Here is a 72,089-nt window from a genome sequence, read left to right on the forward strand (position 1 = left end):
AAAAAAAATGGGTGGGGTCTCGATTTGGCTTCAGGGCCACAGTTTCTGACCTAAACCACCAGAGATGTACTAGGTCCACCCTTCAGTCCACTTAACACTCAGAAAACTGTGGGGCCAAGAAGGTCTAAAGACAAACAAATCATATATATATATATATATATATGCTTCAGGCTTTTCCAATGACAGTTTCTCTTAAGAAGAGATAAACCCTGTTGAGATATTCCTTAAGATATGAAATTATTTTCTCCCTAAATTTACTTCTCATTCATATTGTGGCATGCCATAAACTATAAACTTATCATTGGCTCTTATATATGTATACACATCTTTGAATTCCTAAGAATTCTATTTATATATAGAATATAGAATATATATAATATTTAATTTTCATGTTAATAATGCAATTGAAATAATGTGTTGAGCTCAGTTTTCTACCCCTTAGTCTTGGAGTTGCCCTTCAGTCATGAGGATGGTGGATAGACTGTCAAGTTATTGTGAAAACACATGCACACTTGCACACATACATCAACCTTTGACTAAGAAGGTAGTATTAGTGCTTTCTGATTAAAGAAAAGGTTAATCAATGACAAAACAAAAATTTTCTTCATGATAATGTCTGAACACATGCATATAATATTTTAGCAGCTATGTGACCTTGGGAAAGTCACCCACACCCTGAAATACTTGTTTCTGAATGACAAAGCTGTTAATGTAATCAAAAGTGTATTCTTGTAGTAAGTTTTGGAGTTAACATAAATTCTGCTAGTTATTCATTATGACTACGTGACTTCAGGCAAATTAGTTAATTATTCTGTTAGTTTCTTTAGCTACAGGACTGGGATTTAACAGCTAAGGTACTTTTATTAGTTCCCTTCTTGTTTTGTCCACTTCAGAACCCCGGGATGTTTTAACCTCTACACCTTATAAATCAGTGACTATGGGAGAAGTACCCAAAGTCTGAAGAAAAGTGATATGTATTTTAGGATTTAGGATAGAGATGTGGCGTGATTACAAAGTTAAAAATATCAGGTGTTATTTTTAACCCCTAGGATATATAGCGTATATTTTATATAAATAGGAGAGAGAGAGAGGGAGAGAGAGAGAGAGAAAGAGAGAGAGAGAGAGAGAGAGAACTTGAAGAAAAAACATATAAGATTCTTCTAAAGTAAAGATATACCATGATATTGTTTATCTTTGATAAAGTAAAATAGCAAGTGATGATTTACATATAACAACATAAACACTAAAATATTAACATAAAAGATTAAAACAACAACAGCGATATTTCAAACGTACTGCCATACTAGCAACACATAATTTGGGGTGAGTATATATACATATATTTATATGAGATGATTTTCTACAAGATAAAAAATAAAGACTATATTTTTGTACCAGTTGTCTTTAGATGCAACAGCACAAAAATCACTCCCAAAATTATTATTATTAACATGTTATGGCACAATAGCTAACCAAAGTAAGTGAACTAAAGGACATAAAAATACTGATAATAATTCTGCATGAGTTTTAGTAATTCAGTAATATTTACATTATATTTTTCTTATAAACCCAATATTACCCTCTCCCCACATATAATTTAAATGTCCCTTGTACTATTCTATCCTTTGAAATTCAAATTAAATTAGCTCTAATCCCTTTTACAAGGTATGGCTGATCCATTCCATTTCAACTTCTTTTCTTAGGATTCATGGGGTAAAAGAGGATTCAAAATGGAGGAGAGATTTTCTTTATTCCCTGGTGGCTCTACATTAAATCTTCTGTTTCCATGGTCATTGTGTGGCCATTTTGCTTGCTTTTCCCATTTAAATCACACCATGTCACTTCAAAGATGGAGCAGAGAGACTTGTCTTAAATGCAAGAAATGCTCCATTAACTTTGTATGAGAATTTTGTGAAGTTTTGTTTTGACTAGAAGATTATGTGTCTCTAGATGAATCACTTTATTCTCTCTTCGGATACGTTAATTCCCTATGTCCTGGTCTGCACACTGACTTCTCCCTGGAAACTCAATCTCCCTAGGTTTACTATTGAAGACAAAATCAACACCTCTCATTCATGTATTGTGCTAAATAATGGATATACAGTCAATCCACCTTTATTAATCCAGAGAAGAAGAAGAAGAAGAAGAAGAAGAAGAAGGAGAAGGAGAAGGAGAAGGAGAAGGAGAAGGAGAAGGAGAAGGAGAAGGAGAAGGAGAAGGAGAAGGAGAAGGAGAAGGAGAAGGAGAAGGAGAAGGAGAAGGAGAAGGAGAAGGAGAAGGAGAAGGAGAAGGAGAAGGAGAAGGAGAAGGAGAAGGAGAAGGAGAAGGAGAAGGAGGAGAAAGAGGAGAAGGAGCAGAAAGAGGAGGAGGAGGAGGAGGAAGAGGAGGAGGAGAAAAGCAAAGGTTTCAACATTTCAGACCTAAGAATGTGAAAGAGCCTGTGGTGACTGCCTCCCTCCCTGGTGTGAATGATGACACACACACCCTCCCGTCCCCAAAAGTCATATGTGTCTCCTGCCAGCTGATATTTGTAGTTCAGCTATGGAGTGATGCTCTGTAGGAATGTTACATGTGTGAAAAAGTAATACTGCTATCTAACCAAGCCTAAATTCTGATGCCACACTCACTCCTTTGGTCATTATTTGAAAATGAGGCAGAATCTCTCCTTGAAATATCATCTAGGGGAAACAAAAAATAGGGAGAAACCTTTAAGAAAATTATATTCACAGTAGTTGTCTCTACAGAGAGCAAGCAAAGAACCTGAGCAGTGTTCAAAGCAGGATGCAATTTTCAATCCTAATTCTAAATGGTTGTCACCAGTGCAGCCAATCATATATAACTTGTCAATAAGTGGCTATCAAGGCCATAGGGAATATTCTGCAATATATACAGAAGAAATCAACACTAAAGAACTCAAAAAACAACAGCAATAAAGCCCTTTGCTTTTGTGACTTCTCTTTATTAACACTAGTGTGTGTGTGTGTGTGTGTGTGTATTTTTTGCAAGAAAATCTTAGTGTTTTTAATTCTCATTAAAAGTTCTCTAGATTGATCACGAAACTGGAGGTCGAAATCATACATGTTATTCAAACCTTCAAAGAAGGAAACATCATAATATTCTTGAATCTTGCTTTGTATCTTAACTTCACCTATTAGTTCCAGCATTAGTGACAATAAAAATGGTTAGTCACTCTTCTACATATAAAAAGTGCTTCACATTATTGATTTAACTGTGCCTTGATGCTCTCTTCTCTAAATAACAGTTGAAGAAAAATATTGATTAAACCTAGAGATGCTTTATTGCAGTCTTCTTCATAACTATCAGTGGCACAAGGTCAATGTACATTTAATCGATTTTGGATTCATTCATGGTTAGAAAATTGGTAAATTATTTCATTCAACCTGAGAGGTATACTCATCACAAAGAAATTTAGTTGAATTGAACTTTGGCCATGAATTTGAAGGGGCATCATGTGGCATAATTAAGTAAATACATAAATCTTATTTTATAAGGTGAATATTACCCCATAGGGATACACCAGGTTCTTGGTTTACATCCAGACTCCAGAATCTTGGCAGAGTCCTCCAGGGCAAATCCTAACTCTTGTGAAAAATGCAATTACATCTTTAATATATACCTACTATGGACCAGCCTAAGTTTCTTGTGGAATATTCTCTTAGTAATAGTTATAGAGTGATCTGAATTCTATATCTCCCCCTTTTACTCAATGTGATGTTGACACCATCTTAATGCCTATCCACGCAATGTGAAAATTGACTCACTGGACTGAAGTCTAGCAGAAAATTTGCTGCCTGGGACTATGGTGCAAGATAAAAGTTTAAGCCGGTCATTTCTATAGATTGCAGTCTTTTCTAAATATTACTCTGCTATTAATGCAATGACTTTTCACCTGTATCATTAGAGTGTAGCCTCAAAAGAAGTAAAGATAAGAGAGATAATAACCAGGTTTAGACGATTTAAGAATAGTGTTTTAGTTGCTTGGTTTAGAAAATAGGATTGTTCTGCTCCTTCTGCTACTGCTAAATTAAACCTAAATAGCTGTAACCCCGTACCTCATTGTTCTCATATAGAAAGTAATATTAATATACTTTTCAGTAAAAGGGTAAATGAAACATTATATGATTTTAAAATGTCTCATAAAAGCTTAATGAAGGATATGGAGAAACATGATAGTAATTTTTCATAAAGTTTTTGCTGATGATGCAAGGGCAATAATGAAAAGGTCTGTGAAGCAGTATCTGCTACACAGCTGCTTTAAGATTCTTTCCAGTGTTAATACATGTAAAGTGCCTAATGATGCTTACATAAAAACAAGAACACAATATGAAATGATACTGCAATCAGCTTTTCTAATTTAGCTTTTCTCCTCTTTCTTATTGGTTATTTGTCAGAATATAACACATGACAGTATATCTCTCCTTCTAAGTGGAATCATTCTGTCCAAGACAGGTTATAGACTGCCTTTGTTGTTTTAGTAACTATCACTATGTCTTTGAGGTCATTCCCTGGTATTGTTAATAATGGTTCATGATTGGTATTGGCTTTGAAGTTGCAACCACATAGAAAGTGATGGACTTTATACTAAATTATGAAATGGTACCATTTTCCAATTGCATTTTTATTTGCAGCCATTGATCTTCAGTGTAAGTTGTGCAATGTTATTTTGTTCCACAATATAAAATACTATTTTCTTGCAGAATATTTCAAAATAGCCCAGGAGAGTTTGATGATGACGCAATGACGATGAGGATGATAATGATAATGATTGATGATTCACAGACTAAAACACACAGCAAATTCCGAGCATTGAAACATTTTTTTCACATAAAAATGTTCTGGAATTTGCTTTTTGACATGTAATACACAGGAGATAATTCAACATAACACTGAAATATGTATGTATTTATAATTATGACAGATTATAATATATGTATATATCATATATAAATAGTATATATATTACATTATATATATATATATATATATATATATATATATATTGCATATTATATACATATTTTTTTTTTTTTCATACTAAAGATCAGGACTCATTTATGAGAGAAACAAATAATAAAATAACCACTGTGCATGTTTATCTCTGAATTCCTTCCTTGAGTTAGTTTTCACCCTAGATCTAATCCCAGTAAATAATTCCAATTTGCTTGCAGTGTTAGGTGATGAGAATGCTTTCAATCAAACCCACCCCTGCATATCTAGGTATCTGGCCACTCCTTTTTTTCTCATTACTTCTTACCCTACTCATCTTTGGCAAACCACTGCCATATGTCTTCTGTGCTCTGTACTTATTTCAATCCTAGCTGAGGATATATGCTTCCATTCAAAGTTGACTCACACCTAGGATAAGACTCCCATACTCCACTCTTCATGCCTATATCTCCACCAGTTTTCTATAGTAGTTACTCTATCCACACCAGCTCTGCACTTTCTTGCCTTGATCAGTGACAGTGATCTGCTGTATTTTTTTGAGACAGTTGGGTCATTTAGTGTGTATGCTCTCCTCCAAGGTACTTACTTTAAAATGTCGTAATAGTTTATCAGTAGATAAATAATATTTACTATAACCATTGTGTTTTCAATATGTAGTATCACTGTACATATATTGTTGCTGACTTTAATGAATTTCTTCATATTCAATGAGATATTTTTTATTCAGCACCTAATATCTGATGTCAATATTGAAAAGATGAAAGAATATCAACCTAATTGTTGTCTAGGAGGTTGCAATCTGGTCAGAGGTATAAGATTTTTAAAAAATAATAATACATGGAGATTAGGAAACAATACAAATTACAAATGAGACACCCTGAATTATGGGATGTGTCAAGGTATTGCTATCACAAAAATATAATCAGTGTAATCTTAGAGCACTAAGCAGATGCATCTTGCATCATCTTTCAGTTTTAAATTTTCTCTGAAAATGTTCTATTTAGTAAGAGGACTTACTACTATATTAGGCACTTCAGAACATAATAGCCAAACTTAATTGGTTTATATTTCCTAATTATTACAAGACATTGATCTGTGTCTATTTGCATTCTATGTTCACATTCTAACAGGGTTGAATTTTATAAAAAGAAGAGGATGAAGACTTTTTTTTCTTTCTATCAATTGTATATATTTCAGAAGTATTTGCTTGACAAATGCTGATTTTTATGAAATGAAGACATGCCAGTCTTCTGAATTACTGGGCCAGTGCTGAAAGGCAAAACAATCTGTACTGTGTACATATGTTTTTATGACTTCTTGCAACCATGAAAATTAATACTTAACAAATTTCATCCAATGTAAAAATAACCCTCATAAATGTTATTTAACTATTTACATTCATAAATTACAAAAACTTATCTTTACACTAAGTCTAAATTTATATAATAGGTTATCAGATGCATAACTGAAGTATTAATTTTGTTCAAACATTCTAATTAACAATGTAATACATACACTGCAATTTTGAGAAATAAAGGTGGAAATAATTCATTTATTTAATAATTTAAGTTGCTAAAATTAAATACATGCTGTGTGCTAGGTACCTTGATTTATGCTCTGCTCACCTTGACAAGCAGGAGTGAAGCAGTAACTTCATTTCATAGCTTCTGTTCTAGTGAGAATTAACTAGTAGTTATATAATTGTTTGGTTTAGCATTCACCAAAAATCACAATCTTGAAAAAAAATTGTATATGTGTGTGTGTGTGTGTGTGTGTGTGTGTGTGTGTATATATGTGTATATATATAGAGAGACAAATTCATCAAATACGAATACAAATTTTACATAAAATATACTTATACAAATATTTCATGGCACATACAATTGCTGTTTATCTGAAATTCAAGTTTACTCCAATGTTCTGTATTTAACCTGTCAACCTTAATAGATACTTCTTGTAATGGGCTGAATTGTGGCCCTCAAAATTCATGTATTGAAGTCCTAACACCCCATACTTCAGAATATGATCTTTTCTTTAGGAAAGAGAATCATTACAGAAATAATTAATTAAGATGATGCCATACTGGAGTAGGGTGGGGCCCTACTCCACTTTGACTGATGTCCTTATAAAAAAGACTGTGTGCAACCACCAGAAACTAGGTGAGGCCTGCAGCAGATTCTCCCTCACAGCTCTCTGAAGGAATCCAATTTGCTGACATCTTGATCTTGGAGGTCTGGCCTCCAGAACTGTAAGGCAATACATTTCTTTTTCTTTTTTTTTTTTTTTATTAATTTTATTAAATTTATTGGGGTGACAATTGTTAGTAAAATTACATAGATTTCAGGTGTACAATTCTGTATTACATCATCTATAAATCCCATTGTGTGTTCATCACCCAGAGTCAGTTCTCCTTCCATCACCATATATTCGATCCCCCTTACCCTCATCTCCCACCCCCCATCCCCCACCCCCCTTTTTAAGCTCTCCAACTTCTGGTAATTTGATACAGAACCCCTAGAAGATATGTGCAACTCTCCTTAGAGAAAGAAACTAAAATAATTCTTAAATCAGCAAACAAATATGAAAGAAACATTACCAAATATTTACATGGTATTTTATGTTATTTGATAACGATTTTTTTATTTATTGGCTAGTGGCCATAGAGAGACCAGAAGTATGATTTTTCCCATTTACTGATGGTAAAACAAAGCCTCCTAAATGGATGTATACATTTTTTTAATGCCAACAATTATGTGGCAAGGCTCCTCCTATTCTAACTCCATATTTAATAAACTTGTCAATCTATTGTGCTTCTTGCTTTATTATTATTATTATTATTATTATTATTAGTTTCAGGTGTACAAAACAATGCAATAGACATTTCACCCCTCACAAAGTGATAACCTCCTCCCCCAATCTACTCCCCCGCTGACATCGTATATAGCTGCTACAATTCCATTGACTCTATTCCCTATGCTGTACGCCACATCCTGTGACCATGTGTGTATGTGTGTGTGTGTATGTGTGTGTATATATATGTATATATATGTATATATGTATATATATATTTATATATATATATGAAATTATAGTTGACATTCAATATTATTCAGCTTCAGCTTCAGGTGTACAGTGCAGTGGTCAGGCATCTACACCGTCCATGAAGTGTTCTCCCTAATAATACAGGTGTCCATCGGATACCCTATAAAATCTTTACAATATTGTGCTGTTTTTGATGGAAACTTGTCTTCGTGTATTATCTGTAGTTTATTTCTTTCAAGGGAATGGTTTTCTTATTGAGAGACAATTCAATCTATCACTTTCGGGGAATGTTCTTCTCTCCCTCTTTCCTTCCCTTCCTCCCCCCCTTCCATCCTTTCTTTCTTTCCAGCTGTTCCACATACCAACAAGAGCCTGCATTTACACCTGCTGATATTTTCTATCCTACAGTACAGGACTTTGTCTATAATTTCAGGGTTTTCCTTTTTGCTATTTGAGCTTTTCCTATTAGTTCTTTAAAGTTGGGTCTTTTCAGTGCCCTCTAAGTAGGTCATTTGTATCTATTTTAAAAGGTCATTGTTCTCAGCTTGCGCCTCTGTGTCTGCTTCTGTGCACAGGCAGAGCTGCCCCCACCTCTTCAAGGATCCTTACACCTGAGCTGCCTCCCTGCTTACTCTCAGCACTTTTGATAATGGCTGTGCTTATTAAATTTTTTGCACATTCAACTGAATACTGGAAATTTATGACTATCATGTTTGCTGCTTTATCATCCTTATTTTTCATGCTTCATTTTTTTTTAATACTAGCTTTCGTTTCCTGTGAACTTTATTCCTACCTGCCTTAGGTAGGGTATTTACAGCCATATGTTCAATGGCGCTCTCTTGGGTATCCCTTTTCCATTTGCAATGCCACTTGGAATATACAGTTTAGTTTTAAGATAGTTATGACTATTACAATGAATAGGTATTTAAAATTTACTTTTGTTGACTTCCACTTCATAAGTTATTTATTAATATTTTTGGATTACTTATTTGGTTAGAACACTATGTGGAAGAATCTGATAGATTCAATTGCAGATAATGAACACATTGGGAAAACATATTGAATTTGCGTCTCACATAGGACATGTCATGTCATTGGCCAGGGTCGTCCATGAAGTAATTGACAGATTGAGGATGAATTCACAGAAGAACAGGAGCTGACTAGTCTTCCTAGTAGCCTAAAGCTGTATATACATTGATAATTTCATACAGCTGAATCAACTCATCAACTCCTTACAGTAACTAGGATAATCTTAGCTATATCTAGTATTATATTAAACGAGGATTGCCACCACTAAGGAATTGTGTTATGTGGGCACTGGTCTTATTATTAAATTACAATCCTGGCTCTGTGGAGGACTTGCCACAGTTGCCAGTCCAGATGCTGGTCTCTTGCTCTAGTATAACCATGACTAGTGTTTTCCTAGACACCCAAGTGCCTTATTTCTCCCCTAGCTCAAATGGGAGCCATGTTCTTATAGTCAGGTTTGGCTGTAATCCAGTACTCCCTTCCTAGCTCCTGATAACAACCTTCTTCTCCCACCCTCTGTACTCAGACACTGCTCTCTGTCCCTATAACTGCTGGTTAGGGTCTTGATTCAATTTACACATCTCTGAAAACAGAGGTTATGAGTTCTGTCTCACCCACTAACCATGTGTATGACTTCTACTCAGGAACAACTGCCCTTCCCACTGGATTAACCTGTGTATATGGCAGCCAGGCCAGTTTAATTAGAAATCTCCAAGGCATCTCAGGCATTATGATTTAAACATCTGGACAACTGCCTTATAGCAAAATTTACAGATGAAATAGTCCTCTATCTTAATAAAAATAACAATAATAATAATAATAATAATAATAATAATAACAAACAAAGAAACAAAACAAAGGAAAAATGCAACCATTACTATGAAGATTTCAAGTTTCAAAAATATACAAAAATAAATAAATAAATAACAGGAGTGGTATAATATAATCTCTTTGTACCTGCTACCTACCTCCAACACTTGTCTACTGTGATGGTTAATTGTTTTGTGCCAACTTGACTGAGCTAAATGATACCCAGATAGCTTGTATAACAGTACTTCTGGCTGTGTCTATGAGGGTGTTTCTGGGAGACATTAGATATTGAATCAGTAGACTGAGTAAAGAAGATATGCCCTTTCCAATGTGGGTGGGCATCATCCAATCTTTTAAATTCCTGAATAGAACAAAAAGGCACAGGATAGAACAATTTCCTCTTTGTTTGAGGAAGGCAATCCATCTTCTCCTTTCCTCAGATATGGGTGCTTTGGGTTCTTGGACCTTCGGATTCAGACTAGGAATTACACCATCAATTTCCCTGGTATTCAGACTTTTGGATTCAGACTAAATTATACCACTGGCTTTTCTGGTTGTCAGCTTTGCAGAGGGCAGATGGTGGGATTTCTTGGCGTCTGTAATCACATGAGCCAATTCTTATAATAAATGTCCTCTTATCAATGTATCTATCTCTATCTCTCTATATATATATATGCTATTGGTTCTGTTTCTTTGGAGAACTCTGACTGATATATCTACTTATAACTAACTTTCTTTCATCTACTGCCCCAGCCATTCCGTTCTCTTGACCTCTGTAGTTGCCTTTTTTAAAGCAAATATTCCATATATACATCATTTCATACTTATGTACCTATTTAGTTGTTTCTAAACTGCAACAGCTATATTTTCAAACATAGCTATAATATCAGGATCTCTCTGAAAACATTAACAATAATTATTTTATATCATCAGTAGTCCAGCCACTGATTCAAATTCTGTGAACACCCTCTCATACTCCCACTACTTGATTGTTTGAATCAGTCAAACATACTGCATTTTATAAAAAAAAAAAAAAAAAGTTTGTAAAATTGAAATAATCATAAGAAAACTAAGTTTGTAATTAGTAATGAGAATTACAAATAAGCAGTCTGAAAAAACAAACAAAAAAAGAAGCTGATAATGCTGTTTTTAGCAATATCATGCCTTTCTTGGGGCTGTGCAAATACAATTCAGCAGGAAATCTGTCCTTACCTGGAAAGACAGCGATCTTATGTACAATTATATATAATTATTGGATTATCTAAATGCCTGCTTTTAATATAAGCAAAGTGGTTTGCCTGAAATTCTTTCAGGAATGTAAGAGATCATTCATTCAGTAGGAAAAAGAAAGCTGTGGATGATATTAGCTATTTTGTGACATCATGTAGACACACAATATAAACAAATACACACACAGATGGATAAAGCAGCACTTTTCAAGACATTGCTAATATGATCCTACAATTAGAATACCATGATAAAACAAAATTCCATAACCTTAGGGGGGAAAAAAGGCAAAATAAATCACAATTGTAAGGTTTCCTGGATTCATTGTACCTGAATAAATGTATTTTAGTGTTCACCATGTCTTTTCTAAGTTTTATTACTCTTTGCATTCTGACTACTAACCAAAAACAGGATTCCTTCAGATTCCTGGGCAACTTGCCACTACTTTGGGCCAAGGGGCCAATAAAAATCATTAGCAATACATAAATTTTATCCAGTGGGCTTTCCTGAACATGTGCAAGTGTTCATAAGGTCTGCACACTGAAATCCACATGTTTCGTCTCATCATGTGCTCCTCATTTACCAGAAATCCGTTATACTCAAATCCGTTATGTGATCTTATTGTAATTTATAGCAAATGAGAATCAATATACCATTCAAATATACTAATAAAAATGGTGACTAAATAGACACTTTTGTGAATAAAAGACTTTAGATAAGACTTAACATAGTTCTGGGTTTTTCAAAAGTCCTCTGTATGGAATACATATTCTGAATGGTATTTATCCATTTGCAGTTCAACCGAAATGAAGATATTAATAAGAAGAGAATATTAGAATGAAGCAAGCATCTTCTTGCTTATCACGATATGTATTAGCTACTTAATGAAACTGAAAATCTCCACCTTTTTTCTGTGTTTTACATTTAAAATTTTCCTTTGATGGGGTTTATTAAAGTGTTATTTGTCCTTATTTACATCTTATATTTTTTTAATAAAAATGTGTTTTATGAAAAAATATATTTTACTTAATGTCAGGTTAAAAACATCATATAAACACACACACACACACACACACACACACACACAAACACATTTGAAAGATTGTGCGAAGTATATTTACTCTGGCATTTAATTAAAAAGTGCCAGCATCATAGCAACTACCACTCAATATGTAATCATGGTATTTCCAGTAACTACAACTCCCTACTTCAACACTACTCCCAGTGCTTGCCTCAGGTACATTAAACATAAACAATGAAAATAAGAATTAGGATTTCAAGAACAGAGAGCACCAACTGGTTGAAGATAAAGTATTAAAGAAAAACAAACACACACAATAAAACTGCTTTAGGACGCTGTTTTATAAGTTGTCATCTACCACATTAATCTGATTTCCAGTGATATACTTCTTTCTGATAAGCAAACTTTATGTCCTTGATCTGAGAAATCACAGTTAAATTGAAATCCAAAATTAAAAAAAAAAAAAAAAAAAAATCAAAGGATACCTCTTCCCTAATTTAAACCAGAAGGTGGCCTCCTTTAGACTGAAGTAACCTAGTGGGAAATATATTTTGGTCATAAACATCTACTTAAAGACATTTTACAACAAACTAACACCTCCTTGTACACTAATAGATTAAACACAAATTAAGGCCAAAGGATTGTTTATTTTAAATTCCGTAGGATATCAAAGGCTTGTTTTTAAAAGAAGTTCAGAGAATCCAAAACTTTAGGAATGTATTCTATACCCTGACAGAATTTTATTAAACTTGTACTAAACAGATGTGCATCTATTTTCAAAAGCTTCAGGTAAGGCAATCTGACATGTCTAAGGAGCCCATTCTCATAGTCACATAATCCTGTGATACTTCAATTATCTTCCATTTATATGCACATATTTTCATTTCACCAGAGGATGCAATTAAAAAAATTAAATAAATTTGAAACTACGTAAGACAAGAATATGGAAAGAGAATATGTCTTATTTGAAAAGAGATGGGATAACAGATTAATAGCAGTTTCAAAATAAATTTGTTATACTTTTCTGCCCAGAATTCAATATCTTAAATATTGCTTTTTGTAACGGATCAGCTTATTTGTATCACAAAACATCTGTGAGTAAATTAGTTTTTATTTAAATTTAGATATATATTTTTCCCTTTAAGGGACAAAAATCTTTTTTTTTTTTTCCCCTAAAGGGTATTTCAGCAATTTCTAATGTTCATTTCCAAATAGTAAAAAAAATCAAGCACCAATAATAAGGACAATAATACTGTGATGTTGTTCATTCATTTTCTTACATTTTTCTGTCTAATTTTAAAAATCTTACACAATTAACATGAATGGAGGTAGTAATACACATACATCTGAAACCCTAAAGAGTGTTAGCACACAGATTACCTGCACAGCTTGTCTTTAAATGTCATAGATTTTCTTCATGAGTTTATATTGTTTCTCTACCATCCTCATAAAAAGTTGTTACATGTGGCAGATACTAGGTGCTTTTGCCTAGGTGCCCTTTTCAAAGCTGGTGTTACCAACCTTCATTTCCTTAGAGCATGGATTACTGAGTTCTCACATCTGAATCCTTCACTGGTAACTGCCCTTGGCTGCAGGGAACTGCTGAGACCAGGTCAAGCCCTCTCTCCAGGATTGATTCACACCCTATGATTGGCTGATAGGGGTTGCCAATGTTACGCGCCTATGTCTGATTTCCAGTAACTTGAACCAGGCATGCCAACTCCAGAGCTTATTGCAGAATCAGGTGGAGCCACAATTGTTCTTATACAGGGTCAGCCTCTCCCTCCTTCCACACCAGCTCTTCTTTCTCCCTTACAAGGGTAGCTCTTAAAACCATCCCCCAATGAAAGGTAGGGACGCTATGCTGTTTCTTAGGGTCTTATTCTAGGGAATCTGATCTAAGACACAATAAATATTGCAATGAAAATACATTGTTTAAAAAAACCTTTCAAGAAATTTTTGCACACAATCTGGTAATTTGTGTTCTAAAGTTGCATGAATATCACCTAAAAATGTAGCTATTTACTTGACATACTAGAAAATCAACAACTAAATTTGGAACTTAATTTGTACAAGGTACTCTAGATGCTGGGAATATACCATGGTCTTTAGTCATCATTTATTTACCAAATACATTGAGGCCATAGGCTACAATCCAGGTGCTCAAATTCTGAGGAGATAGAACACACACATATAAAACAGCTTTTCTGAAATAGTGTATTTCTATTATTTTCATCTTGTTTCTGCTTTTCTCTACTTTTTACTCATATAAGCCACCTCAGCGTTTTTTAAAAGAAATAGGTAGGTCATAAGAGAATGATTAAGATGGTGCCAAGAGACTTTTTTTACTTTGCATTTTCTCTTTTGGTCCTTCCTTCCTCTCCTTCCCTCTTTCCTTCCTTCCTTCATTTCTTTCTAGAATTATGGGCTTTGGGGAATTCTCATGTTTCTATATATCCAATCAGTTATTTTGTATACATCAACTGTAATTCTTTTCCAGATGATTAGTATGTGTATCTCAGTATACCTTCTCATGGTACACACTAACAGACTAATTTTAGAGTACTTCTCATTATTACTACTTTTGCTTAGATTCAAACTTACTTGAATTTCTCTAAAAGACATGTGAGATTTCCTCCCCAAATCATAACATTCCCCATGCCCACACTATGTCAGAAATCCAATCACTGTATAGATATATTCACTTATTTTTCACTACAAAGAGTCCCAAACCCTAGGACTAATGAGATTTCTCTCATTTCTACCTGAATTCTTGTGTTTGAAACTGAATTACTCTTCTGAGCTGCTTAAATATGTCTTTCCATAGACTCAGAAGCAGTGTCTTTGACCTTCTCTATCTGGTATTCCACATTGCCAGAATGGAAGGGCAAACCCCCAGAAGGCTAGAGGACAGGAAGATGTCAGCCATCCTGAAGTCCCATCTGCTCTCTTAACATGTAAGGAAACTGTGGCCCAGAACACCTAAAGCAAAACAAAACACACCTGTTCACCCAAACTGTCATTGTATTTCTCTTCCTTCTCCACCTGGCCTCCTACTCCTTTTTCTTGCTTATGTTTTGAATGGAACACATTTTATGATAACGTCTCCAATATACTACATTATCCTTTCCTTATATTTATGTGGTTAACTCTTCAAGTATTCTTTTGAACTTTTTTTTTTTTTAACCTTTGTGGCCGTGAGTTTCTTTTTCCCCCTGTGTTTCTTTAAGATTTATCTTCTCCTGTATTCTGCCTGTTGGGAAAGTAGCTCTTCTTAGGGTCCTGCTATTCTCATTATATTTGGTTTTCCCATCCATTCATTCACTTTAATTCTTCCCCATCCTTTCCTCCTTCATCTGAGGACTATAAACAAAAGTGTCCTCTGACACGTTTTTGTCTCTTTTTCTCAGCAAGGTTCTTCTCTGCCTTGCTCGTTTTTTACTGTACCTTATAGTCTTCCCTTGTGATGTTTGTTATTCTTGTCTTTTCATCCTGAAATCAGTCTTTGCTTTATTTCTTCCCTTTTCTTCCTGAAGTCCCCCTTACTTCTCCCTTCTTCTCCTATCCACGCCGTAATCTTACACTAATTTAGGAGAATGTTACCATATCCATTTTTTTTTTTTTTTCCTTTAAACTTTCATAGCAAGTCCTTGAAATTGGTCCAGTTGTTGAACAGTTTACAGAGATAGGGTGTTGCTTTGCACGCATTTTATTGGAAAATGTGCCATGTCCTTTTCTTCCACACCAAGCTCACAATTTCCTGACTGTACATTGCTCCCAGATGAGTTCTAGTGCCTTATACAAAGTGTGCCTTTAATTGTCTTTTTTATAATGACAATCTTTCTTGTTTCTATTGGAAAACACCTGACAAGTGGCTAATCCATTCCTATCCTTGCTACATTTCTGTTTCACACTTACATTTCCTAGTCCAAATCCCAAACCTGTCTGCAGCATATGCTGGAAATATTGAAACAATGCAATATCATCTCACTTCCCATACACTCACCATTTTATCCTACTAATTGGAAGCAACATCATATATTTCTAGCAGTGCTGTTACCTTTTCCAGCCAACTCTAAGTTAATACAGTAACAATAAATTAATACTAACTATAAACTATATTACTAACAATAAAAATGCCAACAGTATAACAAAAAATACACTATGTATTTCTTGTTTTTACTCATACCTACTTTTTCTACTCTAATCTGATTCTTGAGCTTCATCAAAACTCTAATTAGTTTTATAATAACAATATTCATTCTAATTTATAGGTCATTCTATCATGTCATTATTTTTGAAAATTTTATTTCAAAACTAATATTTGCTCAACTGTAGCCAATTTAAACTCTCAATTGTTTCATTTAAATTACTGTATCATCTTCTACACCAGATTTTTCATAGATATATAGACTGATATTCATTAAAAAAACCCAAAAAATTGGGAATATAAGAAACATTACCATATATTTTTCTGGTCATATGTACTCATTGAAATCCTACATAAACGTTGTCTTTTCTACTATTATACATAAATATTAACTAGACATAGTACATATCAATATATAAATTTATATATTCTTGAGAATTAGGATAGTATATTATATATTCTATTACTGAGAAATTTAGAAAATGTATTATTAAATACATATTAAAACAGCTCTTCATTATGTAAAAAATGCTACTTTTTATAGATGGTAGAAAGAGTTCTGCAATAGAAATTAGAAAATGTTTAATGCAATATTTTCTGTGCCAAGTTTACTCTGTAAATATATGTAGATCAATTAATAGTAACACCATTATTTCCAGACTATAGAGAGGATTTCAGACTAATTAGAGATGGCACAATACATTTGAAAATACTGCAGAAGTACATTATTTTTGTATATACAACACTGTGCATTATTTTGAATCTGTTCAATGTCTATCTCAATTTTACCATACAACAAGAAAATAAAGTATTTTCCAAGTACAATAAAATAAATTATTATTGTTCCTGAAATCTCTGGAAAATATTACTAACTCTCTAAGAGTATTAAATTCCAAATTGTCATTCTTCTAAGTTGTAAATGAAACTATTTCATTTGCTAAAGTGCTAAGCACTATGAATTTTTAAAATTGTCTATGAACCAGTAATATCATGTAAGTTGTAACATTCTTTTTGGAATTGTGTAGGTTAATTCTTACACTTAAAGGCAAAGAATCAAATACACAAATGGAACACAGAACGGACTATACTATACATTTGATCACTAAGTTATTGTTTGAATATGGAAACATTTGAATCCACTATATTATAAACTCTCTGAAGGGTGTGTTCAGGTTTCTTCATATATCCCCAGAGCATCTAGCACTAAATTTGGTATACAAAGTAAACTGTTAAATGATTGATCTTAAAATATTTAATTTGGGAGAGGGGAAGATTAACTAAGCTATATCTAGAACAAGTAAGTTTCCATTTATCTGTGAAGATAAGTAAAATATTTTTACTTCTCAATTAATTTTTCATGTGTTGTACGAGTTAAATTATAAAAGGACATCAAAGAAAAGTTTAAATAAATTGTGCCCTTAAGAGTAATGGAATTCCTTTTGCTTTGTTTTTGATAAAGTAGAAACTAGATTAAAAGAGTAGTTTTCAAAAAGCACAATTATATATTTTCTTGTGCTGGTATCCCTATTAGAGTTGCCACTGTTACATGTAGGGAAGTCTCAGCTCTTTTTTAAAGATGTTTCATAAATTCAGTAACATATGTGTACTGACTAAGCATTTCCTGTGCTCCAGGATCCACTGTATGTCTGACTGTCTGTTTCCTTTCTGTTTCCTTTCTTTACATCCGACAGGTACTATTCCAAAAACAGAAGGTGGGATTTATTGCCAAAGCATGTTATATGATTACTATATGCTTCATATCTTACTTCTTCTACTTCTTCCCAGTTTCTCAGTAGGTGTGAGAGATAGTCATACAGTTGAAGAAATACTGGAATTTCAGAGAAAGCTAATAGAACAGTAACTACATAAAATTTTCCTCCTGCTTTCATTATTTAAATGCCCTTGTTTTTCATTTCTTTGACTCTTCCGTATTGAATAGCCTTTTTCCCACCTTGATCGTCTCCCTGTGGCTCATCTCAATCTGTTTTCCTCTCTCTTCTGGCTGCCAGCCAGCTACTGAAACAGCAACTGGGCTATTTATAACTGATGGGTCTCAAAGGTGAGCGCTTCATATAAGTAAGTACTCTTTTACCTTGTTGTCACGAAGGCCACCATCCCAAAAGACTACAGGGCTATATTAGTATACTTGACTTCTTAAGGACTAAGTGTCAGTATACGGTCAGATCCTGAACCACAGTAAATCATTATGCAGTCTCAAAGCATTTTGAGCTTTGCCAAATTTCTTAATGTGGGATATGGCACATTCATTGTATATACAATAGAAAGTGATGCCCGTTCAACATTTGGGCTGGGATAACATAAAATACTTCCAACATGAAGGACCACAGATCTAAGAAAAGAAAAGTAAACACTCAATATTATAAAATTGTCATTAGTCTGGACAAGTGAGTGCGAGAAGTGAACACAATCATTTTCTTCCAAAATTTTATAAATGAAAAACCTGAATCATATATTTAAAGAAATAGATCCTCTTTGGCCTGTTGAAAGAAGTCATGGACATGGGAGTACTGTCTGATTTAAAGGTACCTGCTCTGGGCTCCCATGGCAACCTATATCATACAGAACATTTTACAGTCTACTTTTATCATTAGTTTTCCTCCTTACTTGACTGGGTGTTTCCTAAATTTGTCTTGGCAGTCACCTGTTTTTGCAGATATATATATATATATATATATATATATATATATATATATATATATATAAATATAAACACAGCCACACTCATTTATTTCCTGATTGTGTATGCCTACTTTCCTGTTACAAAGGCAGACTTGACAAGTTACCACAGTTTTGAATAATTGTCACAAAGATAGTATACCCACAGTGTGTAAAATACTTACTATCTAGTCTTGTGAAGAATAAAGGTCTTCAACCTTTGTTCTAGAATATTTACCTGCTAAAAGTATGAAATAATTTTTGATCTGATAATCCAGTACAAAATCATTTCTTTGTTATACAGTCATATATTCATTAGTTCAGATAGAATTCTCTGTAGACAGAGAATATGGTTATCTGACTACAGAGAATAGCTAAACTCCACTGCCATATTAGCCTTTGGAAAAACTGCAAAAAACACACTAAACCTTGTTTTGTTCCCCTATAAATGAGGATACTGTTTGTATCTGCTTATTCCATCCATTTCACTATTGAGAACTCAGGAGTCAATCAGTAGGACTAAAAAGCAGTCTTATATTTGGGGAAATAGAGCTTGAGTTACTCCTAATCCTGTTTCTTCACTGTTTCTCAGGATATTTCTTCTCATGCATCTTCCTTCTGTTATCAAAATATGTAAATGCGTATAATCACGATACACACATTTAATGTGCCTGGTCAAGAGTAGTTATTTAATAAATGTTTGTGGAGGGGATGAATGATTGATGAATGAATGTCTTTTCTCTACTCTTCACACTATGTTATGATGCTATGTACTTCTAGGTCATGTTGAAACATGAAAAGCCTGGATACAGTGGCACTGAAATGGAGCAGTGATTGAACTACAATAATTCAACTATAATAGATGATCAATAAATATGTCTTGGATTAATAATAATACATAATAAAATGTAAGATGAATATTAAATCATTCCACTCTAGCATTGTCAAAAAGAGACATGGTGGGTTCTAAAGCCTAAACCTTTTTTTTTTAGATTAGATATTGTAATAAAGAAACAGACCATAGCTATAACTGCTTATATTGAGTTAGACTGAGTATATAACCTGGAACAAAGAATAGGTGAGTTATGCAAGTCATAAAATTGGCACAGAAGATAATTTTACTCAAGTATGAAGAACATTTGCAACTTGACAAATTTAACAAATGGTTCAAAAGCTAGTAGATGCTAATTCAGGTTCAAAAATCTGTTGTCATCTCCAGATATTTGGGTTTAACCAATAAAATGTATGATTGTAAACACAGTTTAAATTAGAGTTTGTTTTTTGAGGCTGTTAACTTCTGCCCTGGTATCTAATTTAAATTCATTTGCTTGGGGAAAGGCTCTGGCCTTTAAGGAGAAGAAAGATTGGGAGGACAGTATATGATGCTGAGACAACGTTTAGGGGTAAGGAAGGGCTAAGTTTTAGTTTTAGGTATTTGTGTGTATGTAGAAATGAGGTCATTTGTATCCATTCCTGTTAATCATTGTACTTATTTATTATATCATTATTATTTAGTTTTTATTGAAGAGGAACTAGAACTGAATAAATGTGCTAAATATGACTTCATAGAACTTGGGAACCTAAGGTCACAGTGAAGTATAGGGCTAAGACAAAGTACTTCCCCTATTCTTTTCATTAACTACATGTACCTACAGCATAATGAAAACTAAATGTAACATCATTTGATATATCTACTATTCACAGAAATGAAAGAAATGGATGGCAAAGTGGTTACAAGATACCTGTGGTCTTCCAGAAATAATTGGGAGTTGGTAGGGGAGAGGAAAAAAACAAAATATATAAGTGCAGGGTTTATAGGTAAAGAAAATCATGTGTTAATGTTGATACAATAAAATTTGTATACATATTCTGGTGAGAACTGGGGGCATTCAGACTGCATGCAAAAAGGAAAGAACAAAATACCAATATTATCCTATTGCAGTTAGTAATGAAAGAATTTAGATTGTCTGTACAAATTCAGTACATAAGTTTTGGAAGGAATAAGAATAGCAATTCAGAATCCTCCGGTCAAGATGGCAGAGTTGGTAAATGCTGTGTTTACTTTCTCTCACAACCACATCAAAATTACAACTGAACTACAGAACAACCATCATTGAGAATTGCCTGAAGTCTCGCTGAATCAAAGCCCTACAACTAAGGACATGCAAAAGAAGCCACCTCAAGACTGGTAGGAGGGACAGAGACATGGAATGGGCTGGTCTCATACCCGCATGTGACCATTAAACATCAGAAAGGATATCTTGGCTGTGGAGGTCGCCTCCTCCCCCCAAGGAGTGAGAGGATGCAACCCCACCCCAGGCTCCCCAGCTCAGGTTTCCAGAGCTGGGGAGAGAAATCCCCATAACTTCTGGCTGTGGAAACCACTGGAGATTGTGACTGAGTTAGAAGAGGGCAGCTATAGTCCAAGGCACTACCCTTAAAGGTCTCACAAATAGACTTACTTGCGGATGGATTCACATGCTCTGAGCTCCAGCACTGGGGAAGCAGCTTGAAAGGCACCAGGGACATATGGGGAGGAACTGAGTTTTCTGGCTCAAGGAGAGGCCTGGAAGGGCAGCTTTCTCCCAGATGGAGGAGCTAGGGGAAACCACTATTTCTTTGTTGAGCCCTCCCCCTCCCAGACTGCAGACACAGGTGGTTGCCATGTCTGAGTCTGCATCAACCTGGCTAACACAGTTCCATTGCTCAACCTGGCTAACACAGTTCTTTTGCCCAACCTGGCAATTATGATACCCCACCTTACCCAACATTCAGACACACCCAAGTGGCTTCTAGTAGCTTTTCCATACAAACAGCCTGTCTTGGCTCATGCTGCAGACTTTTCTAAATACTCTCAAAGGTTCTCAAAACCCAAACAAGCAGCATCTGGCTTCAGCACATTCCATAGGCTCCTGCTGAGCAGCCCTAAGCCTGGCAGTAGCCACAGCCAGTTTCAGTTTATGGCTAGGCTTCCTGAGGCACCTCTAAGCCCAGCACAGGTGGTGGCCATCTTTGGACTGCTTTGTGGCTCATACCAGGTAGCCCTGGGCAGGGCACAGACTGTGGCTGAACTTAGCCTGCAGTGGGGCCCCTCTCAGGAGGTCCTGGGAACCAGCATGCATGGAGGCCACTTTGGACCAAGCCAGAGTACCACCCAGACACCAGCAGGGACAACACAATCAAAAGGCACACTGGGCAGGCACCAGAGCCCTGCTAATGCTCTATAGGGTCAGTCCCTGCACAACAGCTCCTCCACTGGAGTCATGGCCAGTCCTCTCAGCAAATCAGCCCAAGGGTGAACTCCTCCCATTGATGTTCAAAGAGAAACCAAGGCTCAGTGACAACAAAAGGGCAAAACAGCCCACACTAGTGACACACGTGGACCATGTGGCATCAGTGCCAGAGAGATTGGGACACTGGTACCCACAGGAAACCTATGGCATAGGGGCACTATACTAAAACAGGGAGACATATCAGCCCCATCTAATACAAATACAGGAAGGCAGCCAAAATAGGAAGAAACACACACACACACACACACACACACACACACGAAAAAAAACAGCATGTCCCAACTTAAAAAAAAAAAAAAAAAAGAACATAACTACAGAAAAAGAACTAAATAAAATGAAGACAACCAAACTACCAGACGCAGAGTTCCAAACACTGGTTATCAGGACACTCAATGATCTCAGGGAGAACTTCAACAAAGAAATAGGAAACATAAAAATGGACATAGAAAACTTAAAAAAGAACCAATCAGAAATAAAGAATACAATAACTGAAATGAAGAATACATTATAGGAAATCAATAATGTATTAGATGAAACAGAGGATCAAATCAACAATTTAGAAGATAAGGTAGTAGAAAACACCCAAACAACAACAAAAATAAAAAAAAAATAAAAAGAATCCAAAAATCTGAGGAGAGTTTAAGGGGCTTCTTAGACAACATCAAATGTACCAACATTCACGTTATAGGGGTACCAGAGGGAGAAGAGAGAGAGCAAGGAATTGAAAACCTATCTGAAGAAATAATGATGGAAAATTTCCCTAAACTGAAAGGAAATAAATATACAAACCCAGGAAGTGCAGTCACAAACAAGATGAACCCAAAGATGCTCACAGCAAGACACATCACAATTAAAATGTCAAAGGTTAAAGATAAAGAAAGACTCTTAGAAGAAGCTAGGGAAAAGCAATTAGTTACCGACAAGGGAGGTCCCATAAGACTGTCAGCTGATTTCTCAACAGAAACATTGCAGGCCAGAAGAGACTGACACAAAATATTCAAAGTGATGAAAAGCAAAGACCTACAACTAAGATTACTCTACCCAGCAAAGCTATCATGGAGAATTGAAAAACAGATAAAGAGCCTCCCAGATAAGAAAAAGCTAAATGTGAACAATAAAATGACAATAACTACATATCAACAATTACTTTCGAAGAGGTGCGGGCTGTGCTTTTTGCTGTCCCTGCTGCAGATGGTTTGGGCATGGAGACATTTTGTGCTAAGTTTGTGTCGTAGAAGATCAGCAAAACCCTCTGGTGACAGGTACCTCTGGGAAGTCTGCAGAACACAGAGACCTTCACCACTGACTCTTGGAACAATGAGGAAATTATGCTTCACTGTGGTCTATTGGAGATTTTGGGAACTCAGAATCTGATGGAAGGTTTGAAGGAGACCATCAATTACTGTGTGGTACCAGACACCATGGTGATGCTATGGATTTACAATCCTTGGACCAGGAAAGAACTGTAGCTGCTTCATCAACAGGATGTAACAGCTTTCCTTCACCATCTGAATAACGAGACTCTGTCAGTCAGCTAGGAGTGGACAACGGCTCACTACCACAGAGGTCCAGGCAGTCCTTCTTGTAGCAGTGTACCATGCACGGGAGTTGTGTGCAGCAACCCAGAAATTGCCATAGTTGGAGAAGATGGTTGAATAAATCTCTTCAGAGTTGGTCACAAGGAAGCTGTGAGAACTAGAGATAATGCAGATAGCGGTACTCTCCATGCTGTAACCTTCCCTCGAACTCCTGAGGTTCTAACAGTAAATTCAATTGGATAGTTAAAAATATGGGATTTCAGACAAGAGAGAAATGAGTCCTCTCAGATATTATCACTGACTGGTGACTGAGTGCCACTCCACTGTGTTGATAGACATCCCAACCAGCAGCATGTTGTAGCTACTGGCGGCCAGGATGGAATGTTGAGTATTTGGGATGTTAAACATTGTTCTATGCCTGTGTCTCTGCTGAAGGCTCATGAAGCTGTAATGGGGGAAGTCCACTTTCATTCATCCAACCCAGATCATCTGTTTACTTGTTCTGAAGATGGATCCCTCTGGCATTGGGATGCCTCTACAGATGTACCCGAAAAATCATTGCTCTTTTACGGAGGAGTAAGAAAGAGTATTTTTATATCTCATAGCATTAGTAAGCAGGCTATTGTTCACCAATTTCTTAAAGCTCCTGACTCAGCACTGATCTGCTAAAGTGTGTATTAAAATCACAAGCTTGTTTCCCAACAGGACTCTGTCAGTGAACAGTTTGTATGTTTTATGTCCTTGTCTTGTTGTGGAACTGATGCAGAAGTAATTTATGTTACTAGATAACTCTTTTCCATGAATATACTGTAATTATAAGAGTTCAAGTAAAAACATACATTTAACTTTTCAAATTCCATCTTCTGTGCACATTTTTATTATTAGAAAATGTGAAATTTGCAGAGGAAGCATCAATAAACTGTTGTTAATGGCAATGTCCAGTTTTGGATTTTGTTACTTTGATATTCACCTAACAGTTACAGAATCTGATAGGTGACTGATGGCAAAAGAACTGGAAATTATGGACGCACGTCTGAGGGGCTCCTTGTGTTTATGAATTAACTCCCTTCAAACAGTATCTTGGACAGCTCATAGTATGTACTATTCATTATTGATGTTGTGAGACTTAATACTGTTGAACCACCAATGGGTTCCTATTCTTTTTATCAACAGTATGTGGCATTAGTCAATGTTAATGTTTATTCTTTTTATTGCAAGTTTTTACTTCAATCCTTCCACATTTTGTTTCCTTAATAATTTTAATAAACTTTCCAGAAAGAATTGAAAAAAATTGACCAATGTTTTTAAAGGTGAAAATGTTTTGACAAGTTCCTTTATTAGAATATATTTGAATAGATCTCTGTCAGCTGCTTGGACTCAACTTTATTTTATTTTTATTTTTTTGAAAAGAAGAAAAATACATTTCCCTAGGAATTTTTGTTTTTGTTTAGTTTTACAGTGTAGTCAAAGATGATTTAACTGGACATTGTACAATAAAATAGAATTTGACATTGATAAGTGAGCTGACTTCTAAACTAAAATTTGATAGGTAACATCTATGAGATTAGTATGACAATGTGGCAAAAGTAGAGAATTTTGCCATCTTTATCCTTATTACAATGTTAATGATGACCTAGCATAGTGTTTTAAGACAGTTTTATGACATTGCCTTTCCAAAGTTTATTAGATTAAATGCTGTGTTCATTTATTTATAATGCCAATAATAGTAATTATGGTAAAGTTTTGCTTTTCTGCCCTAATAAATATTTTCAATTTTTTATGCCACTTTATAAAACAACAACATCAAAACAATTACTTTCAATGTAAATAGATTAAATGTTCCAATCAAAAGACATCTAAGGGCTGAATGGATAAGAAAACAAAACCCTTAATATGCTGCTTACCAGAAACACACTTCAGATTGAAAAACACACAGAGACTGAAAGTAAAGGAATGGGAAAAGATATTTCATGAAAATGGAAATGAAAAAAAAACAAAAAAAAAAAAACTGGGGTAGCAATATTTATACTAGGCAGAACAGACTAAAACAAAGGCTCTAACAAGTGACAAAGAAGGACCCAGTAATCACACTTCTGGGTATTTATGTAAAGAAACTCAAAATGCTACTTCGAGGGTACATGTTCATTAATATGTTTATTGCATAATTATTTATAATGTCCAAGATATGGAGGTAGCCTTGGTGTTCAGCGATGGATGAATGGATAAGGAGTAGGTAATACATACATATTAATATAATTGAATATTATTCGGCCATGGAAGCGATTGGGTTCTTGCTATATGCCTTGATTTGGATGGACCTGGAGGGTGTGGTGCTGAGTGGATTATGTCAGACAAAGACAAATGCAATGTGATTTCGCTTATATGTCGAATCTAAAGAAACAGTGGACAAACAAAACAAACACACACATCGATACAGAGAACATTTTTATGGATGTCAGATAGGAGAAAGTTTGGGGGAATGAAAAAAGGGAAGGGATTCAGAAGTACAAATTGGTAGTTACAAAATAGTCATGGAGACGTACAATAATATTGTAATAACTATGTGTGGTGTCCAATGCGCACTAGATTTATTGGAGTAATAGATGTGAGGGGTTTTTGAGGGTAGGTAAAAAGGAAGAAGTACAAATAAGTAGTTACAAAATAGTCATGGTGATGTAAAGTAAAGCACAGGGAATAAAGTCAATAATATGGTAATAACTATGTATAGTGCCAGGTGGGTACTAGTCAGGGGGATCACTTCTTAAATTACATAAATATCTAACCACTATGCTGTACACCTGAAATTAATATAAAATAGTACTGAAGGTCAACTATAATTGAAGTTTTTCTAAAGAGGGGAATAAAGGTGAAGGGGAATAGGACGTTCAATTTCCAGGTATAAAACAAATAAGTCTTGGGATGTAATCTACAGTAAAGGGAATATAGTCAATGATATTGTGATAACATGGTACAATGTCAGATGGTTGCTGGACTTATCATGGTGATCACTTCTTTAGATATATAAATGTTGAATAACTATGGTGTATACCTAATGGTCAGTGTTGTGACCCAACCCTGAGAAAGAAGTGCAAGGTGTTTGAAAACTAAGGAAAACAGAATTACAACTTGAAATCGGCTACTTAAGTGCTATTTATATTTTATGCACATAGTAGTAATCTAAGGAGATTCAAGATCATCAGTCCTTATATGCTCCTCCATGTATAGGTTACTTACGGATATCTTACAATTCTTTACTTACTGGATGAGATCATGATACTGTTGCTCTCATCAAATTGATAAATCAAAGATTTAAAATATCTAATAACTATTTAGCCTGAGGGTAAAAGCCACTCTACTAATCGTATAATAATTTTTAAAGTTACCTATACATTTGTAAAACATATCATTAAGATTCCCATCAGCTAGTCATTTTTTCACTTACCAAGCCTCTAGTCTCTAACATCCTTCCAACAGCACAGTCAGTTGAATTTCCTGTGCCCCTGTAGTTTTACTTCCCTCTCTTCCTTACCAGATCCTGTCTATCTTTTGATAGACAGTTCAAGTCTCAAGCTCTCCATGGCCATCTGATCCTCTTCACCTCTCTCATGAACAGCTGCAAATTTCCTGGTGCATGCTGTGCCACCCAACATTTCATAACACATTAGTTTTTATTATGTTGTGATCCTTGTTTGTTGTTTTTGTCATCCTGATCAAATTATATGCTTCTTGACGATGAGAATCATATCAATAAGTACCTGATAAATACATATATATACACATATATATGTATATATATACTTATGTGTACTTACTGATATGATTTGCATATATATGTGTATATATATATCTATAATTTATATTAAATTATATATGTGTGTGTATTAAATTATATATGTGTGTGTAAATTACAGATTATGTGAACTATGTGTTTTGCAACAAGGAATCTCTTCATGCCAGTAACGCTAATCTTTCGAAAATAAGGAGTCTCTACCAAAAAACTAAACACCATTCCTGGGTGTTGCTCTGTTTACTGTCACAAACAATGTTTTATTCTTGTTTAATAGTCATAGAATACAAATATATTTTTGAGACACATTTTAGGACATGATTGATTGAGCCAAATTGAGTATCTGCTTAAGTTTATCTTTGTGAAACTGAAGATGAGATCGTGCATGTTTCTTGATGTGGTGGTGAGGTTCATGTAAATAGAACAACAAAGCATGAAAATAAATTGTACAATGTAGAGAATTCAACATTCATTCAGGGAGCGAAGTGATTTTATAATAGATAAGGAAACCCACTCTTCATTATTTTATTTTACCCTTCATTTGATCGATTCCTGACCTGCTTGTTGTAAAATTAACACATTTACTCCTGAACTCTCTGGGAAAAATATTTCTTCAAAGTAAACAAAATTATTTTATTTTTAAAATCTTGCTCTCTATACAAACCACAATATAGATTCACAAGATTGTAAGTACTCCCTGGTTGTAATTTAGCTACATTGGGAAATTGCATCAATTCCTTTCAGTGACTCATGTGGTGAGTTGTTACCAGGCATTTTTGGACATCTTGGTAAGTTGAAAGAGTTAATGATTCTACAAGTATTTAATTTGTAAATTTGTTTTATTTCAAGATGATGCAAATACATTTCTTGGAATTCTCTTTGAAATAATTTTCAATGGTAATGGAAAAAGAAAAAAAAACCTCAATCATATCCAAATTGCCTCTTGATGAATTCTTTTGTTAAATTTCTACTAATATAAATCTCAAGATAATAGATTTTCATACAGTTTGTAGGTTAAATTGAATAATGATCTTTTATTATTTCTAAGATACCATTATATTCTTCTGTGACTCATATATTATATTCAGGTGTTATTCTCTGAAAAATCTTAATTATATGAACAACTAATGCTAAAAATACTAATAATGATTAATAAATGTGAAATTCAAGTTTTTTGTTTATTTGTTTTATGAGTTCCTAAAGATTGTAATGCACTTTTCTGCTGGCAAACATAGGATGCACATCTGACCCATTCATTATCCCCATCCCACTTGTAAGTATTTGGCTCTGGTTACTCAGCTGATAAATTTCAGTAATTATCTTGGAAATGTTTCTTCCCTTATTTGGGTGTACAGGTGGAGGAATGTGCTTTCCACTTTACCTCTGATATCTGGAAAGTATGTTAAAGGATTATCTTTCATAGAGGAAACATAGAGAGAGAGAAATTAGGGAGCTGGGAAGAAAGACTAAAAAAACAAAAGCAAAAAAGGGGAGAAAGTAAACAGGAGAGTAGAAGGGCAGAGAGACAGAAAGGAGACAATTGATGCTAAAATGAAAGGAGGAGAAAATAGAAAGGTTTTCAAAAAATGTTTTCTAAGTTTTGAAACTCATGTTTGCATGTAAAATTGAAGTTTGTGATTGTAGATTTGACAATGTACTTTTTCATAGTTTTATCTCTAAATTTTTAATATACATTAATTCAGAGTAGTTATTACCCTAAACTCATAAAACTTACATTATTGAATTGATTCCTAAATAACATTTTAAATATCATCTTTCTAATACTGAGAATAGATTTTGAATTAAACACTTTAAAACATACCCCACCACTTAATCTCAAACTCATCAACATGGAAAATACAAAAAAGGAACCCTAAAACATCTCAATTAAATTCTGTGTTATCTACAGATAGATTATTATACAGCAGATGTTTTGCTTCTTATAAGTGAAATATCATTATTATTTTTTGATAGCGTTACAAGCTTCCAACACATTTTCCTGCTGCAGTTGTTCCTTTGATTTTATGTCAGAGGACTTCTGCTAATTTTTGCTCTTCCTCAGAGGGATCACTAAACAAACATCTTTGACATTTTGCAAATACATTCTTCTCATCTACCTAGCCCTTGCATGGAGGCATAAAATCTTTATTCATTTGTAGATCTGCCAATTGCTGCCCTTAGTATTGAATCACATAAATGAAGCTCTAATTTTATAAGAAGAGGTCAAGGGAACCGGTGGTGAGAAAAACAGGTTGATGAATTTAAGGAGCAAACAAACAGCAAACACCAACATACACTTCTGATTCTCGAGTGCCTCCTTTTCTGATTAATGACTTATCATTCCCAAAGGCAAAGACAGCAAGTCAGATTTTGAGGATGTAAAGTGTGATGCTTCTGGCAAAACCATCACTGCTTAAATCATATATAATGATCTTTCAACAGAAGTTAAAATGTCATCTTTACTTAATGATGTCGAATAAGATTATTATTTAAAATCTATCACAGCTTCATGTTTGCTGGTTTAAATTCTGATGTATTTGAAGTCAATTGTGGAAGAGCGATGTATGCAATTTGATTTACCTTGAATGCCTGAGCAACTCATTTTCCTCGTCTCATAAACGACGGCGTGAATGTGATAGTTCATTTTGATAACAAGAACATTTAAAGTTTGGCTCGACAATCTGAAAGAACAAAATGAATCTTGACATGGGTCTAAAAATAAGAACATCTGTTTGCAGCAGGAAATAGTCATGATTTACAGTTCCGACATGACTGTATGATGTGTTGTTTCACTTTATGGTAATTTACAGCATTTAATGTACTATATAAATTGACAGAAACTGAGGTAATGCAGCCTCAAAATCCAATAAAAGAAACAAAAATGTAGAATATAAATGTTTGGTTTCCTGTGTGAAAGTTTTGGTTTTAAAGTGGAGATTCATGTGGGAAGAACAGAATGACTCCAAACCAAAATTGCCCTCTAGGCAGCTTTGAAGTTTTGCTGGTGTCAGCATCCCATAGGCACATGAAGGGCAGGGAACTACAGTGGGTCCCACGCACACCTCATGTGCCATCATCCGTATTGATAAATTTTTAGTTACAGTTTTAAAAGAATGTTCTTCCTGCAAAGTTCTAAAGCTCACCCCAATGCCCCTGAGTCACATATATTTATCTTATTTCTTTGGCTAATAATATAACTTTGAATGCTTTTTAAGTCTAGTAAGTGATTTTATATAAAGGTGTCCCTCACCCTAAAAAGAGATCTAACTTTGAATATATTTCAGAAGAATTCTTACAAAGTTCTAAATCAGTACCATTTTATTCAAAATATGTTAAAACTGGAAATTGTGCTATGCTATCATGGGGCTACATGAATACCTCTCAAACAAAGAATTCACAATCTTAAACATTTCATATTCTGTACCCCACATTGTTTCGTCTCTTATACCTGTGGAATATAGTTATTTTGGTGGGGACAATGAGGAAAGTTTGAGTAAGGACAGAGATGAAAATTTTGCAGAAAGAGATTCAAAGAATCTTAGGACACAAACTGTCAGTGTTTTCCACAGAAGAGTTGATGTGTAGTTCCCTTAATGAACAATCAAGCTATTTGCCTGGGCAAAAATTTACAGGAATAGTAAAGTCTTGCTAATACTATATAGCGTAAGTTATGTGGAAACTAGAATGTTTTAGAACTTGATACTATTGCTATATGTAGTGGAGGGTGGTTTTCCTATATTCCAGAATTCATTTACATTCAGTTAAACCAATGATAGAGGGGGTAGTGAATACCTCCTTATTATGTATGCAATCATGGAAAAGGCAAGTACTTTGGTTAAAATAACACTTCTAGAGGATTGTCTAGAATTTTCTGAACTTTGCACCCTTATGAAACCACAGCCCCCCTAATACTACCATCAGTCCTCATTTCAGAGATGAGGAAACTGAGACAAATAGATTAACTAAATCTTCTATAATCCAATAGTTACTAAGTAAAAGTGTCAGAATCTGAAGTCATACCTTGCTCATCTGGAACCTTTTATCCTCTGTTCTGTTTTTTAACCTAATCATCGTATTTCCATAGAGTCCCTCTATGCAATATGTTTTTCTTATTTAGGTAACATTAGGGTTTAACTCATTATTTTATACACAGTGGGTTCTAAAGTTAACAAAATTAAGACAATACTAGATAATATTAATAGATCTTATAAACTTGCATCAACAAATCAATTTTCTCAAAAATGGGGGGGGGGTCTGTCTGACAAAACAGAAAGGCAGACCTTAATTCCACTTCTGACCCATAGGTTATTTTTATACCCACTAAATATTTATGTACTACATATTACATTTGAAACATATCTTTCTTTCTCTACCAAATTGTATCTCTCCCCTCCTTTATGCACCTTTTTTAACTTTTTTCATAAGTTTTACCTACATAACATCCTCTGAAACTAATATTTCAATCATTTAGAAAATTACTTAATATACATTTATATCTGTGAATGCTTGTAATGTATAGTTGACTTTTTAAAAAATCCTATTTACATGTATTGTTTATGACAATTACAGTGTAAGTTTCTAAGAAGACTTCCAACATGGCTCTGTTTACTTTGCTAGCTCTTTATGGAACAGGATGAATTATTCCATACAATTAGCAGTATGAGTATTGTTTTTTATCATAATCTACAGTAAATATTATGGTTTTAATGTTCATAAATATAAATGTGAAAAACCAATTACTACTCAATGCTGGTTCTTCATAGAGTCCCTTGCCTTGTCTAAATGCTTAGCTATAAAAGAATTACAAGTTTTAACTTGGTAGGCAATTAGTACATTTTTCCATTTTTGTTATTATTTATTTTGTAGATAGGAGCTTATAATACAAGTTCATTCAGAATGCTATTTATTTCTTTCTATTAAATGGAGTTTAACACTCTCCTAAGGGAAAGCCAAAAATCATAATTTTTTGCACCTGTTTTCTTCCCATTTACTCCTATAGCCAAGTCTCTAGCAATTATTTCATAGAAATGAGCATTTTTTACAAACTGTACATCACCATATAAAACTTCATTTTGGAAATTATTTTTTTTTTAAATTTCCACTTTTCTTCCTTCAGAAATTACTGTCATTCTAAAAGGATATTATCTATTTTTACTGAGGTCTTGATATTGCCCTGATAGGCCACCAAATTATTTTTATATGTCCAAAAGAGTTTCCTATTATTTAAATGTATCTTTTTATGCTACTTTACTATTTCTATTTCCTATAAATCCTGAAGACTATTTTTAAACCTTTATAAGAACACTTACCTATTCTATTTTAAAGGTATCAAAAAATGGAGTGTTTAGAGCTATAGAACACAATAGTTCACTTGAACATCTGTCGGGATTGTCATATATACAGTATAGAATCATTCTGAATGATATGCAAAATACAATAAACATCACCCCTCAGAAGAAAACACATTCCGTCATATTGACTAGTGTATAGAGTTTATAGATTCTTATGTCAGTAATGTTAGCTGGAAAAGGAACATTAAAAATAAGATATTCAGAGATCCTGGAATGTCAGTTCAAGATCATTTGAAAAGTGCTTATTTCGGGATAGAAAAAATATGGTTGTACATTAAAAATGAATTAAGGAATGAAGGGAATGCTTTCTTTACTGGCTATCAGAATTTAATCAGTGTTAGATTTTAGGGCTCAGTGATGCGTATAAGTGCTTAGATTTTGGATTTCTATAAATATTTTTTAGGGAAGGGTGTTTTTAAATTAGTCAACAGATCTATGGGCAAGGGACTCTCTGAATTAAAAAAAAAAAAAAGTTTCTTTATATCTAGAATTAGAAATAAAAAAACATGCTTAGCTTTCCTGTGGCAGGAGACTGTTCTTCCAAGTGACCTAGCCTTTCTTAGTCTGGTATAAATAAGGGAAAATCACTACAGGTCTGCCTTACTATAATATTGGACTGCTATTATGTTATTATAGGAAGGAGCACACAGATAATCTGTATTCTGGTCTTTCAATGTTTTCTCCCTCAAAAGTTCCTTTAAGGGTAGAATATGTGCAAGATATACAAGGATTTAAGTCTTCAGTCTCAAGTCCCAAACCTATCTGGAATATTATTTACTGAAATAATTAGGACTACACTGACTTGAGCCAAAGCAGTCAAAATATCTCTAAGATCATATCCAAACTGTAGATTAATTCAGGAAGCCAGAGAAAGGGAGTATTATGGGGGGAAAGGGCATAGGAGCCTAGAGATAAAATAAATGGAAGAACGTAAGATGGGAGGGATATAATGTAAATAAGAGTCTCTTTGTTCCCCAAACCAATGATCTAGTTTGTTTTCGTGTCCAGTTGCCTTTTAGGAATAAGGCAAAAGAGAATGTCCAATGGGAAATAGAGCAATTTTGCTCAGTCTCTTTATATTCTGGAATGATTTGAACATTAAACATCAGGACTTTTTGAAGGAAGAGACGAGAAGCCCAAAAATGTAGAGAACATAGCCTGTCTGAATAGTCTAGGCCTAGATAGCGTGGCCTAATCAGCCTCTTTGAGTTTCTTGGTTCTGAATACAAATCATTAAGAGTCAGGATTAGGGTCATAATGAAGGAGCCTTGACCTTTTCCTACAGGCAAAGAAGCATTGTGGCTAAATTTTTAGAAGATGCAATTAGCGCTTAGTAAAGTGGAAAGGATAAATCTACAGGGTCAACTACAATTACAAAACACTGAAATCTGATTCCAACTGTCTACATACATTTCTTTTTCTATTTCCAAACATTTTCTAGTTAAGAAGGATGCAACAGAAAGTGCACAGGATTGTACACTCAACTATTTCAAACTAAATACAATTACAGAAATACCATCCCAGGTCAAGTAATGGAACTTCAACACCCTAGAAACCACCTTCAGACCTCAGACCACTAGTGATTCATACCCATCAAAATCACAGATCTCCAGCCTTCTATTAATATAAATTGGATTTGTCCGTTTCTCAAATTCACATAAATAAAGTAGGCGATTATTTGTGTTTGCATCTTTTTATGCATGTCATTATATGTATCAAGTGCCCATTTCCTTTCATTGCTGCATGTGATCTTATTTTTTTAATGTACCACCAAATGTTTATGTATTTTACTCTTGATGGACTTTTGACTTGGTTCAAGTTAGTGTTTGGTTACTACAAATAACGTTGCCATGAACAGACATGTCTTTTGGCTTACTTGTATATGCACGTATGTTGAAGTTGTTGTGTTTGGTCATGTTATGCATATTCCAGTAATAGTAGATGTTTACCCTTATTGTTCTGAATTATTATACCAGTTTCACTCCCACTATCAGTGATAAGTTTTCTAATTGCATCATATTTGACATTTTCAATCTTTATTTTGTATTTTTTTTTCTAATTAAAGTTTATTGGGGTGACAATGGTTAGTAAAGTTACATAAGTTTAAAGTGTATAATTCTGTAATACATCATCTATGTATCACAAGGTGTGTTCACTACCTAGAGTCAGTTCTCCTTCCATCTCCTTATATTGGATCCCGTTTACCCTCATCTAGCATCTTCCTCCCCGCTTACACTCTGGTAACCACTAAACCATTGTCTATGTCGATGAGTTTTTGTTTCTTTGCTTGTCTTGTTCCTTTGTTGCTTTGTTTTACATCCCATATATCAGTGAAATCACATGGTTCTCGACTTTTTCTGTGTTACTTATTTCACTTAGCATAATAATCTAAAAATCCCTTTTGTATTTTGATACACTTCTGATGCAAATATACACACGCACTTCCATTATTTTTTTCTGAAATGTTTGAGAGTACATAGAAAAGCTGACACCCCTTTCATTAAATATTTCAGTGTGACTTGCTAAAACAAGGACTTTCTCTTACAAAACTACAATATGATTATCAAAAATGGGAAACTGACATTGATATAATGCTATATTTTTTTAGGAATTTGTCCATTTCACCTACACTTTTTATATTCATTTCTTTAAAGTTTGTCACAATATCACATCATTATTTGTAAATAACTGTAGAATCTGTGATGATGTTTCTATTTCTTTTTCTAATGTTGGTTACTTGTGCTTTCTCTCATAAAACAGTACTTCCAATACTTTGTGATCCCCAATTGTTGATACTCTAACAAAAAAAGAACACACCTTTCATTTTATAATTTGTTATGATTTGTTTATTATAAATAGATTTGAATTTATATATTTTTTTCTATTCCATTTAGTTCTTTTTATAATTTTTCCTCTATTTTCTGTAATTGTTATGTTTTAACTTCTTGATTTTAATTGATTTATTCTGTGTTTCTCGCAATTATATGTGTTAAATACTATAAAATTGTCCTATCAGCAAACTTTATTTTTCTGTCCCAAGTTTTGAAATCTAAATTAAACAATATTTAATTGGAAATATTTTCAATTCCAATCAACATCCCCTTTGCCTCATGAATTGTTGCAAAACACAGTACATAATTTCTAAACCAGTGGGGATTTTAGTTATTATTGTGTTATGTTTTAATCTTAATTATATACTATTAACAGTATATGTTCTGCATAATTTCAAACTTTTGAGATTTGATGATTATTTAATTTATGATCTAGAACAGGGATTTTCAACTATGACACTATTGACATTCTGGATAAAATAATTATTCGCTGTGGGGGTGGTCCTATGCATGGTGATACATCTAGTGGTATCCCTGGCCTCTACCAACTAGATGCCAGTAGCACACTATTCTCCACCATGTCATTACAATCAAAATGTCTCCAGACTTTGACAAATGTCCACTGGTAGAGACAAAAATTTCCAGTGCTTGAGGATTACTGGTTTAGAAAAGGGTCAGTTTTTTCGGAAATATTTCATGTGAACTCAAAACAATTTAAATACATTTCTATTTTCAGGTTTATACGCTATTGTTAGTCCATATTTTGTTAATATGTAAACTTTAAAAATCCCATTCTAATTTTTGATTGAAACATTCAATATTGTTTTATAAATGCATCTAGATATTTACATGTTGTTCTCTTTTTTACTTTATTTCTGAGCTTTCATTTTGAAGAACATTATTTAAAAAAAAAAAAAAAAATATATATATATATATATATATATATATATATATATATATATATATATGGCCTTTTTGGTATGGTTCTGCTGGCAATGATTTCTCTCAGCTTTTATTTGTATAGATTTTTTAAAGTATATTTTAAATGGGCATGGATTCTAGGTTGATAGTCTTTTTTGTTGTTGTTTATTTGCTTAGAACACTTTGAAAATAAAATGGCATTATCTTGTAACTTCCATTGTTTCATTTTAGAAAGCAGATCTTGCCCTTACTATTTTACTTTGGATATAACATGTTTTAATTTTTATGGAAGCTTTTAAGACCTTTGCCATAATCCCTGATTTTAGCAGTTTTACTATGATGTAGTGTGTGTGTGTGTGTGTGTGTGTGTGTGTGTGTGTGTACACGCGTGCACATACTTGGAGATTGTAAGGTTTTTAAAATAGTGTCCTGATAACTCTCATTAGTTTTGAAAATTTTCTATCCTTGTTTTTAAAATATACTCTCTATTCTATTCTCTTTTCTTGCATTTAGTAGCTCCGAATATATACACAATTAATTTTTTCTATTGTATTCCTATACTTCTAAAATCTTTTTATTCTTTCTATATTTCAGTCTATCTGTTCTTTTTGGAGGAGATATATTCCAGTTTACCCATTTTCTCTTTAGTTATGTCTCCTCCACTGCTAAATGTATTTATTGTAGTATTAATTATTATTTTATTATTCAATTATACATTTCCATTCGGTTCCTTTTTATATAGTTTCTAGTTCTCTGTGGAAATTCTGAATTGATTTTATTTGTTGTAAATATTAAAGTTATTTTAAAACGTGTGTGCCTTCATTTGTTCTGTTTTTTTTTTTTTTTCTCCTTTTAAAAGAAATTGTGTCCCTTCGTTTCCCTGGTAGAGTACATTGTTAATAAACATTTGAAAATAGTTTGAGATATAAGAACATGTTTTATTTTCCTTCAAAAGATTATTTTTCTCTGTCAGGAACCTAGGGACAATGGCAATTCAATGTTATCTTATTTCAAACAACGTTGTCTCAATCATCACCAGGGCTGCTCTGTATCTAGTTTCTCTACTTTTATAGTAGAGCTTTCTTAGGATCCCAAACTAACTTAGGTTGGTTTGTCAGACTGCCTCGATTTTTGGTGCATCTTGACCTTAGATTTTTTTTTTTTTTTTCCCTCACAACATCAGAGAATTACTATAATTCTACCTTGTCTTCTCAAAGTTTCTACATTACCCTCGAGAATCACCGGATTCCCCTGGAGAATTTAAAGTCTCCATAACTGAAATGCAATTCACTTATGTTGGATCTTGGAAACTTCTTAAAGTAGTCCTACAGAGTGGAAAAAAAAAAAAAAAAAAAGTCTCCCAGTTTTTCTCAATAAAATAGTTTTTTCCCCCCAATAATCTATTTGGCCATTTCCAGAAGCTGCATTTTATTCTGTAGGACCAAATGTGATATTGTAAATTATAAAGAATAGTCTCATCTTCTTAGGAAAAACAGCTCCAATCTACCATAACGAAGAGAATAAAAGTACCATTTATCAACAAACAGAATAGCAACTAATATGAAAGCATCTTCTCACACACAAAATCCTCGAAGATGCCCTTTCTTAAGTGGACACTGCAGCAGACATTGCTATTCTTCCATCAAATTCAGCACAAGTATGCTGTCCTAGATAGCACAGAACTGAGCTGCATCTAAAATTTTAAGTATTAAATACATGGAAACATTGCATAAACTTCAGTGATTCAGGTAAACAGGAGTCAGCTTAATAAGTTTTTCTCATTTAACTCAATAATATTAAATGTGCTGTAAATTCTTGACTACGAGTTAGTGTCATTTCTGGGTTCTAAAGTTTTATCAGAAGAAATGTTCTACATAGAATTCTGTGTTGAGGTAATATTAAGTTGACAAGGTGAATATTCATTTGCTTTTCCAAGAACATAATAACATATAAAACTCTTGAAAACATTGACTTGGTTGCTAAGGCAGCAATTCAACCTTAATCTGAGAATAAGTTTTTAGATATTACACAAAGGAAAAATATTTGAATTTTCTTATTAAAAAAGTAATATGTTAAGCATATGAGGAGAGGAACAACCATAAGCACTGTTCATAAAGCAGACTGCAGATAAAAAGACTTATGATGAATCTGCTGCTACAAGTTAAAGATGGTTTCCTCCTCAATAAATGCAATTGTCACTTTACCAATGAACATGTAGTTATACTCTGTGTGTGTGTGTGTGTGTGTGTGTGTGTGTGTGTGTTAAAGAAAGTAGCAAACAACACATGAAACATTTTTAAGAAAGGATAAATAACATGCCTGTGCAATTGACATTTTGACAGTTAGGAAGGCTCTTTCTAACTTTCAGATTGATTATATGATGGATTCCTTTCAGAGTGGTTCCCCAAACCTCTGTTTAATTGAATAAAATAATTTTGTACAATTATTTGATTATGATATTATATTATATTTCAGAAAGAGGGCTCTTTTTATTCACTCTTAATTTCTCCATGAATATAAAGCTGACATTTAAGCTATAAATAGCACCTGATGGCCCCTGCAGTGTAGGGTAACTGACCAGCTGTTAAGAAATTTCAACAATTGCATTAACGCAGGAAGTTAACATATTTATCAGATACTTGAGATGAAAAAATGGTATTCATGAGGACTTTTTACCCTATGCCATCTGGTCCTGAGGTGACTATTACATCTATTATTGACTCATTAAAGTCAATGAGGTGAATAACACAATTAAACTTGTTTACTTGACATGTACAGTGAGTTAGCATAGAAGTCTAACTTCCAGTTGCAGTACCACTATGCAGCATGAAGTCCAGTACAACAATACTGATACCCAAAATTAATCTCAGTTAATATAGCTCAAAATTATAGTGCAACTTAAAAGTACATGAACATCTGAGACTATTTTTTAACATGGAAATGCCATATAACAGTCACATTGAAGATTAGTTTTTATAATTAAAATAATAAAAGAGAAACAAATGATCAATGGAGACTGAATACAGGATACCTAGTCCTGCACTCCACTAATCATTCAGCTGCAGATGGCTTGCACATTCACAAATAGCTTGCAGAAAATATGGATCCATTTTTTAGGCAGGGCAACAAGAATAGAAAATCCTATGTCTACAAAGCCATTTAAGAAGTCATTATTAGATAAGTGCTTAAATATAGACGTAAATGGTTGTGCTGAAATAAAGACATTGTCCTTACTATCTTAATCCCTAATATTCCATAATAAAAGTAATGCAAAAAGTACCTTTTGGTTTAGTATTGGACTTAAGAAAAACACTATAACAAAATGTTTAAGACTATGAATATTTGTGTAGTTATATAATAACATATTCTTTAAGTAATTCTGACTGTGATAGCACTTGAAATAAAACAAAATGTGTATTTTTTAATTATAAACATTTCTTTATTTAAAGCAAGTAAATATCATTTGAAGCAAAAGTAATTTTAGATTATTGTTTCACCTTTATCTGTGTGCAAGCACAGCAATTGGTACCTACCACTCTTGATGCTGAAAGAGATATTTATTCAGTTTAAAAATGAATTCCTCCTCTTTAATCTACATTTTCTACCAAGTAGGATCCATGTGAAATTCTTCAATTTTTTTTATACATATGATAGCAATATATTTTTACTAAACATAGACATATAGTAAAGAGTATATAAAATTTTTCTCATTCAACTGAAAACTAAACAGCATTGAGTGGTTTTCTTTGCTAAGAAGAAATCCATAAGTATCAATAGCCATTAAACTTAAATAAATAGTACATTGAAAGATATATCCTCAAAGGCCACGTGCCTTGTGAACAGCTTTTTGTTTTTTGTTTTTCGTTTTTTGTGTGTGTTTTTTTAAGGATTCACATTGTAAACTACTTTTAAAAATGACCAAAAAAAAACACAAAAAAACAAAAAAAAAAAACTCCAGACATTCAGTCTCAGCTTGCTCCATTATTATGACTGAAATCTCATGGAATTGTGATGCAAAAATAAAATAGAAAATCATTGAATGCAAATAAGTATCTATTGCTTCAGTATGCTACAAAATGATGAAAAAACCTGCCCATAACTTGAAAATAGTTGTTTCTACAAAATCCTCCTAATATATCTCAATGACTTAACAGTTTAATGACAATAAACTTGCTTCCTCCTTCTAATATGTGAAGAAGATATATGGTCAGTTATGATAACCAAAAATAATGCCAGCTTTGACATTCCATGCATTTCTGTGATCATAGGTTTTATCACATTAAAAATATTAAATAAATATTTTAATACTTTAACAATATTAAATAATATTAAAAGGACCTAACTTTTTAGGGTTGAAATAATGATCATGTATTTTAGAATATCACAGAGCATTGATTGTTATTCAGAGTATAAAGTATCTATATTTTTCAAAAAAAATTGTGGTGTTTTCTAGTCATACATAGATAAGGGCAAAGGTTAACTGGTGTGCATGTTGAGCTTATTGATAATTTTCAAGTAGGATAATTTTCAAGTAGAGAGTGCATCTCTAACGGTACTTCAAAGAAAACACTACATAAAAATTAAACTGATTTCAATTTAGGTGAATGTCATGACTATCTTAATCCATTTGAACATACAATGTAAACTTCATCTACCTAAAGAAAGACAAAAATCCACTTGCTTTTTACAAATGGAACTCAAAGTATGTAAAACAAAAAAAAAGACATATATTCAGCTCTACAAATTTTAGATGCTATTCAACAGGAAAGACTTGAGAATATACTTCAGAAAATATTCTTACATCACATAGAACTCTCCATATATCATCTATGTAGGAAAAAATAATTGTACAAAACCAGGCTATTAATTGTCAGATCAAGTAACCATTTCAAAAAAGGAAATTGATCCCCAAATGGACACTTGGGATGAAATGATAGTAACCAATCCATATGGACCAGAGTAAGTAAATACAGGATTAAGTATTTCATTTTGGAAAAATGAGGAAAGGAAGAAAACTGGAGATGATGTAGAGTAGCTTAATGCATTTAATATATATATTTAATCAGGAGCAAAACTGATTTAACTATGAAAAAATAGAGAAAGAAACCACTAACTTATAAAATATAGTACTTTAAAACTAAATTATTTTTTCTTTTATAATACTAGCAATATTTTTACCTACTATGAATATTAACCAGTGGAAAAAGCATTTTTATGGAACCAGTGATATATAAAATGCACGGTAATTTTTTTTTACATCTGATGTAAAAAATAAATTTATACCCCATGTGAAAACTAAATTTAAAATGATTACTGAGCACTTTTCAAATAAAGTGCAATAAAATCCCTAATAATATTGAGTAAGTAGTAATGCATTCAAATATGGAAACATAAAACTAGACAAGTAACAGCATCCACAGTAATGCAAATTAATACTTTCAGATCTTTTCATTAGGATGAAAAGGTCTAAAAGCCCACGAGTGCTGTAAAATATGCTCTGAATTACATATTCTCTGTGTCTCATCAAAAGCTTCAGCACTTTTACTTATGGTGAGCATGTCACCAGCACTTTGCTGTCCTGCTGCCTATTACAGATGAGAGAACTTGTTTAGACAAATTTAGAACATGCCGAAAGTGAACACCCCAGCATTTTAGTTTAGTCTAGGAAAAGCCAAAGTCCCTGATTTCTTTTTTTTTAAATACTCTATAGGATTATCAAAAAGTCTCAATAGTCTTCATGGATATCAAATCACCCTAAAAGACTGGTGTTTTGATGATTTAAGTGTAAATGAATCAAAAACATATGGATTAAATTTCCGCTAAAATACACAAGGCTGTAAAAATCAAGGGCAAAGTCATTTCAAAAGGGCATTCGGAGCTTTGACTTCAAGTGTTTGAAAGCAGTTCAAGATGTCGAGTGAAACCAACTTGCAGATAGAACACACCATTCAGATTATATTTTGTTGCAGGGCAATCTATGTCTTGCTATTAAAAAGCCATTTAATGTTTACTATTAGCTAGTGAAATTGAGCATTTTTTCATATACTTGTATCTGTGGGCCGTTTGTCTTCTTGGGAGAAGTGTTTGTCCATGGCCTCTGCCCATTTTATAATGGGATTGTTTCTTCTTTTTCTTTTTTTTTTTTATTGTTGATTTGTAGGAGTTCATTATCTATTTTGGATATTTGCCCCTTATCGGAGGTGTTATTTGCAAATATCTTCTTCCATTCAATTAGTTTCCTCTTTGTTTTGTTGATGGTTTCTTTTGCTGTGCAGAAGTTTTTCAGTTTGATACAGTCCCATTTATTTATTTGTTTATTTATTTATTTATTTTCAATTTATTTTTTAAATTTATTGGGGTGACAATTGTTAGTAAAATTACATAGATTTCAGGTGTACAATTCTGTATTACATCATCTATAAATCCCATTGTGTATTCACCACCCAGAGTCAGTTCTCCTTCCATCACCATGTATTTGATCCCCCTTACCCATTCATTTATTTTTGCTTTCACTTATCTTGCCTTTGAGGTCAAATTCATAAAATCCTCTCTGAACCTAAGGTCCATAAGTTTAGTATCTATGCCTTCTTCTATGCAATTTATTGATTCAGGTCTTATGTTTATGTCTTTGATCAATTTTGAGTTGATTTTGGTATCTGGTGACAGATAGCAGTCTAGTTTCATTCCTTTGCATGTGACTTTCAGATTTTCTCAGTACCATTTATTGAAGAGGATTCTGTACCCATTGTATGTTTTTGGCTTCTTTGTCGAAAATTCTCTGCCCATATATGCCCATATATATGTGGGTTTATTTCTGGATTCTCAGTTCTACTCTATTGGTCTGTGTCTGTTTTTCTGCCAATAAAATGCCATTTTGATTATTTTCATTATGTAGATAAATTGAAGTCAGGGAGTGTGATACCTTGGACCTTGCTATTTTTTCTTAGTATTATTTTGGCTATTCGAAGTCTTTTGTGATTCCACACAAATCTGATGGTTTTTTGTTCTTTTTTTTTTTTTTTTTTTGAAAAATTCCATTACTATTAAGTGAATGCAAATCAAAATCACAATGAGATACCACCTTATTATACCTGTTAGAATGACTACTCTCAATAAGAAAATAATAACAAGTGTTGGAGAGGCTGTGTAGAAAAATAAACCCTCATACACTGCTCGTGGGAATGTAAATTGGTGCAGCTGCTCTGGAAAACAGAATGGAGGTTCCTCAAAAAATTAAGAATACAGTTAACATGTGACCCAGCAATCCCTTTTCTAGGTATCTACCCCAAAATCTGAAAACATTTATCCGTAAAGATACATGTACCCCTATGCTCACTGCAACATTATTCACAGTCGCCAAGACATGGAAACAACCAAAGTGTCCTTCAAAAGATGATTGGATAAAGAAGATGTGGTACATATATACAATGGAATATTACTTGGCCATAAGAAAAGATGGAATACAGCCATTTGCAACAACATGGATGGAGATTATCATGCTAAGTGAAATAAGTTAGAGAGAAAAATTTGAGAACCATATAACTTTACTCATATGTGGCATATAAAACTGAAAGCAACAAATAAATGTACAAGACCAACAAATAAATAAATCATAGACATGGACAACAGTTTAATGGCTACCAGAGGATAAGAAGGTGGAGGTAGCTGATGTATTACAGAAATGTACACTTGAAAACTACTAATTTTACTAACCAATGTCACCCCCCCAAAATTAATTAAGATAAAAAATAATTTGAAAAACTCAAACCATTTCCCCATGAGTACCTGTCACCCAATGAAATATAGCAAGATATTATAAAACAGAAAAAAAGCCATTATAAGTCATCACTTTGAAATTGTTACAAAGTAGTTAATCATGCTTGAACTGGAATCTTCCCACTAACTACATTTCAGATCATTTTACTGACACTTCTCCTTGAAAAGCCTAAAATATAAAAGTGAAATGGAAAATCGTTCTACCTTCAGGCAAAGGAATCAAGAACAAAGTCCACTTACCCGCTGCACCCCTTTTTAAATGTATAGTTATTAATATATAATTTACAAACCATACGATTTAGTTATTTACATACAATTTAGTGGTTTTTAGTATATTTACAGTGTTGTGCAACCAACAACACAGTCAATTCTAGAACATTTTCATCACTCCAAAGAGAATACCCATTCTTATTAGTGGTTAGTCCCATTTCCACTAACCACTCCCACTCTAAACCTAGGCAACGATTAATCTCCTTACTGCTTCCATGGATTTGCCTATCTTGGACATTCCAAATAAATGAAATCATGCAATATGTGTTTTGTGACTGATTTCTTTCACTTAGGATATTTTTGCTTACTACTATTTAGATACTGTTGTCTATTCATGCTGTAGCATGTATCAGTACTTTTTTATTGCCAAATTATATATTATTGTATGTACACAACACGTTAATTTATCCATTCATCAGCTGATGCACATATGGGTAATTTCTACTTTTAGGCTGCAATGAATAATGCTATTATCAGCATTCATGCACACCTTTTTGTGTGGATATAGGTTTTCATTCATTCTGGATATAAGCCTACAAGTAAAATTTCTTACTTGTGATTATATTTAATATTTTTGAGGAATCATCAGACTGTGTTCTACAACAGCTGCATCATTTTACTTTCTCACCAGCATTGTGGGATTTATTTTATTACTTTCTCACCAATCATTGATATTATTTTCTTTTTAATTCAAGCCAACCTAATGCTTGTGATATGGTATCTCATGGGGGTTTTGAATTACATTTCCTAACTGGCTACTAGATAGATTTGTCCCCACACTCTAGACATTTATATCTATATAGTGAGCTAGATGATAGAGACAGACAAATAATAAATAAACATGATTTTAGACCACCAGAGGGACAGTAGAATAACATATAATATAGGTTAATATCCAGAAAGGAGGAGACAATTTTTAGTTATCAGAGGGGCTTACTGGAGGTGATTGGGTTGAGTGACTTAAGTAAAAATGATGGAAGAAAGCCTTGTAAAGAAATCAGAAGAGATGTTGTTTCAAGGAAAGACTAGCAAGTGCAAAGTCTCTGAGGCAGAAGTGAGATTGGAACTTTCTAGGAACCTACAGCAGCCTAAAGTAATCTAGGCATAAGAAGTGAAGAGAGGGGATGCATAATGTGTGATTAAACAGGGAATTTAATTGTGGCTAAATTAAATAATTTGACATGTGATTACATGAGTAATTCATATAAAATATTTAGAACAGCATACATATGAAATGCTGAATAAATTCTGGTTATTATTGGTGTTATTTGGCAATCCTCATGTGTGTTAGGAAGAATGAAGATAAGGCATTAAAAGAGAAGTATAATTTCTGTGGACAAAATATTCTTCAAATTTATTTTTACTTTTTAAAATATTAATTTATCATTGGACTCAAGTGTCATAGGCAAAGATCAGAAGGTTTGGAAACCCCAAGTTAAAATCTCAAGTCCACCACTTTTATTGTAAACACTCAGGAAGGCAGGTCATGGAACAAGCTTGAACTTTGAGCTGGTTCCATTTTGTTTCAACTTGGCCATGCAGGGGATTTCTGTTTCTGACTACCAATAAGCCTGGTGCACAGGGTACCACTCTACTGTGTGCATTCTCCATTGGTCCAGATTTGAAAGGAAGCTGCTTGTTACGAGCAGTGTGAGGCTCAGGCAAATGGTGAACATAGCCTTGAGTTGTAGTTGAGTAGAGTCCCTCTGCTGCAGGACAATGATTGGCTGGCATGCTGGCTGCTATTAGCGATCAATCCCCAGAGTATAATTACAAATATAAGTATATAGTAGATGTCTGCTCTGCACAGGTGAGCATCAGTTCTCATTTGAATTCCATCTGGGTGTTTTCAGGTACTTACCTGGTACTTACCATGACCCCTGGTCCTAGTGGTAGAGATTCTTTGCCTGTTACGGTCTCACTCTCTACCACCCTTACCCATCTCACCTATGAAATGTTAAAAGATGAAAAAAGAAATACCATCGAACATGTGTTTGTCCAGAGCTTTTCTGGCTTATACTCAGACCTAGAATTATGAACTTAAAAGGAAAGAATGTATTAATCACTTCTCTTGTTCCACCTGCCTGGGCAGTACTTAGGAGTCAGCTGACGAAAGTGCTGTTAGGAAGGACACCACAGTGCTTATTACATTAACTTTTAACTTGTGTAATTCCTTCAGCCATGAGATGAGAATGATGACACTCTTCCTCAGAGAACTGTGGTCATCAAATATGCATAATGTAAACCACTCTATTACACAAAATTTACTGCTTTAACCTCTGTCATTCCTTTAAAATAACTAATGTACAGTTTACGCATATTCTATATTTTTTTATATGTCAGTTTTATATAGAGGGCTGCCAAGGTGCAGTCTTAGGACGACTTCCCTTTTCTGTCTACATGCCCTTGGGAATGACCACTCTTGGGAATGGCCAGTTTCTGAGCCTCCCTGCTCTGCCCTCTCTCTTCCGGATGCACCATCTTCTTGGCTGCCTCTAAATGAGCATCCACCCACTTCAGAGCTTTGAACTTGCTCTTCCCTCTGCATGGAATTTTGTTTCCACTTTTGACCTCATGACTTGCTCTTTCATTTCCTACAGGTCTCAAGTTGACCTTGGCATGACCTGTACCCAATAAATGTTTTCTTTTTCTTAATAGCACTTAATACCATCCGACAAAGTATACATCTGTTTCCCTCATCTACAGGAAAAGCTCATGAAGGTTAAGAACTTTTTTTTTAACTATCTCTGCCCACCCATCTCCAGTTATAACAGTGCCTAATGTAAAGTAGCCAATCAATGCCATTTTAGAATTTTAGAATTTTTATTTTTTTTTGGAAAAAAAGATGATATAAAATATGTCTTTTTGAAAACACATGAAGGTAGTGTAATTCACTTTCTCAGAATGTTTCCATGATCCTTTTGGCCTTCTACATTCTCTACCCAAATAATGACTTGCATTTTTAATGATTTCTTAGAGTCAGTGCTTTCTACCTACTATATAATCAGAGTTCTCTGGCCACTTTTCTCATATTTTACTACCCAGAGAATCAATCTGGGAGGTGAGTGTTTGCAGAATAGAAACTGGCCAAAAATTCTAGCACCAGATATATAATGCTATTTTTCCTATTCCGGGCAACTGATGCTATTACAATATCATGAACATTGTTTTTATTTAAGGTGAGCCCATCACTTAATTCTTTCTTAAGAGAAAGACAAGTATTAATGAATATCTCTTCAAAATAATAGATTAGAACGAGACTTCTCTATGTACTACACGTGAGCAAAAAGGAGGTACACAGTGGATTCTAGTTTGGTTAAAATTTCTGCCCCAGAAGGGGCCATAAGTACATTATCTGGTCAGGTCAGTAAGTACAGTGAATAATGGCAGCTTCCATGTTCAGGTCAGGATGTTCATATGATAAAAACTACTCAACTGGAGGAAGAGTACTGAAAACATTATCAGTTAATTTGAATTTAAATCAACTCTATATCTGATAGGAAATAAAAGTCATAGAGAACCAGTTATTTGATTTGTCTCTTCTTGTCTTTCCATTGCATGTCATTGGCATTATCAGAACATAGGTGTCCCAAAAAATGGAGTCATCTTCACCAAACTAAATAAAAAATAATAAAATAAAAATGAAAAAGCAAAACTAAACTAAACCTATAGACAGAAACAGTCCCCATTTGCTGAACAATAATTTCCTGATAGATCTTCCTAATTGTTGATTTATTTGAGTAACAAATTCCTAGCAGAATAAACAAACTCTTGCTACTCCAAAAATAATCCTTGGATGGTATGGAACCATGAGCAATCACCTGGAGTTCCTGGAAATGAAAAATCTTACCCTACCGAAGACCTACAGAATGAGAACCTGCAATTTTAACAAGGTCCCCAGGTGATTCTTTTGCATATTAGTGTTTGAGAAGGGCTGGGTTAAACTCTGTGTCTATTATTCAAGTGCATTCAAGGAAAAGGTAGGTAATATAAAGAGTACAGTGCAGCTTGGTTTGAGGAAAAATGACTGGGTTAGGCTGAGGAACATTCAACACTGAAAGCATAGTTCTGTAAAGGTTCAATGTAATGTGAGGAAAAAAATAATACACTGTGCTGGGAAAGCAAAAAGTAATAATTCTAGCCATATTTTACAAATCTTGGTTGAAACTGCATGATTTACATGAGTTACATTAAAATTCCATTTTAATCAGGTAAACACTAAAATGAAGCCAACCTTCATGAACTGGAATAGAACTAGAGGTAAGGATATTTGGGAGCAGAGGGCATTGTAAGATGGGGTTTGGGAATTTAAAAGATCAGCAGGAGGACAACAAGTCTTCAGGATCAATAAGGAAGAAGAATATACAAAGAGACTGGTTAAAGGAAACTTTGCCACCTTCCTTTCTAATTTGAAGAGAAACCAAATCCCCTTGAAGAGAATAAGAAATGTGTCCAAGGTTATGTTGTTAGAAGTGGTGGAATTGACAGATTCTGAATCAACTCTGCATAATCCCACCACAGCCCAGGCTTCTCTAGTGTAATGAAGAGTGGCCTGATCAATTTACCTCTATTAGATTAATGTGTCAGTGCTACATGACTAAATCAATGCCACATACATCCTTTTGTGTTTGATTGAATTATTCTGAATATAGTATCTTCATAACTAGCCTTCTATAGTCTTTATTTCTGACCTGTGAAAGGTTAAATGTCAACCAGCTTTTATATGGATTTTGGATGAGTAGGGTACTTTATTCTTTTTTCTTGAAGGTTATATATTCCTTATGCCATAATTTTTCTCATGTCATCAACATTAATATTTTAATGTGTATCTATGTTGTTTTTGCTTTTATTTTTAATTCAATTTGCATAGACTGCTTCAAGTCTCATTTTTATAGCATGTGTTCATTTTTCATCTGACATATCCAAAATCCATATATGACAACATATTTAATTAAGAATACTTTATAGGTGATACACTGTGTTATTCTTTATACAATATATTTTCCCAACATTTTGGTACTTTATTCTAACTTTTCCCAAAATCCTTGCCTTCTAAATATAAAATGTCTTCTAGCTACTAAATTGTTCCCTTGATTTTGATAACGTAGTCTCTATTTAGTCTGCCTGTCCCCTAAATTCAAATTGTTGGTCCAAATCATTAAGCACTAATCTGAACTTAAAAAAAAAAAAAAAAAGTTTATTAAATTCATTGGGGTAACTTTGGTTAATAACATTATATAAATTTCAAGTGTAAAAACTTTATAATACTACATCTCTATACTCTATTATGTGTTCACCACCAAGAGTCTAGTCTCTTTCTGTCACCATGTATTTGACCCTCTTCACCCTTTTCGTCTTTCCCCCGCCATGAGTGAAACCATATGGTACTTGTCCTTTTCTGTCTGGTTTATTTCACTTAGCATAATACTCTCAAGATCCATCCATGTTGCTGCAAATGAAAATATTTCATCTTTTTTGTGGTTGAGTAGTATTCCACTGTATATATACCACATCTTCTTTATCCAGTCATTTGTAGAATGATGCTTACATTGCTTCCATGTATTGGTTAGTGCAAATACTCTTAACAATCTACTGCAATTTCTCATCTTCCACAATACTAACATCTGGGGCTGTATAATTCTTTGTTGTGGGGCTGCATTTTGCACTATAAGATATTTAGTAGCATCCTTGGATTACCTACTTCAAAACAGTAGGATCCAGGATGTGACAATCAAAATACTCTCCAAATACTGCCAAATGTTGTGTGGGTCACAAAATCACCCTTAGTTAAGAACCACTGCTCTACTGTAACTTGTCTTCCTAAAGTCTCTAATGACCAGACATAAGAGCACATTTATGTATGTGTATGTGTGTATAAGATGGAGAGAAAGGAGACAGAGAGGGAGAGAGAAAGAGTAAATGAGAGGGACCAGGAGAGAGAAAGAGAGAGAAGATTGTCTGAGCTGCATTATTACAATAGGTATATTTTTTAAAAAATATTTTTTTGGCCTTATCTACATCATGCAAACATTAGAAACTTTCACCACAATTATAAGAAACAAAGGATATTGTGCATGTAAATGAAAATGAAACTTTTATATAGAGAAAAATAATATAAGCATATTGTTATAAAAGAGCTTTCATATTTTAATCAAATGAACTACTAATAAATGTCATATCTCTCAGCAATAGGAATACAGAAATATGTCTTGAAAAGTAATAAAAAGGAAATGTATATTTGTATTGAATTGTACATTTTCAAATGCCAGAAGTCCTCATTAAAGTTATGACAACCCTAGTATTTTCTTTGCATCCTGTTTACATGCAAACAACTTTCTGAAACCTCAGCCAATTAATTCCATCATCTTAGCAGTACCAAACATACTTCAGATTTCAGCTCTACTCATTCTGGGCTGGTGTCCTTGTATCATGGCTCAAAACTGATGCAATCTTGAAAATGAAAGGTCAGTACTTTATCTGCTAATTTTCTTCAAAATATTGACTCAGTGTCCATGGATGTTCATCATTGCTAAGAGATAAATCAGGACTATCTTAATGGAGTTTGACCAGTGAATGCAGACAAATGTGTGCAGGGCTCTAGACTAATAACTGAGTCAATATGTTCAAACTCATCTTATGTGTGCAGCAATTTCATTAGGAAAAACACATCTTTGTCCATTCTTCTTAATTATTTTAGGAGTTCAATCCTGCTAATAATTTACCACATTGACTTGTAAATTGGAAATACGATATTTGTTAGGAATTCCTTCTGATAACTTCAATCAAAATTAAAAGAAAGACACAAGAGTCAATTGGAAAAGGGAAAAGGACAACTTATTTGTTCAGGTAAAGTTGAGTTAGTTAAGCCTGATTAATATTTATATGATCTTTAAAAGGTTGCCTGTTAATATCTATAGCATTCGTTAAGAGTGCCGTGCTACGTGTCATGAAAAATAATATTTGGAAACCTATTTTCTCATCTCATAGATAGTGATACAAAATTTAAATTCTGGAGAGATCCTCCCATCAGGACTTGCTCCTTTGGCGGCAGAGCATAGGTCTAAAATATTATACTTTATTTTCACCCAGTAATGACACTTTTTGTTTGTAGAATAGAATAATGTGCAGCTGCTGCTCTATCAGGTTGACTGGCAAGTGATTTCAGAGCTTCACCCTAATTAGATCAATAAAAGCTAATCCCTATGAGTGTATAAATTAGGCCTGCCAATTATACACTTAATTTAGACAGAAGTAGCAGTATTTTCAGTAAGTGGAACTATTATGACTATTCCTTTGCTCTTCTCCAATATGAATTTTCTTGGATCACTGAGCCGCAGATGTAACCTTAGAAATGTGATGGGGGCAGGGTGTGGTGAATAGAAAGAACAATCAGCGTCTGATACTTATGGCTGCCTTGAGGCTTGTGGATTGATTAAAAAAGAGGAAAGATGGTTTTGCCAAAGGTCACATGATTGTATAATAATTGCCCTATCTTCTCCTGTAAGTGGTGGAAACTCTAAGGCAATTATAAGTATCTGTGTTAAAGTGACTTCAAATCATTCCATTCGACCATCCTTAGAAAAGGTCAAGAAGCAACCCAGCACAGCAATCTAAGAGATCTGTGTTATACAGGTAGCACTCCGGTCAATTCTCCATCATTGGTAATAATGAAACAACCTTTGCCTTGAGCGTTTTTTAACCGTCTGCAAGGGAAATATGTGTCTACTGCCAACACAGTCACTTTCTATCGAGCAGGAATTGATTCGGTCCTTTGCTTTATTCTCCATGCAGAATCACCAATTACAACGTGGTTATTGCTATCAGGGGCGGGTGCAAATTGTCTACACTTCCATGGTAGATGGAATACAAGGAAGAAAATTGTGTTTTTTGTTCTGACAAAATACACCAACTGGGGGAATCTTACTATTTGATTTACTGTTTTGCAGATCATGTAACTATTTTAAAATTGATTTTAGCTTTCCAGGCTATTGACTCTTTTCAACATTTGTTTTAAAGTGAAATAAATATTTCCGATTTCTTAATTTTGTATGTGTGTGTAATGTACATGTGTACATTGAGTTTACCAGGAAGCTTGTGTCCAATACACTATTGAATACAATGCCACTTAAAAAGTTTTTTGTGAACCTATATTTTAATTACAGTTATTTGAAATGATATTTATATTTCATCAACAAATATAAGTATCAGCTTTCATTTTAAACAAGGCAGTAATCACAATTTCTATTACTATATAGGTTTCGGTTAGTTTTGCATCTGAGGTTTTAAGTCACCAGCGATAAATCATCAGTATCTGTGGTTTGCTAATTTGTAAATCCAATCCTGAAAGCAGAATATCTCTCTATCCTTGCCCATCATGGCACAGCTTCAGAGCAATCCCATCTGTGTACTGTCTGAGAAACATGACCCGTTTCTTTCTATTTAGAACAATAAGGCATCTGAGAGAGCATTTCTTCAATTTCACAGAATAGCTAGTATGACATTTATATTGAATTCACATTTTATATAACATGCCTACCCAAGATAGTACATGTATTTCAGGGAAACACATCAGACTCAAATATATCACCTGTCCTTTGAGAAATAAAAAGCATTATGCATTTAGGGATACCAATATATACAAAAAGAAGGAGGAATATCTGCCAAGGAAACCTGCAGCAATAGACACTCAGATGATGTTTGGAATTCTTCTATTTATCTCTCAGAGTTATGCAGAGAAGTCATAGCACTGGTGGTGTGTATAGGTTACTAATTATAAGAAGGTCACACTCTCCTTCAAAGTGAACAGAACAGAGGGGATATGATGATGATAAGTTCTCCTGCCTCCCAGGCACCAGAAAGAGCACAAAGAGAAGGGCTAAGCATTAGATCCAGGCTCCAGTCTTCTGATCATCATCTCTGGGGAGTTACTCCACCTGGCGGGGCTCTCTATGTGACCTGGAGGGTTCCTACCTAACAACAATGGCCCTTTTCTCTTTTGGTGGGTGACAGATGCTAACATCAGCAAAGGAAGAAAAAGGAAAAAAGAGGAGAAAGACAAAATTATGTAGTGTCTCAAGTGATGTTGAACAGCTAAATTTAGAAGAAAGTCATAAAAACCAAAACTTTGTTCTCAAATGGACATCCAGAACAGCATTCTCTGTATTGGAATCTATTATTCATTTATCATACCAAGTTTCTCCCATTTCATACATTCACGTTTACAATAGGTGGGTGATGATTGATCACCCAGCTGTGGTCTGGGAGGTTGGCATGCTTAAACCCTCAGAGGACACTTCATTCTCCTGAAGAAATGGGCATTTCATCATTTAATCAGATACCTGCATGTAATTGCATTTTGGATACACATACGTTCACACACTTACAAAACTGCATTTAAACTTCAAAGGCAAACTTTCTAAAGGGCATTTGTTTCTTATGGAAATAAAATAAGAATGAGCTGTATTCAAAGAGTGAGGAAAGCTACACACAGGAGACCTCAGTTTTATTGTGGTTTAGCTCATGGAGCAAATATGTTTAGTGGTTTTGGTCTACTTCCTTAGAAAAATGTCCACATTAAAAATGACCACCCAGGTTAGTAGAGTCTGGCATAATGCTAATATCCTAGAAAACAGAAGCCTCTATCCAGAGCCAATGTCCACTTCCAACTCTTACTAAATTTCTTTTCCTCTGGGAAAAAAATTTAAGTAGAATTAAGAGAAGTTATTCTACAGGTTTAAAAAAATGCAATAAATCACACACTTTAAATCCATAAATATTAAATCAAAATTATTTATTATCCTCGATTTTTAACCATAAATGGACACCATCCACTATGGGATCAACCAAGAGTGAACTATTCCCTAGTACATTACAAAATTTATTTGGATATCACAGAATTGTGACCTGGTAACTTGCCCAGTCTTAGAGAGTTTAAACATTAGAAATGAGAAGGCTATCGGGCTATATGAAATCCTAAAACAGTATAACATTTTCAAAAAGTTGTATAATTATCAATCCATGTCATAATCCTATAAAATTGTCAGCCTCATTTATTTTGTTTCACCTTGCACTCTCTCAGCTTAGCAAATGACTAGTCCTGAGCAAACCTTAGGCCACTATAATTTAGGAAGGAGGCATATGCAGTTTCTGCACTAGGCTATGAGTTCTACGGTCTTGAGTTTTAGTTTCAAAGAACTCACATTTACTGGTACGATATAATTAAATATATGGCTTCCTTAAAACATTTCCAACAGTAATATGGAATGGAAGAAGAATTCTATGTAATTGGCATAAAAATAAGTTTGAATGTCCTAAAGTAATCGCTTCAAACTAGAATAGCTTCTTATTTTGAATGTATTGAATTGAAATTCTGAAATTATTAAGCAATGGTCTTTGTTTATATATCCTTGTGTGTGTATGTGTGCGTGTATATGTATATATATATATATATATATATATATATATATATATATATATTTATATATACATTTATATACATATATATATATATATATATATATATATATATATATATATATATATATTAGCCTGTATAGTACCTGACCTCCAATGTTGAGATTTATTTGGAATATTCTAAATAACATAAGGGTTGGTTTTGCGAATGCAATGCAGTAAATTAGAGAAATTATTAGATAGTATAGGTCAGCATTAATCGTGTATTTCTCCTATATTCCCTTAATATTTTTTTAAACCTCATCTAATCAATCCATAATTTAATTGATTTCTAAGTAAATACTATGGAAATGCAATTTGCTGAAAAATTAGTCATGCTTGCTTGCTCAATCTTTAGCAATTCTTGGAAGTTTTGTTTTCAAGCATGTTTCTAGAAAAGCAGAAGTCAAATAGTTTCAAATGCTATAAAAGCCAGACAACAAATCTTCATCTTCTACTGGGTACATGTAAGTGATATCTTTGTGAACAAAAGATATATATAGAACTCTAATATCTAAACCAGAGTTACCAGTATGAAAACAAGAGCAAGAATGATGCATTAATTCAGGGAAGCATTGAAAGCAATTTCGTGACAACTCTCAGTCTTATATCATTAATTCTAGCTTGGAGTAAAAAATCCATTCCCTACATTGCTTGAAAATCACCGATTGGAGAAAGACCTGATTATTTGCTTCTGTGAGTTTCTTATAAGATGAAAGTAATTTACATAGTAAGAAAAGTTTGCCTGTGTTAGTAAAGAGCATTCATTATATGATCCAGTAAATACCAGACTAGTAAAATATCAAATCAAAATAATTCAATGCAAACCAACATGAAAAATTATAAAACACGTAATTGAAAATAATACTGTATAGCTCTTGATTCTCACTGAGTCTCTTACAACCAATTTAAAGGATTTCTGTTCCTCTTAATTGATTAAATATCTTCTCTAAATATTCTTTCAACTTGGCACCAATTAAAGCCTCCTGAATTTACATCTTCAGTGAATTAACTAAAATCAAATTTCCTTAAAAATAATAATGATGGTAAAAAAATCTGCTATAGAGGTGTAGAACATGATGACTGGGCAAGTGAGAATTGTGAATTCCTTAAAGTAGAGCTTGTCTAATCTTTTTACACCCAATAAGCACTGCAGTACTTGGCATCAAAAGGAAATCAATAATTGTATTTGAATTGTTGAATTAACTGTGTCATCATGTGGTGGAATTCTTATTTTCGTTTCAGATTTATCTCGTCACCTAAAACTGCTTGATGGTGTGGGTTTCCTTTACTTGTCTAGTCAATAACTTAAATGTTGCTGTATTTGACTCTCATGTAATCTATATAAAAGTAACAAATGGTATTTGTGTATGCTTGCCATTAATCAATTATAGTAACTTGCAAAATCATGTTATGTTACAATGCAAATCATTCTATAATTCAGTGATTAACATGAACATAAACTGTGACTTATTTTTCGTGAAGAAATTTTACTATTATTCCACTTTTACTAACAACAATTGAAAGGAAACACGTCTTTCCAGTGAGAGATATTTTCAGTACCATTATCATCACAATTCTCTACTAATTTTGTTTTCTGTTTCTCTGTGAGCTGAATAGAACAACTTCTGTCTCATTATAGTCTTTTCAATTAAAATTAACTCATGTGGATGGGCAAATATTTGCATTGTTATAATATTGGATTAATAACACTCACAGCAACAGCAATTAAATCTCCCATCACCAACAGTTGACATGTCCAATTTTAATCAAGCCTATGGGGAATACAATTTAAAATGTCTGTTTTTCTCTTTGTATTTGTTGTGAATAGACTTCTTTTTTTTCTTATGTATCTAATGTTGGTTTAATATTGATTTTTATTAGAAATACTAAAACAACAAAAAAATTAACATGATCATGTTGTATTCCATTGCTTTAAGGCAAAAAGTAAGAAACTATAGTAAGTCTTACTAACAAAATGTAGTAATTGTCTTTGATAATAAAAGTTATAATTTTAGGTTGCTTATTGCTGGCACAACAATTATTTGTAAAACTTAGGAATCTATCATGAAAATAAAAAGCTGCATATATTACTCTAATCATGAATCACAGATGCATATTCACATATGCATGTGTGCACACTCCTGTTTGCACATACACTAATTGTTTAGCTAGTTTTCAGGATATATTTAACACAAGACTTCCTGAATGTAGTTTGATTGAACTATATGATAACAAAATAGTCCTTCTTCAGAGAAGATTCCCTGGGGTGATCATGTCAAAATGCAGATTCTGATTTAGTAGATTTAAGGTACAGCCTGAGCAACTACATTTCTATCCAGCTCAAGTTAATAATAATTCTGTTAGTCTAGGACAACATTTTGAGTAGCAAAAACCTAGATGACACTTTGGTTATTCCCAAGATTTGAATTTAAGAATTTGCTCAAACAAGGACCCAAAGACCACACAGTTGCCTAAAGGTGGTAGGGAAATAAGAATGTTTGAGATATACATATATATCTTTATGAGGTTTCACTAGTCTAAGCTGCAAGTTATTTTGCCAATCTGTTTAAGTAGGGGAAAGTTAATAACAATTCATTAATACTGATGAAGAGAAAGTACCCATCATATGTTTTACATAATGTTTGCTCCTTTTAGGATCCTTTTAGGAAACATTCTAGAATAACTATATATTTAGTTTTAATTTCCTAGTACCTCTATATCCAATTATATTCAAACTTCTATAAGCAGTGATACATATGAATGTTCTTAAATGGAAACCAGTGATATCCCCAAAAGTGCTCTATATGAAACCATGAGGATTATAAAAACAGCATAAGATTGTTTTCCATAAATCTAATTTGCACATCAAGTATGACTATTTAAAATGAATATCATAGCAACATTGCTTTATATAGGCCCAGTAAAGATGGCAGAGTAGGTAAACACTGTCCTTGCTGCCTCCCATGAGCACACTACAATCACAACTAAATTATAGTTCAACCTTGAGAACCATCTGAAGAGTAGCTGAACAGAATTCCTATAACTAAGGACATAAAAAACGGCAGATAGGAGGGGCAGAGATAAAAAAAAAAGTCCCACACCCATGTGTAGTAATTATCTTTGGAGTTGCTGTATCTTGGTGGAGGTTCTCCCTGGGGATTGAGGGGCCCCAGTCCCACACTGGGCTCTCCAGCCCAGGATACCAGTGCCAGGAAGAGGTGTCCCGAAAACATCTGCCTGTGAGACATTTTATTAAAGGGTACGCACGCAGACTCACTTGTTCACAGGCACTCACCCTGGGCTCTGATAGAGGGATGGCAACTTGAGAGGCACCAGAGGCATACAGGGAAAAAATGAGTTGTGTGACTTCAGGGCAAAGGATAGAGAGATAGCCTCCATCATTCTTGTGTTGAGCACCCCCTCCAATGTGGCCTACAGGATGGTACCATTTTTTCTGTATTGACTTCTCCCCTACAGGGCTAAATCTGAAATTGCCCCAGTGACTCCCGGGGGCCCTTCCCAAACACTGGGCCTTGGTTCACACACCACTGGAGGCACTTTCAGTGGTGGGCAACAAACACCATCCTACGCTGAAATATTTCTTGGCCATCTCTCTGGGGTCTACAGACCTGAAATGTGCCCTGGGACTTTTGTAAGGCTGAACAGAGGCACCAAAACAGAATCTGTATTTATTGGTGAACATTTACCCCACCCTGGTGACTAACTGGGACCCTGTCTCACCTAATTTGCAATGGAGGCTATTTCAGTAATGGACACTTAAGGGCAGCCAACAGATAGCATCAGGCCTTGGGATGCCCTAGGCCTTTTGCTAAGCTACTCCAGAACCAGTACTAGTGGCAGCCAGCCTTGGTTTTCTGCGTAGCCACTCCAATACTCTGGCAGGTCCATCCAGTACAAGTAGCAATCAACTACAGGTAGATTTATAGCTCCTACCAAGTATCCCCGGGCTGATCTATGTTTGTGTAACTCCCAGCCTCCATCCTTATCTACTCACTAAGGCTCTACTGGGACTTACAGTTTTCTATTTCATTGAATCAAAATTCATAAGTCCTTAACTTTATGATTTTCCATTAATTATTGGTCATTTCATAATTTCCAAGTTGCCACCTGATGACTTCTCAACTTTGGTATTATATTTCTGTCTCAGTGCTAAATATCTTTCTACTTTGGTTTGCCTTGAACTTTTACATATTTAGATTACAACATTATTTCACCTCCTTTTATGAGACATATACTGCATATATCACCTATAAAATGTGGATGGAATAGACTTTGCCTAACTCATAGATTCAGTGTAGAAGAAGAAGGAAGAGTAGGAAGAGGAGGAGGAGGAAGAATAGGAGGAGGAGAAGGAAGGGGGAGGAGGCGGAGAAGAAGAAAGAGGAGGAGCAGAAGAGGAGGAGAACATAAATATAAAGACTTCTTATTTGTTTGGGAGAAGAATCAAAATTCAAAGAAATATGACTGAGACTTTCATGTAAATTTGCCATAGCTTATGGTACTCAGTGAATCTGTTTTTAAATGCAAATTGTTGTTCAAAGCACAGTATACTAGAGTTGAATAGTTGAACTTGGCAAAATTTCTCTCAGACAATATAAAAAATAAGATTTTCCTTTTGTAGTCAGTTGACATTTTTCTCTATGTTTGCAAGGAATTAAAAGAAAGTATGTGCAAAACCAGTAGTAAAGTAACCAAATCTTCATGACTAAACAAGCAGATTAATGATAACACATTTCAGAATCCTTTTATCCCATCTTTACTATGTGCCTAATTCTGTGAATCATAGTAAGTGCTGGAATTGATCACAGCTGTAGACCTTTCATCACAAGCACATGTTTCATCTGTTAGTGATGCAGACAGGGATCGCATAATTTTTCCCTGAATAACCCTTATTCAGTCTAATAAAAAAGCGTCTAATAATCTTTAGGATTTAAACTCATTCACATGACTAACTCTGATATTGTTGTTCTTGTAAATATTACATAATATAGAGTATTCCAATTTCCCTATCTTATTTTACTGTTATTTATTTTCTGATTCAGAAAGTAAGGGTAAAGGATAACTTCATATTAATGAAGTTTTTATTTGCCCCTTTAGTAAATTGCATTGTATGTGTGTGTGTGAATGTGTGTGGTAGGAACCCAGTTAAATAGACTCTGTGAAATATAATAAATCCATTTATTAAAAATTTTAAATGATAATATAGTAAATAATAAAAGAAGAAACTGGTACCTGTTCAACCCAATTAAAATACTTGGCAGGTTCCTATTTACAGCATGAAGTAATTTAACGGCCAATGGATATAAAATAAAGACTGCCTGTATTTTTTCACATGTTCTTTGTTTTTGAAGGAATACTAAGAAATATGCCTACCAGGCAGTGCATATTCATTACACTTAACAACTTTTGATTTCCTTAACTTTTGAAAAGGGTTTTGAATGCTTTAAAGATGGTGAAAGAAGTATGGTAGTATTCAGTGAGAATGTAATTCTGTACATTATCTATTATTGATACATTTTATTTTGTTATAAAATTTTATCATAACCTCTGTGAAACTAAACTGTCCTCCCTAAATAGGAAGTTTTATGTTTTTTTGTTTTGTTTTGTTTTTATGTTGTTTTTATTGCTGTTCTTTGTCATGTATTTCCCATTTAATGCTCCCATTAGGTTCAAATGAATGAAAGATTGCTATTATTCTGGGTCCATCATGAACTCATCATGAGAGGGCAGAAAAACAAAATATCAGTAACTCATTGGAAAACTATTTAGGGAAATAACCTTTCAGTTTATTAATTGATGAGGTATAGAGTAACAATATACTACGCATTTACTGATGTTTTTGCTCTGTCAGTTTGCTATAGCTCCTAATAAATACCGACACAGCAACAGTAAAATGAATAATTAATCACAGGCACAGATAGTTCAAGATTCAGAAATGGTAGCAGAGATATGAGTTCTCCATATTTTTAACTGAAGATTCACTTATCTTCTGTGAAGTGAACAGGTCACATGCGTGATGTTTGTTGTTACACAAACTTAGGCCATTAGGTTCTGAAGTGGAACCTGCTTCACCCACTTAGTAAATGTGGCTGATTTCTGGGAGCCAGTGAGCCATTGTGCAACCCTTGAAGAAGTTGTCATTATTATTATTAGTAGTAGTAGTAGTAATAGTAGTATTAGCAGTAGTATTTTATTTACTCTTGACTGAAGATCTGGGTAGAAGGAACAAAGTGTTTTGGGGTACGTGCAAGTGAGGGAGGAAGTATGGGCAGTTCTGAAGCAGTCCCTGACCAAGGCTGAAAGCCTTCTGTCATGCAGGGAGGCCTGCGGGGTCTCTGCTCCCGCTCCCCATACAAGAACGCAGGACATGGTGAGGCCAAAAAGGAACACCCACGGAGCCATAGGTAGGGGAGTCATACCACTTTATTCTCTCTGGCGGCACTATACTCTCACTGGAGGCTGGATACACACTGTCCGCAAACCGCCATCCACACTTGCCAACCCAGCCGCCATCTTCTTGCTAGCCCCATTCTTTTTTCTCCTTCTCCTTCTCTCCTCCCTCCTAGCGTAGCCACAGCAGTTATATTAGTGGCCAATGGCTCACTGGTTACAGCTGACGGCCAACTAGCCACAGCTGATGGCCATGCAATCACAGTTGGCCATTTACTACCTGAGCCAACACCTTTCTATGTGAGGCCGAGAGCCTGGAAACTGCTTTTTGGGGCTCTGCCCCCACACTCCACCCCTACAGGCTCTCGCCTCACAATCTACGCGACAAGCGTCTTCCGCGAGGGGACCTGTGCGAGGAGCCTGGGGGTGAATGCAATATCCTGGACACAGCCAGGCTCTCTGGGCACAGCCAGGGTTTCTCAGGGCACCACCAGTACTTCTGCGCACGGCCAGACTTCCTGGACTTCTTAGGGTACCACCTGTCTTCCCGGACACAGCCAGGGTTTCTCAGGGCACCACCAGTACTCCTGGGCACTGCCAGACTTCCTGGACTTCTTAGGGTACCACTAGTTTCCCCGGGCACAGCTAGGATTTCTCAGGGCACCACCAGTACTCCTGGGCACTGCCAGACTTCCTGGACTTCTTAGGGTACCACCTGTCTTCCCGGACACAGCCAGGGTTTCTCAGGGCACCACCAGTACTCCTGGGCACTGCCAGACTTCCTGGACTTCTTAGGGTACCACCTGTCTTCCCGGACACAGCCAGGGTTTCTCAGGGCACCACCAGTACTCCTGGGCACTGCCAGACTTCCTGGACTTCTTAGGGTGCCACCTGTCTTCCCGGACACAGCCAGGGTTTCTCAGGGCACCACCAGTACTCCTGGGCACAGCCAGACTTCCTGGACTTCTTAGGGTACCACTAGTTTCCCTGGGCACAGCTAGGATTTCTCAGGGCACTGCCACTTTCTCTGGGAACAGCCACACTTCCTGGACACAGCCAGGGCTTTCAGGGCACTGCCACTCTCTGTGGGCACAGCCACACTTCCTGGACACAGCCAGGGCTCTCAGGGCACTGCCACTCTCTCTGGGAACAGCCCGACTTCCTGGGCACAGCCAGGGTACCTTCAGGGCTCAGCCAAACTTCCTGGACTCAGCCAGGGCTCTCAGGGCACTGCCACTCTCTCTGGGAACAGCCCGACTTCCTGGGCACAGCCAGGGTATCTTCAGGGCTCAGCCAAACTTCCTGGACACAGCCAGGGCTCTCAGGGCACTGCCACTCTCTCTGGGAACAGCCCGACTTCCTGGGCACAGCCAGGGTATCTTCAGGGCTCAGCCAGACTTCTCAGCGCACTGCCACTCTCTCTGTGCCTCTCAGGGTACCCTGCTGGAACAACAGCGACTCACAATCAAGGTGCTTACATATTCCTAATGGCGGCCAGTCAAGAAACAAAAGCAAATATCCCCCAGTTCCACTAACAACAGTTCCTAAACAAACAGTCAAGCGGTCCATTAAATTAGGGATGGAAGGCAATTCCCCATAGTCCATAGTCATTCACCAGGGCTGTCCTGGGGGTGAGGGATGACCTTGACCTCACCCTCATCTCCCATGGAGGACTCAGCAAGCGTTACCTCCTGGGACTACAAGTCCTGCATCCGGGCTGCCTGAGCAGGAACTTCCCCGGCCCACAGGGCTGCAATAACCTTCGCTTTCTCCGGCCTGTGCTGGTTGGGGAACCGTCCACATCTGTCCACCTCTCCACGGGGCTCCATTTCTCCAGCAGCTGCATGGCTTTTCCTGTGCTGGTGGGAGAACCGTCCACGTCCTCCCACCCCTCCACGGGGGTCCAGCTCTCCGGCAGCTGCTCCTCCTGGTCTTCCTGAGACTGGGTGTTCACACGCACAAACTGCTCCACCGTCCTTTGGAGCGCTTTGGCCGGCACCATATCCTGCCGACTACGCCATGTGTCGTGCGGGAGACCCTGCTCGCTGCGCCATTTGTCGTGCGGGACGGCCTGCGGGGTCTCTGCTCCCGCTCCCCATACAAGAACGCAGGACATGGTGAGGCCAAAAAGGAACACCCACGGAGCCATAGGTAGGGGAGTCATACCACTTTATTCTCTCTGGCGGCACTATACTCTCACTGGAGGCTGGATACACACTGTCCGCAAACCGCCATCCACACTTGCCAACCCAGCCGCCATCTTCTTGCTAGCCCCATTCTTTTTTCTCCTTCTCCTTCTCTCCTCCCTCCTAGCGTAGCCACAGCAGTTATATTAGTGGCCAATGGCTCACTGGTTACAGCTGACGGCCAACTAGCCACAGCTGATGGCCATGCAATCACAGTTGGCCATTTACTACCTGAGCCAACACCTTTCTATGTGAGGCCGAGAGCCTGGAAACTGCTTTTTGGGGCTCTGCCCCCACGATTTGCCCTGGAATCGTGGTTTGTGCTGGAGAACAGTAAGTATGTGAGTGTGAAGTAAGAAAATATCATGCTGGAGTCGGAGAATGGATGCCATTGCACCATTGCACTATCCAGGGAGTGATGACACACGGGAAAGCCCACACAGGACGATGGAAGTGTTCCCTCCACAGCCGAAAGTCAGAACAGCAAGAAGTAAAGACAGGGGTCAGCACAGACTAACGTCCCCAGCAGGCTCTGTGCCCATCATGACAAGCAATCCCTTTTTACCTGAATACATTTTCAGGGATTTGAGGAAAATTGTGGAAAAGGGAAGCTTCAAAGGAGACACAGGTAATAATGCACTGGGGCATTCGAACACCTTGCTACTAAAAATAATTCTATAAGCCAGCAGCTTCAGCAGCACCAAGGAGAGAAATGGAGAATGTCTGGCCCTGCTTCAAACCTGCTGAAACAGCATCTGTACTTAACCATGTTACCTGGTTATTTATATACATATAAAAGTTTGAAAAGCATGACTAGCAATTAATTAGAAGAAGAAAATATATAATTCCTGTACTTGCAATCAATCAAACACAACACATGCAAATTATTTTTCCATAAATGTGTATTTGTGATTAGATAAAATATATGTGGATATGGTCTCTGCCCTTTATTAAGCTAACATTTTGTTAAGAAGAGAGAGCAGTGATTTATTAGCTTTTTGGTTATATTTGTGGAAGGTGGTGTTTTTTCAAGTCTATTTAATTAAACAACTAGTCCAAGTATATGCAAATACATGTCTGCCCAAATGATAAAAGCACTTTTTTAAAGATAAAGTATTATTCCCAGACTCTGAGTTTGCCAAAAAATAAATCAATAACATCCATGAAAACCACTAGTTTATGGGACTTTGTCACAATAGGACAGAGTAGAGATGAACTTGGTGTGGGGTGAACATAAGTCATTCTCCCAAGGCTCCTGAGGCTGCCAAAGGACAAATTGTCAATATAGGAACTTAATTATGTTTTTGTTTTTTTGGTTTGTTTGTTGTTGTTTTTTATTATTTTCTTATATGAATTGAAACTTTAGAATCAAAGATCCATCCAGTGGTCAAAGAAGCAAGATGATGATAAGAATTATGATCCCGCTTCAAAATTCAACTAATAAAAAAACATAAAGAATGATTTGAATCGCTCTGAGGCATTCATCATAGTATGTGCATCACACTTCTATAGTGCTACAGATGGTTGTGAATTAATGAAAGGAAGATGCCAAAAAACACTGCAATTATTTCAGAATGAGTTTCCCAAAATATGGCATATGGCTGGAAATGAATTCTGTGGTATACTTGTTAAATCCATTAGATGAATTCTTGTTTCAACCTGTTGTTTCTTTCTCTCTATTATTCCTCTCTCCCCTTCTTACCTTTTGTCCTCCCTCCTTCCCTTCCCTCTCCTTCCTCCTCTCTCTCTCTCTCTCTCTCTCTCTCTCTCTCTCTCTCTCTCTCTCTCTCTCTCTCTCTCTTTCTCTCTCTCTCTCTGTCTCTTTCCCTCCTTCCCTCATTTTTGAGGCTTCCTAATCCAGTGTATGAGATCCCAGTAGTGAAGAGATGCTAAAAAGTATGCCTTGCTCAATATAATGCCCTCAAAATATGATCGTAATGATTGCCTACTGCCCTTCAACTTTAATACCAGCTATTTTTTCCTCAATTTTTCTTACTCCATTCCAAATATCATAATAAGTATAAAAAAATACCAAAAAACATTTTGTTTCCCACAAATAGAGTAACTCACCTGATATTTGTCATTCTGGTCAACAGCAAAACAACAACAATAAAATAAAAATGCCAGGGAGAACTTAAAGAGGCATTTGACTTTCAATCAGAGAGGTTTTATGACTTTTAGGAATCTTATATCTTTAAATGTTATTTCAACCAATGAACAACTTGAAGCCAGAGTGCCCACTACCATACCTATAGAAAAATGACAATTTGTTGTCTGTACATTATTGTTTTATACATCTTAAATCTCCTTAAAATTTGTATTTAAATGTGGACACTTCAAAAATTCAGAGTTTAGGAGAACAACTTCATAGGACATAGATTTGTTTCAAACTTTCTACTAACCCATTAATAAATAGGATATGAGTGTTAGGAAGAGTTCAAGCTAGAATTAAGCAGTAAGTTAACTATCACATTAGCCCTGAATTGTCTGTTTCATGTTAAACTAATTAGTCTTTGAAGAAAGCTGTGTATATTACCGGAAAACCTGACCTCAAAGAAATTATGTGGGATCTCAAGGCCACATAATCCACAGCAATGTTGGCTTCTTTGGACTATTAATTTTCACCGAGTTGCATTTCCTTGTCTTGTCTTGTTATGTGTGAATACCTGAAAGCCTATCTGTTCATTTTCTGTAAGCCATATTTAATTCTCTTCAATTTTCCTTGAAATGGTATAAAGTCTGAAGAACACTGAGAATTACATTCTAAAAACTGAGTAACGGAAAATCTACCAAAAAAATAAAATTAGAAAACAAGATAAAAACTGACTTAGGAACTCAAGAGAGAGAATATTTGGCTCAATCTCTTGTCTTTCAGACAAGATAAATAAGGGGCTTAGAAGAATTCATGGCATACAGCAGTTGTTACTTAAGTCCTAGATGTTATCATCATTATTGTTATATTATTTTTAGAAACAACAGTTTGTTCTGATTATTGGTTACGATCATTTATTGTTTATTCTAGTAGATAGAGAAAAAATAGTATCTTAATCACATATTATTCTTGAAAAAAATACTCACTTTATTTTTATTATTGGCTCCAGATTTAAATATTTGCAATTCCTCTAATATAAATTCAAGTTTCAATTTTCGTAAGTCTCATCACATTCACTGTTTTTTCAAAAGTAATTTATTTCCATAATTAGTGTCTTTCCATATGCTTTTAAAATGATAAAAATATACACATTTAATATTTGTTGAATATAGTCACAATGCTGAACATTTTTATTAGGAATAAATAATATAATTGGTATTATTCACATATATTATAAATACTAATATATTCCCATTGTACACAAGGGGAAACTGAGTGTTATAAAATTAAGTAAAGCCAAGTCCACAAAGTTAAGGGATGGAACTGGGGAGTGAGGTAAGGGCATGGACTCAAAGCTTTCTTCCTCACCTTCAATGTCCTACTACAATCACTCTTTAATAAGGACAGAGGATTTGCCACCTAAGAAGAGAATAATAAGCAACACTGTGTACTTCCATACCCTATTTTCTTTTTTCTATATTCTGCTATTATTTTTTCCCACAAATGCAGCATTTCAGTGACTCATAAAATTATATAACATAAGGTCCATATATTTCTAGCCAACCATTTTCTCCATTGTGATTGATAATATTTTTCCATTCTCAAAGGTAGCACATTCCATTTTTTTCTATAGTTTTCCAATACTGTTTTCAGGCAAATATTTTTAATTTTTAAAGGTCTTTTAAAATATTATTTTATAAGTTTATTTGTCTCATATATAATATAATAACACTGTTTGAAAAAAACATCAACTATTTTTAGAGGACATTGGTAAGAATACTGATTAGAGTATTTCTCAAGATTGGTTTTAGTAATCTGATTTATCAATATAACAATAGATATATTGATAAGTTCTTAGTTTGTCAGTAAGAACTATGTGGAATGAAATATAAAGCTGAATGATATCAAGAGGGACATTGTTCTAACCCATCTATACCTCTTCATATACCTATGAAGCCATGCTAACTCTGATAAAATATTTTCAACAATATTTCTCATTTCTATGTCATTTTATTTCCTATGCGGTAAAATATTCATTTCCAGGGTTGTATTCACACAGAAGCAAAGATTTATTCATGTATTCACTCATTCTTTCAGTCTAGATGAGTCTATTGAATATCTATTCAATCAGTCCAACATTGATTTATTTAACCTTAATCTTGAGCAGGACAAGATTAAGGCACAGAGAAGGAAGGAGTGAAAATGTAAGATTAGAAAGGAGCACAGTCTGATCATTTCCATATTTCACCTTTACTCCCCAAACTTTTATTTCCTATTGATTTGTTCTGAAAGTGACTTGATAGTCTTCGTCATTTCAATAAGACATAGCCTCATATGAAAAACATATATCTCCCTGAGTGACTTACTACCAAGAGGAGATATAATCAGCAAGAAAAATCAACATTAATGTATGCAGCTTGCAGGTAATGTTTGCAGAGAGTGTTGAAACATAAAGTATATAATACAAAAACTACATGACAAGAACATATGCATTGGATTCAGAGATCTGGGTTGTTTTGGAACTCATTTAGATCACGGATGCCTGTACTTCCTGATGACAACATTCTGCTCTCTAGGGTTGAATTCTCCCACAGTCTAATGTAAGTAATATCCTTCTAAAAACCATGGAAATACCTACTCCTTTGAATATCAATTACTTTAACACAGCTATCTTCGTGGTCTCCAGTTGCCCATGAAACAGAGCCTTGAAATTCCTCCAGAACCTAGGTCACCTTCATACCAGCAGTCTGCTCAATCACCATGATACTTGGGTATTGAAAGGCAGGCTTGCTAAGTTAGGAGAGCATGAAAACAAACCAATGTAACTATTGGGATCTTTTTCTTTATCCACAGCATTAACAAAATAGAAAATATAAATGTCCCCCCAGAATTTATACATTTAAAAACCTACATTTTTCTCCAAAAGAAGAAAAGAATTGTGCTTCATCAAATATATTTTTGTCTTTTTCTTGTCTTTTGAAACATGTTTTTTTCTTTTAAAAAAAACAGGAAATTTTGTTTAAAATAAAAATAAAAAAGACAAGTTATCTATTTATGTATTTTTATCTATCTATCCATCCATCCATTGGGTCCCCTTACTTGCTAAAGTTACTCACCAGACATCTGAATGCATTCACATACACACACACACAACTTGACTGAAACTAAAAAAAAAAAAAAAACTCCATCTTCTCCCTGACTTTCTACATTTAACATTATGTCTTCTACATGTGAGATGCTTTAAAGTCATAATAAGCAAGGACTACAAACCATTCCTGGAAGATTCTCAAAATATCAAGTTCTTGACATACACCATATACACCTACTCATAAAACAGACTGACTATGAAATGTTAGTGAAGAATTTGAATACTTCTTCCTTCAATCCATTAGATTTCACGTCTATAGAAATTTAAAAAAAAAGTTTCTTAAAATGACTCAATGAAAAGTCTGTGTCTCTCTCACTTATTTATCTGCTGCATGATAGAGGCATGGATTCCAAAATAGTTACACTTCTTAAAGTTACACTGTAGGGAGTTAAGAGAAAAATAGTAGAATATAAACAGAAATTTGAGGAATTAAAAAAATAAAAACAATACAATTTCCTTTCTGAACTTAGTGAAATCAGAGTAAACCATTGGAAATGAAAAAACATAGGTAATTTTTATGTTTCCCAAAACATGATTGTTACTTTAATGTTCGAAGGACTTTAGTTTTGGTTTTGTTTTGTCGTTGTGGAACTGTGCTACCTGAGACAAGTGTGTATATGTTATATGAGTAAAGTATAACATATATTTATATTTATTTATCTTTATATGTCTACCTATATTTATTTTATATATTTACATATTTATGTAGTATGTATATGTGTTTACTCCCTTATTTATGAATCAAATATATAAAAGGACTAGTATTTATATATCACTCTGAGGAAATCATAGACTCATCAATATTTTAAATTGATTGATTAACACTACAGGGCAAAGTAGAGTGTCACTGAATGCCTAAAATTTTCAAGAAATATTTAAAAATATTTCATATTAACTCTAGCCTGTTTATAAGATGACCTGTTATGATTTATTTATCTACCTCATGTGGTTAAGACTTCCTTGAAAACTACAGACTTTCATGTTCTCTATACATAAGGAAGTATGTCCTGTGGTCTGTTTCATGAAAATAAGAAATTAATGATTACGTTACCTAATGAGAGATTATTATACTTCCTTTCCAAAATTCTAATAAACAATGCGAAAAATTGAGAGGAAAATTTCTCATTGCAAAATACTGATTGGGTTAATGTTGTAAAGACAGTGCTCTATTTAACGTCAAGGGAAGATACTTAATTTTGTGGGGTTTCATGTGCAAAGCAAAGATTTTCTGTTCAGCTTGTTGTAAAATAAAAAGAGAAATGAAAAGGATCTAAAGCCAAAATTTTCATTCATAATAAGATACCCAGGAATTCTAAATACAATAAGCCTATATTTTTCCCCCTAATTTTCAAACTAATACATGAAAATAATGAAACAACAAATAATGATTACATTTATGAACTTCAAAATCCAATTGAATTCATTTTTAGGTTGATGTATTTCCTTTAAAGAAAACTTTCTAGGGAACTAGTCCAAAATATTTAGATGGTCTCAAGGTCTTCAAAAGACTAGCATATTTCTTGAAATATAAGCTTAATTGGTTCTAGCTAAGGCTATGCCTATAGACAGTTTAACCCAGCATTTTGATTTGTGAAAGACTCATTTCCCTTTTTTTACTTGAATATTCTTGCATTTTTATTAATATTATGTAGTTTTCTTTCTCTTTCACTTTACCTGCTAATGAATAATTATTGATGATGCATACGGAACACATTAGACACTTAAACAATGATTTATTGAACATATCAACATTGTGTATAAGATTTATAACAGTATTTAATGATATGCCACTAGTACAGAGCAGTTAATTTGGTAGGAACTGAATATATTTAAAGACTGGTATAAACTAAGTATAATACAAAAAATTACTGTTTGCTTACTAATGAAATTTCTTATTAAATTCTTTAGTCTGAAAGCAATAGACAAGATGGATCAGTAGTAGAATGTATCTCACTGAACAATTCAGCTATCTAGTATTCAATGTCAGAACAAAGGTTATCAGAGCTAATTCATTACTGAAAAGCACAAGTATCTTGACCAGGCCCTCATTGGAGAACAAAAGGCCCATAGAGTTACATTTCCCAGCATTATGCTGTGTGTGCTTTTTTCTTTTTTAAATAATTTAAATATTTTGCATTTAAACCTGTTTTTGTAAAATCTGCATAATCCTTTTTTATTCAATGTTCAGATTTGGTTGATATAGTTATATGAAGAATTTTGAATACCACATATTTAAAATGAATATTAGAATGACATCTTATTACTTTCTTTAGATTATTTTTCCTAATGAGTCAACAAAAAATGATAACTGCAACACAAAAGTATATTAATCAGAACCATTACAGGGCACTGGAAACAGAAACCTCTCCTTGTATCTTTTTTTCTTTCAAAAGTAAGTTCAATGTGGGAGAGAAAAAAATAGCAAAAATAAAGTAACAGATTGCTAAAAAGAGAAAGTGTTTGTTCTCTACTTTATGTAGTGTGACAGACTAGGTATTTGATTTTGTAGACATTTCAAATGGAAACCCATGTTGGATTTTTAAAATGCAATGTAGTTTTAACAATAAATTTGATTACTTATTTACTATTAGTCACCATTATATATACTCTCATGAATAATAATAAAAAAAGTAAATTGGCTGTTATATATATTTGATAATCCCTGAATTCATGTACCTTATAAAGAACTTGAAGTGATTGCTAATCATCACATATTTAGGCTATGTATTTATTTAATTGTGACAAGTGAAGTAATATTAAACAAATTATATTCTACCTTCAGGCTAAACTCATTCCAATTAAGGGTAAACATTTTATAAGTGCTTAATATTTGTTATTATATTAAAACAGCTCGTATAATACCATGAAGTTTCACTGTAATGGCCCTACTGGAAATATAACTTGCTGGAAACATGTTATATTTTGCCTTTGGCAAAATCGTCTGCATTTGCTTTAACTGTATTAATCCATTACCTAGAGCTCATATTACAAGTCCCACACAAGGTTTTAAAATGTTTGCTACAAACAAAGATTATGGGGAAGATTTTTTTCAATGTATCAGCCATTTTTCTTTCTTATGATATGCAAAGGGATTAAATACTTACGGT

At 34.5% G+C, this 72,089-nt stretch overlaps 1 pseudogene; it reads left to right on the top strand.

Annotated features, from left to right (window-relative positions):
- The first annotated feature begins 23,418 nt into the window (after nt 1–23,418).
- On the top strand, nt 23,419–24,567 carry LOC109447053 (nucleoporin Nup43 pseudogene; annotated as a pseudogene).
- The last annotated feature ends 47,522 nt before the right edge of the window (nt 24,568–72,089 follow it).

The sequence above is a fragment of the Rhinolophus sinicus genome, chromosome 16, assembly GCF_057876585.1.
Source record: "Rhinolophus sinicus isolate RSI-liver-muscle chromosome 16, RSI-T2T, whole genome shotgun sequence".
Lineage (NCBI taxonomy): Eukaryota > Metazoa > Chordata > Mammalia > Chiroptera > Rhinolophidae > Rhinolophus > Rhinolophus sinicus.